Source organism: Myripristis murdjan, chromosome 16 (assembly GCF_902150065.1).
Source record: "Myripristis murdjan chromosome 16, fMyrMur1.1, whole genome shotgun sequence".
NCBI classification, from domain to species: domain Eukaryota; kingdom Metazoa; phylum Chordata; class Actinopteri; order Holocentriformes; family Holocentridae; genus Myripristis; species Myripristis murdjan.
The window spans coordinates 20,602,501-20,659,561 of NC_043995.1; the positions used below are offsets into that span (position 1 = coordinate 20,602,501).

At 45.5% G+C, this 57,061-nt stretch overlaps 1 protein-coding gene across 1 annotated transcript; it reads left to right on the plus strand.

Moving 5' to 3' along the window:
• Positions 1 to 10,446: 10,446 nt before the first annotated feature.
• On the plus strand, positions 10,447 to 43,127 carry grin2db (glutamate receptor, ionotropic, N-methyl D-aspartate 2D, b). Its single transcript, XM_030072125.1, has 19 exons — positions 10,447 to 10,456; positions 11,387 to 11,547; positions 15,542 to 15,835; positions 16,223 to 16,429; positions 17,472 to 17,738; positions 20,947 to 21,275; positions 22,513 to 22,627; positions 26,381 to 26,586; positions 27,331 to 27,499; positions 29,762 to 29,915; positions 30,702 to 30,827; positions 31,805 to 32,034; positions 32,392 to 32,552; positions 34,034 to 34,103; positions 34,198 to 34,315; positions 38,605 to 38,840; positions 39,492 to 40,059; positions 40,174 to 42,701; positions 42,945 to 43,127. The coding sequence occupies exons 1-19, from the start codon at positions 10,447 to 10,449 to the stop codon at positions 43,125 to 43,127; spliced, it is 6,132 nt and encodes a 2,043-aa protein (XP_029927985.1).
• Positions 43,128 to 57,061: the final 13,934 nt, after the last annotated feature.

A 57,061-nucleotide genomic window follows, 5' to 3' on the forward strand; every position in this document is an offset into this window, starting at 1 on the left:
AACAAAAGAACAGGGAAAGAGGGAGAGGGAGAGAGAGAGTGTGAGAGAGAGGAGAGGAGAGAGGGAGGGAGAGAGGTAAAGAGAGAGATCGGAGAAATTGAATACATGTAGAATATATATATATTTAGATATATTTTTTCCAGTGTGGGGGGGGGACACCCGCAAAACGGATACCTCAAAAAGGAAGGATGTGAAAAAGGATGGAGGGACGAAGGAAGAGAGGGGGGAAAGGCTGGTGAAAAACAGTAAGTACATTTATTTTAATGATATTTGCAGTGCAGAGGCATTTCGTTGCTTCCCCCTCCTGTTCTGGTTAGATTAATTGCGGCTCGGGCAGTGAGAGGGTGCTACGCGTCATTGAGACAGGAATAGGGGGCTCGGGTGTCGGCATCTGTACAGCGGCTTGTGATGGAGAGATAGATGGCCGGGGATGGAGAGGTGGAAACGGCCGGCGCACCGGGGCTTTGACCCCTCTGTCATTGCTGCGCCTGAAAACTCACAAGCCTTTAGCCCGTCAACGCATAGATTCCTTACAGACGCACAGGCGGGATGGATGTTCCAGTAACACACACACGCACGCACACATATGCACACACACGCACATTACCGGCAGTTCAGTTAATCATATAGCTCATACCTTTGGGCTATGGTTTTGTCTGCCAGGAATTTTCTATGCATTATTAATAAAGACAGAGTTTGGGTTCCGTTTAAGTCTTTAAACACCGGTGTTGGCCGCAGTTTCTCCTCACTCTGCGGATGTATTAATTGAGGTGATCATATCTGTTGATGCTCATTTTCTGAGGCTGGTCAATGTTTGCGTGAGTGCGTGCGCGAGTGCGTGAGTGAGTGCGTGTGCTTGCTCGTCTTAGCCACAGCTCCCTGCAAGATTGCCGATCAGTTTTCTCTTGATCTATTTATATCCCGATACGCCGAATATTTGGGCGTAGAGCAGCGCACAGTTATCCCTCTGTTGCCACCGAGGAATCTTCCCCAACGGGGTGACCTGCCTGAAACACTCACAGACAGCTCTAACAGTCATTTTCCAGCTGGGTTTAAGGAGTGTGAGGGGGATTTCACTTTGTAGGTAGATGTCTGAATCTGCAGCCTCTTGGTTGCCTAAATAACTTTTGTTTTTGATCTACAGCACTTCATTAGAGGAGAAATGCAGCAGCAACATAACACCTCCACCCCCCCTCACAAAAAAAAAAAAAAAAACAGCCCTGGACCATACAGGACCAGAAGAGAAGATCATGCTGTTGACCTGTAAAATGGAGAGGCACGGTGTTGCATCTCTCACAGATTTGCTGCAGTGTTTGTGGAGTGCAAGATCAAATTTATTGGCCTGCATTGTGGGGGTCACTGGATGCATTCATCCTGATGGAAACGGGAATTAATGTGTTGTTTGTTTTTCCATTTCCGTGGGGTGTTTTGTCTCTGTCTTCTCCCCTCAGCTGAATTCTCTCGCTGATATCCATTTCAATCAGTTCTTTCACCCACAGGTGAATTCTGTGAAATACTCAGGGACGTGCGCCGCTCATTTATTTTCCCTCGCAAGCCTCATGAAATTTTTTTTTTTTGGGATTATCAAACCCACACGTACACACACTCATAGACACACTGCAGCAGTGTAATGCATGCATTGCTGCCCGGAGCGTGTTGCCTTCAGTGTCAGTACAGCTTCTGCTCTGCTGATCTGCCTTACAGTTGCCCAGAGAGATGTGTACTGTACCAGCTGTGAGCAGGGGGGAGACAGGAGGGGAGGGATGAAGAGAGGCGAGGAGAGAAACAGAAGGTGTGGAGGGAGAGATGAGGATGAGGAGGTGGAGGTGGGGTCGTGGCATAAGGGGGGAGCGCTGGGTGAGAGATTGGAAAGGCAGCAGAACGAAGGGAAAGAATGTGTGTGTGTGTGTGTGGGTGTGTGTTGGGGGGTAGATGGAATTGAATATCAGAGGGGGACATGGTTGGAGGGCACAAGAGGAGAGATGAGATGAGAGGACAAGAGTCAACGTTTGTGTGCTTTTTCCCCCTCCTTCCCCCACTCTTCATCAATTTCACCTCATTGATTCTCCGACTTTTTCACAGAAAACCTTCAAGCTTAGCTCAACCACCCCCCCGCCATGCTTGTCTCTCTTTTCTTCTGCCAATCCCCCTGTTTCTTCTCGCCTCAATCCTTTCCGTCTCTTCTCTCACCCCTGCAACCTGTGACTTCCTTCTCACAGTTTCCATCCCCCTTTTCCTTTCTCTGATCCCGCCTCCCCTTTCATCATTTGTTTGATGCAACATTAGTGGATAGTTTCCTCAATCCAGCCGCCCACCCAAACCCCTCTCCCACCCCCTCCCCACATTGCACCCAGTGTTCTTTTTAATACCACTAATTAAGGTAAAGCTCGTTAACATAGAACATCAATTAGTCTTTAACGAGATCAGAGGCTGGTGTTTTGGAGCGATTACAGTGCTCCCCTCTCCCAATGTTCCTCTGTGGATTGGGCTGGGTAGTATTGATAAACGTCATGCTTATTCACATTGGCCCTGTGCTGTGGCATGTCCAGAATGCTATACATGGCACGTGACACTGATGCTTGAGCCAATAACACACAAATTTGACAGATAATTTGATAGATCATTTGCCTGTTATCATTTGGGGCCATGTGGTTGAATTTTAAATGCAGCATTTTGTTTTGGTTATGACTTCCTACGAGAGCTTATTTCCTGCCAAAATCAAAACCCTCAACTGAAAATCTATAGTCTCCCAGTAATAGCTCTGACTACGACTCATTAAATAAATCTACACAATTTCATGAAACAGTGCCCACCAATGACATCAGTCGGGAACACAGTTTATCATTCTGAATTCTTCGCTAAAGACAAATAAATTTGTACAGTATAGTCGTTGGCTGAATGTAAGGCATAGATTCACTTTGTTTCGGGGTGAAGCCCTCTTTTATGCATTAAAAGATATAAAAACTATAAGGAGCAAACACAACAACTCAGTTAGAGTAAACCTTGAGTTGAAAACTGCTGTTATTAGCAGTCAAAGAGGTTACAGCTGGAACTAGAAGTACAATGATAGCGTGTGACTTACTGTAACGTACAAAAGTCCTTCTAGACCAGCCCAAGTTCAAAGTCTATTTATACTGAAAGCACTGCATCGGTGCTGTGAAAAATACAGGTTATACAATTTGAAGTCGAGTATGTCTCTAAAAGGACTGAGCGTCTTCCGTGTGATAATTGTATAAAGGATAAATGAAGTACTTCTACCACAGACTAATACGTAGCAGTATTTACTCACAAGCACAATAGCATAAAGCAACTCATAAAGGATATGCTCTGGTATAAAATAGATAAGTACAGAGTTAGTGTGTGTGTGTGTGTATATGTGTGTGTGGGTGTCTGTGTGTGTGTGTGTTTACACTGCATATAATCATTCTGTTGTCTATTCTGAGTGAAAAATCCACACTTCAGTTCACTAAGAGCAAGAGCAAGATGAGGAGGAGGGTGAAGGCAGCTTGAAAAAGCCATTCAGTTTTTCACTATTGATGTGTATCAGCTGAATCTGAACTTTGCTAGACATCAGGGCTCTATTGGAGGTAATGGAAGCGTACTGCAGAAGAGATAATAACAGTAATCTAAACACCCTCTAACTAGGATTAACTGCATGTATTTAATTTTCAAATTGAAACAGCTTAATATTAAAGAAATCCCATGCTACTTCAGATAGCATCTAGCTATGAATTATTTGATTTGAGCTACGTTCACCAGCCACCGTCGGAAAAAGTCCATATGGAGCTGCCTTGCTACCATTAGCTGATGTTAACATTAAGAAACAAACTCATGATTGTCTGGTGCTGCCACAACAGACACGCTAATGTTAACAGTAATGACTTCGCTCTGATTAATTTGATGCCATTATGAATTCTTTAAACTAGCGACAAGTTGCAGCATAATAAAACGACTTCAGCTCCTCGATGGGAAATTGGGACATCCTCTGCTCATCACAAGACTGCTGAGTTTGGCTTGTTTTACCGAAGGAGGATAGAGGACGTGGAGGGAGCGCGTTGAACTTCTGGACCAATCGACAGCAGAGAGCTGGGCGAAGCAGACGGTGTTGTTTTGGGTGTGATTGCAGTGTGATATCTCAGAGTGGAGGATGGCATAATGAATATCCGAACAAAATGACCGTGTGAAAGTACAGTAGATTACAGTTTAATATCGCCTGACCTCGTCATCTGAGTTGGCAGGTGGGGTGGCAGTTCTTATGGTGGGACGGCAGCTGCAACCCATTTCTGCCCCTAAGGCACCACCCCCGGCCCGATGTCAGCCCCATTCTGGACCGTGACCAGCAAAACACACGTCATCCATGCAAACACACGGATTCATTGATAAAATGGCAGGAAATTTGTGCAAACAGTCAGGTGAAGATGTAGACAGACACGTTGAAAAATGCAATAATACAGAGAGGTGCGTGCACATCCCACACAGTTGCTATCAAACAGGTGCAGACCCACACACATATACACACACACACACGCACGCGCGCGCACACACACACACACACACCCTGAGCCTCAGCCCAAGCCCTGCAGCTTGTTTTGGGAATATAAGTCTGGAGGCAGCTAGCAGGCACACAGCTTCACATGGCTGCATGGAATACACAGTCACACACACTCTCACAAAGTATATTCAGGCAGAGACCCATGGGTATGATACTGCAGTTATATACACACACACACACACACACACACACACACACACACACACACAGACAGACAGACAAGCAGCCCACACAGTCACACAGACAAACACATGCAACTGTGTGTGCGCACACACATAGCACACACCTAACAAGTTTTTTTTTATACATGGCTGCTCTGGGCGCACACTCACACGCAGGTGCGTGCAGGTATACGTTAACATTTACACACGTACAGAGAGAGAGGTGGGCACACAAGGAGAAAGACTGAAAGAGATGAAAAGAGAAGTGCAGGGATGTTTTGCACAGCGCAGCGTTTTGCAGCAGTGTGGTGCGGTCCTTCATGATGATGGATGGGGCAGGAAATGACAGCATAAGTGGTTATTAAAAAGAGGAAATGGGGGCATTTGTAAAAACTGTGTTAGCCCGTGTCTGTGGCCCAAGTTGCGTTTCACCTTGGGCTACTGTGTCATGCCTCCAGATCTGTGACACCCGAGTTGCCATGCAGGGCCAGATTTGTTACGCACTTTGTCACTCTCTTTCAAAGAATCTAGAAGCTGGCATTCGTACTGTCACAAGCGCTGTGCTGAGGTGACTCTACTGGATTTACTAGATTTTGGTACCAGGTGCAAAGTTGGCACCTTATTTATTGCCTTATCGCTTCGTATAAAAATAGCTTTGCTGTACTTTCTTTCAACTTTGAATGTGCGAGTCTGTCGTAAACAGGTGCCGACTTTACACCTGTTACAAATGCAAATATGTGCGTTTGCACCTGAATGGAATTTGCAGTGTGTTATCTACAAGAGAGACGGGGGAGACAAAAGGAAGAAGAGAAATCAGTGCAGAAACGAAGGAAACAGATGATGAAAATGAACATAGATTGATGTTCTTGGGTTTGTTTTAGCCTCCTTAATTTCCATATGAAAATAACAGACAGCCACTGTGCTAAAACTGGCCTTCGAGACAATCGTGCAGCTCTCCTTTGGTGGCCTTGCTTTTTGAAACCGAAGGAATGATATGTTGGCCTACAATGTTCTTTGAATGCAGGAAGCCTAACTTGGTGTCGAGGTTAATTTGCTCTCATATCAGTTTGTGAGATTTTATTATTCAAATAGGATTTTTTTCCCTCATTGAAACCTTATTTTGTGTATCTCATGAAAAGTGATTAGGAGCTCTTTTCAATTATGTAATAGCAATTTCAATCAAATTTATGAAATGGGCCGATAGATGACCCCAGCCTTGGTCTGATGTTGATTGGGCTCATAAGGTTGATTGTTATGTGGTCCGTTCAGTGTTAAACTGCACTGTCCTCAATCAAAGGTTGCAGCTTCAGGAAATCGAGGCATCTCATTCACACATTTTGCAGTATGCAACAACGCTCTGGAAAATTGCAAGGAGATAATCACTGGTATACATGCGAAGATTTGAAAACACTGATTACAGGGCCCATCAGAGAACTGATCATGTGTGTGTCAGCTTATAAGCTTGCAAATGTGTGATGTTCTGTGTGTGTGTGTGTGTGTGTGTGTGTGTGTGTGTGTGTGTGTGTGTGTTTGTCATTGCAGAAATTTGATATTGTTGAGTCACTATCATTCACAGTTGGCGAGTTAGCATGCCACAACAGAGGCAAAGGATTCTCTGACCATGCATCCTCTGCTGGCAGACTGCAGCTTCATGCATTAGCTGGACTTGAAAAGCAGCAAGAGAAGATGGAGACTTTCATATTTGCACTGTGGTGGAAGAAACTTGACAGGTTTTCTAGGCCTCTAGGTTTGTCTGTGTGAAGAAAATACAGCAGAGCTCTGATGTTCCCATCACTAACCTCTCAGCACCTCTTAATCTTGAGAATCATCTGAGAGTCCTCCAAAAACCTAAGAAAATCTGCTCGCACTTCTCAAATTCCTCTTCCTTCTGGGCTCCTGTCTGTGTGTGAGTTTGTTTTCTGAGCCACGGCGTTCCACCAGCGTTTATAGGCTAGGTTGGCTGCAGTGTTTCTAACACCTCAGGTTATGAGCAGGGGCAGAGCCAGATGTGCTGTTAACGCAGCTCAACCTGTGGCCCACGTCGTTATGCAGCGCTAGATTGTTGGAAGATAGAAACAGGCCTGACCTCAGCAACACGTGGTGCCTGCTACTGAAGTAGAATATAGAATAATGTATTTTTATGCGTGTGTGTGTGTGTGAGAGCGGAAGAGAGTGTGTGCACATTCCTCCAATGCATGTATAAATCCGCGAACAGGGATTTTGACATTGATTGTGTGTGTGCATCTGCCTGTGTGTGTCCTTGTGCGGAAGCATGATAGTTATCAGTGAAGGTTTCCCACACCAGTTTAATCTGTTTATCCTCAGAATAAGATTGTGCATCATTGCTATGCAGGGCTAGCTGCTTCTTTCTGCTGAGTGTCTTGTGCGGCTTCCTACTTTCCAGTTGCTATAGAATGTTTCGCCTCACAGGTCCTGAAGGGCTGCAGTGTCGGCTGCTTTTCATCTTGCTCTTTTAATTAGTGACTGATTTAGATCTGGCTAGGTGATCCCAGTGTCTGGCCAATCAATGGGGGAATTAATGGAAGCGCTGGTACAAGCAGAGAAAACCACCAACACTGTGGCTTGCAGCTCTCATCTCGATGGACTGGGGAAAAAATAATCCTTTTAGTGTTATTGTTAAAAACAGAGTACTCTGTGCTGTAAGACGATGCCAGTAAATTCTAAATATTCCCAGACTTAGCACGACTGTCTTGTCACATCTGCTGAGGATATTTCATCCAATTTGTTCCTGATTTCAATCTCAATGCTTTGATAAGAAAACCAACCAAGCATTTCACCAGTCATTCAGAAATGTACAGTACATTATGCAAATGCACGGCGTGAATGCACGTTTATTCTTAGATGATTGTGCTGCATTGATAGCACTGTGATACCGAAGCTATTCTCCCCTAAACACAAAGCCCTGTGAGTTTCCCCGCCCTGATGCCAGGACAAGGTTGAAGAGGGAAAAATGAGTCCTTTTAAAACATACATAATAAGATAATCCCCCAGGTTGTGTGTTATAAGGACATCTTGACAGAGGATTTGGAAAAAACGCAACTAAAAAAAAACAATTTATATGTAAATCCAGGAAATTATGTGGCATTATAGTCAACTTAGGAGGGTAAGGGCTGGCCAGAAAGCAGCGCTGCGGTCCTCTGCTGCCCACTGTATTAGATGTCAGGTGTTGAGCCGGGGAGATGAAATATACTCGCTCCTTGGCTGGCCTTAACGTAAGCACTTTTATTACACAAGCATTTGCAATGGGCATACAAACCGTGTAGTCTCCTTACAAAATCATCTTTATTCATTCAAGTCAAGTTAGCGTAGGCCAGTTAGGCTTATTGAAATAATACCCTGCACTCTGCTCTGATACAAGCTCCCCAGACACCAGCCTTTCCACATGAAAGCGTATGACCTTCGTGATGTTCATGTCTGCCCACTCTTGAGGGTTGTAAACCATTTGTAATTGATGTTTTTTGAATGGGCTGAGCACATATCTGTGTGTGTGTGTGTGTGTGTGTGTGTGTGAGAGAGAGAGAGAGAGAGAGAGAGAGAGAGAGAGAGAGAGAAAGAGAGAGAGAGAAATAATAATTGGAATATTTTTATGCACATGATTGATCATCATTCATGTACATGAGAGCATTCTTTCTGCAGTATGAAAAAGTGTGTGTGTGTGTTTGTGTGTGGGTGGGTTAGTGTGTGTGTGTGTAAGTTGCAGTGTCCTGAAGGCTTAAATCAATGACAGTGGGCTGCATGATAACACAGAGAGTTTCACACAGGTGACTGTGTGTACATGAGGCACAGAGAAATGCTTGTGCGCACACACACACACACACACACACACACACACACACACACACACACACACACACACACACACACACACACACACATACACATACACTCAGCAAAATACAAGATGCCTGGGCTGTATTATACTGTATTATAGTGCAGAGTTAAACCACAGACGGGCTTTTATTCAGATGAATGAAATGTAGATGTGTGTGTGTTGCATGAGTTCCTTTGGGGACATTACTGCAGTAAGCGGACAGGATTCAGGCAAAATTACACATATTCACCAATTTCCCAATTATATAGCCTTCCTTGTACTGGATGTTATGAATTAGGAATAAGAGATGCTGTTATGTCAAATATTTTCAACAATAACGATCTGTGATGAATGTGACTTCCAGCCACTGCTTTTATTTCGGAATAGTGTTAGTGCGACAGAAGCCACAGTGGGCAGGAATAAGACGCTTCCTTTTGTTGAAAAATGAGGTCAGAGAATTGTTAGTGCTACATTGTGGCAGGGTCCAGGGTCAGCTTCATCTCATCTCCATCAAACCATAGAGGAAAAAGAAACGGAGAGCGTCCTCCCATTCACTAATGAAATTTATCCCCTGAATGTGCGGAAGTGAAGTGCAGTTAATTGACACTGTCTCTTGGCAGAAGTGTTTAATCTAAGCCCGTAAAAACGTCTGAATTAAGAGCAAAGAACAAGGAAAAAAGAGAAAAGAAAGAAAGAAAGAGAGAAACGTGGGCCTTAAAAAAAAAAAAATGTGTCACAGTTAGACATGTTTTGTTGGACCACATGGAAATAAAAAGGAACAGAAATGTCAGAATAAAATGCTGTGAAGAAACATCAAAGTGAGATGTCAAGGGCACTGTTTCATGCTGTTCTCGCAAAGGTTACAAAATAGGAAAAGGACAAAATGAGAATACCTGCTAAAACATGTTTGTGGCATGCACAAAGAATTTAATCTGCCTTCTCTTGACACTGTACAGTTTGTATAAATTATTTTCGGCATTTGCCAGAAGATAAGGTAGAGAGTCTTTGGTGTGAGCCAGTGTGAGAGACTACGGGTGCGACACATTATGAAGCTTTATTTTACACTTTCCCCAGCATTTATCTGTGAAACAAGATAATTGAAAGGAAGAGCACCGAATTCATATTCATCTTCTTGCCTGATAAAAAAAAAAAAAAAAAAAAAAAAAAAAAAACACCTTTAGATATTTGTTGGCCTCTCTGTGTGGATTTGCATGTATTTCTATGTGTGTGTGTGTGTTTGTGTGTGTATGTGCGCACACTTATTCTATTTGTCTTGTATTTCTGTAGTACAGTTTGCTTTCCACATTCAGCCAGCCCTTCAAATTTAACTGTCTCACATAAAAAATAGCATCATGTTTATGATAGTGACCAGCCATAATCTGGTTATCAGCCTGTGGCATGCGTATTTTACAAATATTGCGCATTCTGTTTCCCCGTCAGGGCCCGTTGTCAGGAGGGCTTGATAGATGGCTCCATCGTTTGTCACTTGAATAGCTCATGATAGCCACTGCTCTCAGGTCCAAGGGAGGCAGCAGCAACAGCAGGTTTTACTACTGCTGTTTACAGCCGTGCAGTAAAAACACACACAGTGCTGTACACCCTGCTGCTGCATGCTGCGCTACTTGCCGATCACTCTGCAGACTATGTACAATGGGAACAAGAGCTGCTTGCCTGCCTGGTGGCTCTGCTACTCGACAGGGATCAAAGAAGGAGAGAGAGAGAGAGAGAGAGAGGGGGAGAGAGAGCGAGAGAGGAAGTGGATGAGGGGTGGAAGTAGAGTGAAGGAAGTAGAGGACGAAGACATGGATGGAATCGAAGAATGGGGGAGGGCTGGAGAATAACAGACGAGGAGTTGTGTGAAGGGAGCAGACAGGCAGGAAGGGAGAATAAGTGAAAGTGAGATGGCGCAGAGTGAGATGGATAGAGCGAACCAGCGGATGAGAGGATGAATGAGTGAGTGAAACGCACAAAATCAAAGTGATTGAGTGAGACGGACTTGACGGGGTGAGAGACTGTGTCTGCGAATGTGCTTGTGTGTGTTTCTTTGTGTGTGTGTGTGTGTGCGTGAGTGTGTGTCTCAAGAGGGAGTGTGTGTGTGTGTGTGTGTGTGTGTGAGTGCGTGAATGAGCGGGTGAACAAGTGCAGCAGGACAGAGAGAGAGAGAGAGAGAGGGAGAGAGGATCTGTTCCGTCAGAGAGGACACACTCCAGTGGCTGTGATTGAAGTATGGGCCAATTAACACGAGGAGCATTGAGCTCCAGCTGCACTCTCCTCTTCATTCCTCTGCTCCCCCACACAGCCATATTACCCTGCATGACACACACACACGCAGTCACAGTTTCACAGATACATGCACACACACTCACACAAGCACAGTGGGCACCGCACTGTGCCAGCACTTTATCTTATCTTTTACTATAGCACAGCCATGGACCCAAGGAAATTATAGAGGGTACATGCAGCAATTTTCTGTAGCACACTGCAGTCCTTCTTTAAATGTGAACAAACGAAAAAAAAAAAAATGGAGTCTTCATCTTCAGGGAAGGCTTTTTATTTCTAGCCGTTTGCAGCGGCCGATAGAGACAGATGCAATTTCCTCTAATGGTGTACAGTAGATGAACACTATATATTAACGCACATATATTTCAGATGTTTTGTATTGGCTGTGGAAAACTGTCTGCGCTGATTCACTGTGGCCTGTGCCACAGACAGCAGGGAGTGGGACCCATTACTCTGCATGACAGAAAGGAATGAAGCAGCGGAGCCCTATGTGGGCTAAACACAACACTGAACACTGTACTTCACAACTCCACACTCTTCCCATTCACATTTCCCCAGCAGATCTGATGCAGCACAGGCCTGGCAAGCTGCCTCCATTCGAGCTCAGTGGGAACGGGGCTCGGGGAGGTGTGGATGCCAGGACTGACTTCAGCCCCGGCGGCTCCCTGTCTCCTGACTCACTCTGCCGGAGTCACCGCAGGCGCCCGGCACAACTGTACCCTGTACAGTCGAGGTGAAGGGGGGAATTTGATACACCAAACCTTCGTTATTGTTTTCCTTCCACAGCGTTGTACCACCAAGAATCAATATTTTTATTTAGTGTTTAGAAGCTATGAAGTATATCTTTTCACTCTGGTAGCCGAAGAAATAAAAGAGACTTTCCCTGCTCCCTTTTAGATATGGATATACTATACGGTTTGTCTTCAACTAAGTAAAACTACAAAGCTGTTTTGATACGTTTTTTTTTAGTCCGCACAGAGACCCGTGGAAGAGACCTGCTGCAAGAGACGCACACAAAGTCCTATAGATAATGATATTGCAAACACAACAAATACATTATGCAGCGTAATGTGACACTTTTCAGCAGAAATATGATAAGATGTGTTTTTGATTGCAAAGTACAGACCGGCAATTTTGGAAAGGAAAGTGGAGACTGTCTCATCTTGTGTAAATGTTTTCTGTCTCATCTTCTCATTTGGCTGTCTCTGTCAGCCAGAGAATATTCTTTTTAAGTACTCGCTAAATATTCCTGAAGGTGTTTTTTAGTTTGCGTCTAACATGCACTGGCATTTTTACTTTGAGTGTGTTTGAAAGAACTGACACTTTTTTCAGCTTAAAAAAGACAAGCAAGTGAAAAGGTTTACTAAAAAAAAATATTCCTCGATATAGTAAGCCACAAATTACAGTGATAAACAAATTAGAGTGATATTGAAGAATAAACACTGTGCACTAAGAATTGTTTGAATGCTTTAATTGCATCTGATAATTGACTTTTATTTATCTGGCTGTAGGAAAGGTATTATTTCAAGTCATGACTCCAATCAAATTAGAGCGAACAAGGATTGTGATATGTGTTAGTGTATCTTAACACAATTGTTACTCTGTCACAAATCTTGACCAGCTTCAAAATAAACACATATTACAGTATTGTACTAGGATGAAGTTTCTGTCAGTTCTCACCCCTAACATAGCACAAAATCTTTAAGGAAGGACTGTTGAAATCCTTGTTGATTTCTTACCTTGAATCCTGTCCAAGGGAGTACTGCAATCCTCACTTTTGAACTAATTTGTTCCAATTTAACTATTTCCTGGGTTGTAGACAATCTCTTTCAAGAGGGTTTATTGATATAGTCTATTGAATTAGATGAGGTTCTTTAGACCGGAGAGTGTGGTTTTTTAAAGCAGGAGGAGAAAAATATACCAAAATGCAGCATTTGCATTTTAACAAAAGATTCATTTACGGTAGCAAATCAAACTAAACAGTAATCTCTCACTCTCTCTTTCTCGTTCTCCCTCTCCCTTTCTCTCTCCTTCACCCTCCCTCTCACTCCGTTTCCCTCTGTGTGTGAATGCTTGTGTGTGTGTGTGTGTGTGTGTGTGTGTGTGTGTGTGTGTGTGTGTGTGTGTGTTCGCTGTAAGCCCTCCTCTCACGCTTTTTATGGTTTAGTTTGCAGAATTTCACAGATTGGAACACATAATGAGCTATATAGTAAGATAAGGGTATATTTAGATTGGGGTTTGATTATAATTAACTCACAGCCTGCTGCAATATTGTAGCGCGCTCCAGCAAGACATTGCAGTTGCACACTGGGTAGCAGGTGAAGTGCATTCGGCAGGCAGGCGAATATACAGAGTAATACGCTGTGTTCACACTTCCAGCAAGGCTCGCTGTGGTGGGGTGGCACAGACTGGTTGAGCAATGCAACATAAACACCTCAGGAGCGTGAAATACGGTGACAGGCCTACCAGTTAATGGCTCAGAGCTCAGTGCTGTAGAATACATCTGATGTGATGTGATGTACAGTTTTCATGCAGCTTCATCTAATTTTCTCTCCCTCTCTGTCTTTTTCTCGCCGTCTTTCCCAGTCTTTCCTGACACATCTACCCCTTAAAAAAAAAAAAAATCAACAACAAAGCCCTGTTTTTGCCACTCTCCCCTTCATTATTACATTCTCCCTTTCCTCTCTCTGCTGCTAACAGGTCCGTCTCTCCCTATCTCGCCACACCGCCGTCTCTTTTTCTTACCCTTTCATTCCCCGCCATATCTACTCGCCTCTCATTCCATCTCATTCCACCCCTCTCTCCCTCGTGCGGTCCCTCTGCCTCTTTTTCTCTGTCACCCTCAACCAACCTCTCACATCCACACGTACCGAGTAGACACACTGCCCTGTCACTCAAAACAGGAGGTTTGGCAGTGTATTTGTTTAGGCCAAACACGTATACACATCCCGGTAATCAATATTTCTTTTCCCGCTCTCCTCACATATTTTACCCCCACCCGTCTCCAAACCTCCCGCCCTGCCTCATCTCCTCTCTTGCCCCGTTTCCTCTCCTCCACCCGGCCTCCTCCCAGTCAATCAGTCAGTCTTAGTCATACGTCCTATATTTACCGTTCTTCACCATGCAGCATCTCTTGTTCATTTCCTGTCTCTCTCTCTCTCCGTTCTTTGCTCCGTCTCTCTCATTCCTCCGGTCGCCCCCTTTTTTTTGGTGGGGGGGATTTTTTTGTGTCTCTGTCTCCTTTATCCAAAAGACTCATCAGGGTCAGACGGTGAAACAGCAAGGGAGAGGAGGATGAAGGCACAGGGAAAATACAGAGTGGAGGAAAGGAAAACAGAGGCGCAGGAAGGGAGAGTGACTTTAGAGAGAATATTATGTCAGCAAGCCCCTGTTAATCAATGCAATTGTGTTGGTACCTGAAGTCATGAAAATAGGGAGAGGAGATGGGGAATATGAAAAGGGAGAGCAAGAGCAAGAGAGAGTGGCGAGAAAGTGAGGAGGAAATGGAGAAAGGGAGGGAGGGAGGTTGGCACCAAAAGTAAATTGAAAATGATGTGCTGTATTTGTGTGTGTGTGTGTGTGTGTGTGTGTGTGTACGCGTGTGACTCCTGTATTAACCCTGCTATTTCCCAGGTAGTCATTATCTTTCTGTGTGCTTGTTTGTGTAAACGTATGTACTGCATTAACCCTCATATCTCTCTATCATTAAGCAGCTCTGTGGGTGTATAGTGTATCAATGCATTTATCTGCGCGCGTGCGTACACGTGCACACACACACACACACACGCGCTTGCACGTTCACGTGATTGTGTGTGGGCGACTGTGTTTACAGTGATCTTAATTGTTGTTATCATTCATGCAGCACAATAACCACCTCCACTCCCATCTTTGTCTCTGTCTGCTATTAACTCTCTCTCTCTCTTTCTTTCTCCATCTCTCGCACTTTCTCTATCTCTCCCACCCTCCCTCCTTCCTTCTAACTGCCGGTTTCTATTTTCCCTCGTTCTCATATTGTTCCTTCTCAGCCTGCAGCCTAAATAGCACCCATTTCATCTTCCCTCTCCCTTGCTTTCTTCCCCTTCTCTCTATTGTTTTTTCCCTCAGCATACCGTATTGCTCCTCCAGTGTTTTCTCCAGCCAAAGCTAACTTATATTACCCCATGATTGGATTCAGAATTCATTACTCTCTCTTGCCTGTATGCAATCTCTGATCAGTTTCTCTGTCTTTCTCCCTCTCTCACTTTTTTCCTCACTCTCTCCGTCTCTGTCTCCGTTCTCTCTGTTTTCTGTCTCTCCCGCTCGTCTTTTCTCCCTCTCTTCTCCTTGTTGATTTGATTTGATGTCCTCTGTGCTGGGCATTATAGGAAGGACACCTTAGTCTAACTTTATTTCTTCTTCTCCCTCTCCTTCTACTCTTCCTCCTCCTCCTCCTCCTCCTCCTCCTTCTTGTTCTTCTTGTTCTTGTTCTTGTTCTTCTTGTTCTTTTTGGTCTTGTTCTTCTTCTACTTCTACTTCTACTTCTTCTCCTTATCCTCCTCCTTTTTGTTCTTCTTCTTGTTCTTCTTGTTCTTGTTCTGCTTCTTCATCTTCTTCTTCTCCTCCTCCATCTTCTTCTTCTTCTTCTTCTTCTTCTTCTTCTTCTTCTTCTTCTTCACTCTCTCTTTCTTTAGGCACCCTCCCTTAGTGCACTATACATCTGCCCCCCCCCCTCGGCAGGTTGCCATGGTCGCCATACCTACTCTCTCTCTCCTATTGGTCCTGGCAGAGTGGGCAGGTCTGGTGGACTCCTCCCCCCACCTCCTGCTCCGGCCCAGCCCGCGGGAGCGTGACGCGGGGGCCATGATGAACTTCAACATCGCCGTGATCCACGCGGGCGCCACGGTGCAGGCAGAGGCGGCGGTGGCGGGGCCTGGGGGAAGGGTGCTCTACCCTGGCTTTGGCCGGGTGCACAGCTCCCTGGGGGAGAGCGTGGTTACCCAGTGGGGCTCTGCTAACGTCATCTGGCTACAGGTTGGACACTGTCTCCTCTTCATAATGCTCATTCAGCCTTACTTGAAGGAAGGGAATAATAATGGCCATCCATTATTCATACTCACTCTCATTATTTGAGCTGAATGGGCAGCACACTGCTGCTGTTGTGTGGGTCCTGCTGAATGAGTGGGCGTCTGGCTCTGCTCTTTGACCACAGCTTGTATTGTTAGCTAGACATGTCATGCATAGTACATGGCTCCTTCCATACGAATAACACCAAGTCAAGAGACACTGCCCCTTTCTGTCGACTCTATGGGTCTCCCTGTCTCTATCTCTGTCTCCCTCTATCCACCTTCTCTCTCTTTCTCTCTTTTGCTCTCTCTCTCTCTCTCTCCCCCTTCCCTCCCTTCTTCCATCTTCTCCCAGGTGAATGACAGCAGTCCTAAGACGGTGCTGTCCCAGCTGTGTGAGCTGCTGGCGGCGCGGCCCCTGCAGGGTCTGGTCTACGAAGAAGAGAGGCCCCCGCCCACGGCCTGGGGTCCCTTGGCTCCCATGCTGGAGTTTGTCTCTGCCCAAACAGGACTGCCCATAGTAGCTGTAGGAGGGGGAGCGGGGCTGGGGAGGATGCCACAGGTAGGAGGAGGGGGAGCTTGGGATTGAACTTTGAGAGTGAGGCGGAGTGTTTGATGCTGCTGCTGTGTGTGTAAGCGATACAAGATACCCCAGATGTGTAGATCTCACTGTGAGGTTGTATGGAAACACTGACAGGTGCAACAGCCCGTCCTTGGGTAAGTCCATACTGCAGCTGTATGAACTGACAGCAGTATGGATGGAGAGCAATGTAGGGCAGGACATTTGGTACAATACATCATCTTCCGCCAATGTTAGAGGAGTGGTGATGGGTGGGGTTGGTGCGGGTGGGCGGACTGTATGTAGAAGGTCAGGGTCAGTGATCTGCTGAAACTCGGCTGTGTTTGATCTGTAAATGACACCAAATGGGGCTGCTGCTCTGCCTCTGATGTTCCTGGGAGGGAGGTGATGTGCAGACATGGTTGTGTATGTATGTAATACATTTGTGTGTGTGTGTGTGTGTGTGTGTGTGTGTGTGTGTGTGTGTGTGTGTGTGTGTGTGTGTGCATGTGTGGTTTCATGTGCGTACAACAACTTTGTGTCCATGTGCATCAGAGGACTTAGGATGTTTTACATTCTCTTTCCACCAAGCAGAAAAAAAGAGACAAAAAGCATAACATTTGTGCTTACAAATAACTGTTTTAACCATTTACACTTGAGGAATAAAATTGAGCACTTTGATGATCTTCCTTTGAAGATGTACCCCCGTCTAGTGCTCATCCCCTCCCAGCTGAATAGACTTGTTAGAAACCCTCCCTTCTGGACGTCATTGGAGACTTCATGCAACACTCTTAGTTGTTTTAGCCCTGCGGGTTGCAGTAGTGCTGCTGCCCCATAAAAACTTCAAGCCCCATGATGCCTTTGTGCAACGCTGTGCATAAAGACAGAGCAGTCCAGGGAGCTGTAGTTATTTGCAGTGAGAAGGCAGCCTGTTAGTCGCTCACTCTGTCGCTTGCTGTCCTTTAAACAAAGTAGATCTCCTGAGGATGAGTGTTTACAATGAGGCTCTCACCATGAGAAATGTGCTGCTCTCTCCCCCAATCAGGAAACAGGTTCCATCTTTCTCCAGTTCAGCTCCTCCACCGCCCTTCAGTTAGAGGTCATCTTCGAGGTGCTGGAGGAGTACGATTGGACGGCCTTCTCCGTGGTGTCCACGCGCCACCACGGCTACCAGGACTTCCTGTCGGTGGTGGAGGGCCTGACAGACGGCTCGTTCATCGGTTGGGAGAAGAAGAGCGTGGTGATCCTGAACGTGACTGACGACCCTGGGGGGGCACGCACGCGCAGGCTGCTGAAGGAGAACGAGGCGCAGGTGAGACAGGGGGGAGGGAGGGGGGAAAAGGGGGAGGAAAGGGGAGGAAGTGCTGTGAGTATCATTGGGAGCCCCCCCTTCTGGCGGATGGCTGCCCAGCTTTTTCCTTCCTTCTTCGTCTCTCCCTCTGTCCCTCCATATCTCTCTCTCCCCTCTCTCCTCTATCCCTCTGTTCTTCTCTTCCCTTTCCATCCGCAGAGGCATTAAAGAGTCCCACGGTGCAACGAAAACCACGAGTCATTTTGATTTGCTGGCTGGCTGTTGTGCAAGACTCCACAAAGAGTTATGGCGTGCCGTGGAGGTGATAGGTTGAGGTGAACGGGGGCTGTAAACCCTCACCTTCAGTTCTGACTTCTAATCTTGGGACAAAACGATTTCCCAATGCCCGAGCCTTCTTACCCAAACTTTGCTTGTTTGACTCCCATCAGCTACCCCTAAACGTAACCACTTCCCTATTCTTACTGAACTTGATCTTAACCGACTAACCGCTCATTTTACTCCTCTAACATCCGACATTAACCCCCGAGAAGTTGTAAATCTCTCACTCAAGCTCACCTTTAATGTACTGACCTTGACCAAAATGACTCATGGTTTTGGCTTGCACCTCTCATGTGTTACATTTCTTCATATGCCTGCTCCTTCTCCCTCTCTTAACACATTTCCCCGTCTTTCCTGTCCTCCTTCTTCCCTCTTTCCACTCCTCACATCCATCACTCACGTCGCTCTCTCTCACAAATTGCTCTCTCCTCATTTTCCCACCTCTACCTCTCCTCCCCTCCTCCTTATCCTCCCTTAAATCTCCTCTTCGGCCCCCTGATCCCCCTCACACCCCCCAACCCTGTTCAATTTTTTACTCCTCTCCCTGTTTTTAGGCTTGCTCCGCACCCTCCTTCCTTCGCCCTCTGCCTCCTTTTCCTGCAATGCTTTGCCCAGAGACAAGGTCCTCTTGCCGCTTTCCTCTTCACCTACACGGCTGTATGGCTATCTATCTTTCATTCCCTCAGTCCATTTGTCCATCTCTGCTGCTGCATGTCTCCCTGGCCACAGACTCTCTGCTCTCTGTTGGCTCGGTTTAGTCTGGGTCTCAATGTCATCGCTAATGTCCCAGCATGGCCACTGCAGCTCTGCGTGTGTGTGTGTTTGCGTGTTTGCGTGTGTGAGAGAGAGAGAGAAAGAGTGTGTGTGTGTGTGTGTGTGTGTGTTTCTGCAAGTGTGTGCATGTGTATTGGATTCCTTGGGCTCCACTCTGCTAGTGTCACTGTTAATATAACATACTGCCTGCAGCGGGTTGCCTATACGCAGTGCTTGCCTTAACCCTCTTTGTTTTTTCAACACCCCTCCTCCTCCCTTTAGCTTTTCTATATTGCAGGGCTAATAAATGCTTGTGATTGCTTAGTGATGCTGTGTATGTTTGCATTACAGGCTATTTCTCTGCCTCTCTCTCTCTCTCTCTCTCTCTCTCTGTGTCCTATGTATGGTAATGTGCTCTACATTGTAGATGGCCTGACGCAGGTGCACTGGGTCAAGTTCTGCTCCAATCTCTCTCTGTCTGGCTTTCTTTCCAGTTCTCTTTCAGCTTTTGCCCTTCTTTTCTTTTTTTTTGTCAATTTATCTTCTGCTTCTCTCTCTCTCTCTCTCTCTCTCTCTCTCTCTCTCTCTCGCTGTAGTTTGTTCCTCTCTCTCCATTTCCCCTCTTCAGATATTATGTGTCTGTTTATAACGCTGGTTCTCTCCTTCCCTCTTAAACTCAGCCTCTCTCTCTCTGTCTGTTACCCTTCCTTTCTTCCCTGTCTCTCTCTCTCTCTCTCTCTCTGTTGCTGTCATTCCCTCCCTCATTCACTGGAGGTTTATTGGCATACAGGCAGGATTGTTTTGCCAAGCCATTACAGTTCAAAATTCAATGAAGGCGCAACTCGCAAAATGCGCTCTCGCTCTGTCTCCACGACTCCCTCCCTCCATGAAAGAGCTTCCTCTTTCTTGTCCTTCTATTCCCCTTTGTCCCTCCTCGTCACTCTGCAATTTTTCCTTTCTTTTTTTTCCTTTTCAAACACTCTTACTCTTTCTTTGTCCTTGGGTATTTGTCAGCATTTAACCTCATTTCCCTGTTTTTTCCTTCTTTCCCGCAGCTCAAGTCCCTCTATCTTCCTCTTGTCTATCCCTTCCATCTTTCTCCATTTCCCCTCTAACCCCTTAAACCCTCTCTGGTCACTTTCTCCCCCTTCGGCTCCCCCACCCTTTCCTTACCTCAGCACATGCAGCAGGGAGCTCATCCACTGTCATTGTCCTTTCTCCTTCTCTCTCCCTCTCACTTTCTTTCTCAGCCTCTGTTACACTTTTCCTCCCTGCCCTCACCCCCCCCCCCCCCCCCCCACCTCGCACTGTCAGTAATATCTCTTATCTCTCCAGGCCGTGATTTCACCAAAATATGTCATCCTCTGCTTTTCTTTGCAACCCCCTTTGTCCATTCTCCGTTCTCTCTCTCTCTTTCTCTCTCTCTCTCTCTCTCCGTTCTCTCCAGGTCTCCATCCTCTCCCTAACGTATGCTGCTTTTAATAACATATGTCAGGGTTTAACCTCTTCCCCCTGTTTTCCCTCAGGTGTGTTTGCACTTTGGCTGCCCGTACCCCCCTCCCTTCCCCTTCCCTTCTCTCTCCCTTGCCTCTCTCTCCCTCTTTCTGTACTCCTCCTCTCCACCACTTACTGTTGTCTCATTTTTCCTTTCTTGTTTTACTCCTGTTTCCATTATTCATAATTGTAACTTGTTTCATCAGGCCTTTGCTCATTAAGCACTGACCCCCACTCTCCCCTGCACCCTCCACCCCCTCTCCTCCACATCTCATACATCTGTGCAGCCTTCCCTCCCTATTTTCTGATGTGTCTGCTCCTCAGCAGCCAATTCTCTGCCTCCTGCCTTCCCACACTCCCCCCCGCCTGCCCACCACCACCACTGCCACCACCTCTCTCCCATGGACCTTATCACATCAGCTTATGGCTATCTCTCCTCTTACCTCCCCCGGTTATCCTTTTTTCTTGATATGGCCTCTCTATCCAACCCCCACCCCACCCGTTTAGGTGCATCTACACTCCTTTGCCCCCCTATTTCTCCAATCCTCTGTCTCCCCTGTCCCCTCCTTATCTCACTGGCGTGTATGTGTGTGTGTGTCTCCCCTCGTCCCTCTTCCCTCCCTACCTTCCTGCTATCCTCCAGGTGCGTCTGCTGTACTGCTCTCAGGAGGAAGCCGAGGTGGTTTTTCGAGCTGCCTGGGCAGCAGGGCAGGCGGGCGCCTCGCACATGTGGTTCGCCGTGGGGCCGGCTCTCTCAGGTTTGGGCATGGAGAGCTTGCCCCGGGCTCTGTTTGCTGTGCGGCCCCAGGGCTGGAGGGACGAGCCTCGCCGCAGGATCGCTCGGGGTGTGTCTGTGCTGACTCACGGGGCAGTAGCACTGCGCAAGGATTATGGCGGCACGGGAGGGCCGAACTTTGTCACCAACTGCATGACAGACGCCAATCAAACCCAAAGACTGCGGGGCAGGATGAGGTGAGGGCAAGATAAGGAGGGGAGAGGCAAACTGGACAGGGGGAAAGATGAGAAATACAAGGTTACGAGAGGAGGCAGATAGCAGGATGTGGACAGAATGTGTCGAAGGGGATGAGAGGGGAATAAGAGGAATGAGATGGAGAAGGCGCATGAGACGGGATAACGTGCATACTGTGAAACGAGCTGGCTCCAAGCCAGAATGAGCTGGAAGGTATGGGTGGAGTTGGTAGATTCAGTGTCAGGGAGCAGGCACAGTGGGGATATCTGAATTTGGAGCTGGCTATCATCCATGCAAAATAGATGTTGTTGGTGCGTGTAGTTGAGAGTTGGCGAAATTACCCCAGCATCTGTAGCCAGCGGACCATGTCTCATGTATATTAATGAGCCCGCTTTAATATATTCCTCTTAGGCTGTGCAAACAGACAGTAGCACACTCTAACAGGTAGCCCAAGTGGTACTGGATATTGTCTTGGTTAATTTTATCTGCCAGTCATTCCTGTAGAGCATGCACACTGCACTCAAGGTGTTTGGGACATGAATAGATTTGAGCTTGGTCTCTCTGACAATGGATAGAAAATAAAAATAAAATAAAAAAAGAATTCATTAGTTTATGGACTGTAATGTTGGTAAATGGACCACAGCACAAACAGCATGGCAGTGAAAGGGAAGCAATAAGGATTCCTCTCTCTCTGGTGTATGAAATATGTTCAGGAACAGGGAGCAAATGTGTTTTCATTTTCATATTTTTTTTGCAGTGCTACCTGCTGTTCACTGTCTGTAACTGCAAGCTGCTCTTCCATCTGTAGCTTTCTATCTTGTTAAATAAAAGCTATCAGGTTTTAGGTTTTGAAGCCAGCAGGATGACACAAGGAGACAATTATAAGGTCTGTCCTGTGTGATTATCCAACAAACTGTAGAGATCGCAGCTGATGTGAAGAGCAGCACTTGCTCGACTTCAAAGATGAGCCCTGACAATTCTATGTGTCTGATCATTTGTCTGTAGATTTGATTAACAGACAAGCCTTAACTGTCACCATCCAGGTTGCTGTGATTCAGTTTCTGCATGATAGAGGATAGGGCACGCTTTACGTTGCATCAAAACCAGCGTCAGGAGTTACATTTTCCTCGTCATGTCCTTCAAGGAAATAGTTAGCGCATCTCATTCAAATTCTGTTTCTTCTGTCGTCTTTGCCCCGCCTGTTTCTATCATCTTTCATCTCTATCCATCTCCTCTCAGGTATTTCAGCAACATCACACTCGGTGGCCGGGACTACTCCTTCAATAGCGACGGTTACCTGGCCAACCCCTTCCTGGATGTAATTTCCTGGACGCCTGGACGTGGATGGGAAGATGTAAGGATCTAATTTCACCTGCTATTGTTTATCTAAACTGTTTGTATCTTGAGGTGCTTTGACCTAGTGACATTTTCTGACTAAAACACATACTTAGAGTGTCAGTGGTAGAGGACTGGATGCACAATGCCATGTATGGAGAGTGAGCCTAGGACAAATCTCTGCCTTCTGCTGGTTTGAGCAAGGCACTTGAAACTCAATCTCTCCATGTGAGCCAGAGGAGGAGGGGGGGGGGATTCAAGCTGCATTGGCATCTGGAATAAGAATGTAAACCTGACAGTGAGGAAGGGCAGGTCACATAGGTTCGTGTTCATATAAAGTTCACTATGGTTATTTGTGCCTGAGGCGGAGGAGAGAGGCACGCTGCTGACCATTTGACCGCATTTGCTGTGCTCCTGCTGTGCCTGCTCAGTTGCTGCTGTCTCGCTGCATCTCAATGTTTCCTGGTTAAGGCGCACCGGCATGCATACACACTCTTTCATAAACACATGCGCAAACATCCACACACACACACACACACACACACACACACACACAAACACACACACATGTCTATGCACTTGCACCCGTATGCCTGACTGTAAAGCTCATTTTGCGGAGAGAGTCATGAGCTGTTGACTTGTTTTAGTCGCCGCCTGTGTTCTCCACTTCTTACTGTAGCATGAAATGCAGATTTGATAGTTTTGAGGGCAGATAAATGCAGGCTGTGAGGGATTTCGGTTTTGGTGGTGGTGGTGGTGGCGATGGTGGGGGTATGGGCGGATTGGGGGGGGGGGTTACTTAAGGATATTTTGGAGCATAAAAAAAGAACTCGCCTGGGATGACTTCTGGGTATCATTAGCATCTAGCAGTAGAGCTACCATTGCCGTGTGTTGTTTTGTTGATGTGTGTATACGGTGTGCATGTGTATGATCTTTTCTACATCACTGTATACCTGTCTACCAAGCACCGGTACTCCTGACACGTCATGCATATTCTATAAAGCCATGGTTTGTTCGGAAATCCTTAATACGGGCCCCTGTCACCTGTTGGAGATGTGCAGTGTGCATTTTTTCCCTTTAATACGGCAGGATTTTACCCTTGTCAGTGTCAGTAGAGGGAGAGCGATGCTCATTTTCTCAGCCACACACCAGCACCACACTGTACGCGCGTAAAAACACACACACACAGCGCACTCTGAACGCGTAGTCTCAAACCACACACAATCACAGCCATGCATACTGATGCACCCACGCAAGGTTGCACACACACACACACACACACACACACACACACACACACACACACACACACACACACATTGGTGGTTCTCAGCCTCCTGCTGGTTTTAACAGCCCACCAGAGTCCAGTCTCAGTGTGTCGTAACATGCTGACTCCTGCCATATCCCTCAAATCCCTTTCAATTAGGAGCTCCTGCACTGGCCCTTAGTCTCTTTGCAAACCCAGGGTACAAAACCCGCCCACATATACACACACACACACACACACACACACACACACACTCACACTCACACTCTGAGAGCCTCCACACACACATTCACAAATGAGGGCACATATACTTACACACATATGCTTACACACCACTTACACAAACCCTACTGCACATGCACACACACGTGCACACACACAACACACACGTGCACACACACACACACACACACACACACACAGGATGAGGATAAGACGCCTGTATCTGCCTATTATGCACATCCACGCTGTTGGCTCTCCCTGAATATTTAATGTTCTCTTTACAATGACTGCACCATTACCTAGAGCCCGAGAGCGCCCAGCTTAGCTTACTGAAATACTGCAGACGAGTACTGAAGGTTGTCCAACGTTAACATCACTTGTTTCTGCTATGGAGGCGGCAGCACAGAGGGCTGTATGTTCCAGGATGCTATCAGACGTTAACGAATGTTAGCACTTGTTAACATCACTCACAGCTGCGAAAGGAGTAAAGCTTTTCCAAAGTGATTCTTCAAACCTCGCCGTCGAACCAGCGTATTTTCTCTTCCCCAATTGGTGACCAATATATTCCAGCAATTTAAGAAGCGGGTAGTGATTTTTTTTGTTTTGGCAGTTTTGTTCTTCCATTTGTGTGTGCAAATCTGTGTGTGTTTGTGTGTGTGTGTGTGTCTGATACAGAATAGTGTGTTCTCCTTTCTGGTCTATCTGTTTCCTGTCTGTGTTTCCTAAGAGTGTTTTGATTGAATGTCTGTTGAGGAGCTGCGGTCGAAGTGCAGTCGAAATACTGTCATTGTCGCCGCCTCCTTCTCCTCTCTCCGCCAGCCCCTGCATTACACAGACAGGCAGGCTGCAGAAAGCTGCCAAACTTTACTTTACTCTACTGCTCTGCTTAAGCACTCACCCTCGTGCTGTTTGTTTGTATGTGTATATGTGTGTATGTGTGTATGTTGTGTGCATTTGTGTATAAAGTGTGTGAACATTTCCTTTTGCGAATGTTACCTTAGTTACACTTGACACTTAGATGCGACTTTTATCAGCTGATCATGACAGGACGTGTCAGGCAATGTTACAAGAAGAAGAGGAAGGTTCACAAAAAATATGTGCTGAATCTTCTTGGGTGGGTTTTTGCCTTTTTCCGCTCTGTCAGAGATATATATCCTAGACACCATCCAGTGCCACAATCAGTGTTCCTATAAACAATGACAAAAGCTGGGGAGAGACATTGATACGGCCACAGGAGATGCATCGTGGAGATTTGCAGGTCAGTGGTGGACATGGAGCAATGAGGCCTCACGGCGTTAGATCAGTCAAGAGCAGATCTCACAAATCATAATGGAATGACATCAGTGGCTATGGCATACCTTGTACCCATGTGCCCCAGTAACTCTGAAAACACATTTTGACTGAAGCTAGTGGCGACTGAATTCTCCATGCCGACCTGCACAAATTGAATTTAAAGTTGAACGGGAGCTTATTCAATCACAGGGGTAACACTGATGTAGAAGTGGCAGTAGCCTTGAGGTAAGAGAAGCAGGTTGTGATAGTCGGATAGTCACTTGAGCAAATTCCTGAACTGGCCAGGAAAATGTGGGTGGGGAAAATGAATGAGTAATGCTCTCCCCGGATAACTACTGAGGATGAGCTCATGAGCAAGGCACTTAAGCCCCAGCTGCTCAGTGGAGCTACTGATGGGCCTGAATGGTCAGCTCCCAGGTGCAGAACTGAATGAATCTCGAGAAAAACGAGCAAATCACAAAGCATCTACCTTGACAAGTCATTTACTCCCATATTCAGAGCTACAATCTTGTTTTCCTTCAAATGAGCAAAAAAAAAAAATCTCCCAGTGGGATGAGATAATGTCTTTGTTTCAAATGCAGTTTCACTTGTTTTTCTCTGGGAAAAGTATAAATATGTTGAAACAAGGCAAAATAAGGCAGATCGGCTCACTGGTATCAAGAAACTGAAACTTGACTCAAGAACATTCTGGAAACAAGCATTGGACCAAGATTAGCATTGGAAACAAGGGGGATTATCTCATCCCACTGGCAGACATCCTGCTTTTTTCTTCTTTTAAGATAAAACAAGATTTTAAAAAAAGAAATATGAGACGACAGGACTTGTTAAAATGGAGATTTTCACTGTGCTCAGTCACCTCTCACTGGATAAATAAGGGATAAAGTCAGTAATTTAAAGACTTTTGTAATGGAAGGATGAGTTTACATGCATGTGTGGTTTGATTGGACACCCTCTCCCCCGCTCTGATGGGTCTCTGACCTGTTCCCTCAGGTAGGCTGGTGGGAGAACGGGGTGCTGAGGCTGCGATACCCAGCCTGGTCCCGCTATGGCCCCTTTCTCAAACCGCCTGACGACGCCCAACACCTCCGCGTCGTCACTCTGGAGGAACGGCCCTTTGTCATCGTGGAGCTGGCAGACCCCGCCTCCGGGACCTGCATCCGCGACTCGGTGCCCTGCAGACGACCTCTGAATGCCAGGTTTGAGTCCGGAGGGGTAAAAGTCAAATCGCAAACACAGAGTTGAATATAAATTGGTTTTAGGTTGATGCACTTGATCAGTGATGTGACATTATCGACTTCTCTTTCTTACATAATTTTGATTAAAAGGACTTTTTCATTGATTGGATATATGTTTCAGCCAGTATAGAGAGAGAAGGAAAATTTACCAGAAGTGCCACTGCAGGAACAAAACAGGTTAAATTGGAAAGACAACACAATAAACTTAACTTAACTTTATTAAGCAATGTTATTAATGGAGTAAATCTTTTTGCACACAATTCTGCGGGTTCGTTGCTAAGGCTTTGTGCTGCCACCCAATTGAACTGACATCAATCACATATCAAAACTGTGGTCTCTACATTCCCTGACCCTAATCGATAGCAGACTGGTCTCCAGAGGATTAAGGGAATGACTCATGGGTCTGGAATCAGACATGACCACAGTGGAGCTTTATGGTTCATCAGCTTCTGAAGGGATGACAGCACTTATCCTGCACTGGTCAGTTTTGACTGTCACTAAGGGCAAGGCAAGAATACTCCCTCTCTGATCCCTTCCTTTCCTTTCCTTTCCTTTCCTTTCCTTTCCTTTCCTTTCCTTTCCTTTCCTTTCCTTTCCTTTCCTTTCCTTTCCTTTCCTTACCGTTCCTCCCTCCTCCTTCCTCCCTCTTTCTCTTTCTCTCTTTGTCTTTGTCTTTGTCTCTCTCTCTGTCTGTCTCCCTCACAGCGCCATCCAGGAGGGTGTGGCTCCCATGAAGCAGTGCTGTAAGGGCTTTTGCATCGACATCCTCAAGAGACTGGCCAAGATTGTTGGCTTCACCTATGACCTTTATTTAGTGACCAATGGAAAACATGGGAAGAAAATTGATGGGGTGTGGAATGGCATGATTGGAGAGGCAAGTCTTAGAATTTATTCTTTTGTGTATGTGAGTGTGTGTGTGTGTGTGTGTGTGTGTGTGTGTGTGTGTGTGTGTGTGTGTGCCTGCGTCTAGTTCTGCCTGTCTGAATTTCTGAGAAATCTGTTCCCTGTGTCGGTGTTGTGTCATTGCCCTGTGGGGGGCTGTTGTGTGTGTGTGTGTGTATGTGTGTGTGCTGGTGTGTGTGTGTGCTGGTGTGTGCGTCTGAGGCTGTGTGTGGCTCTGTGAGTTTTAATTTGTGTCCCTGCATATTTTCTTTTTCCTTTTCGGTCGGTGTGTCCTGTAGTAGGATTCTTGAGCCTGTGCTCCTGCTTCCTGGGCGACCAGTTAAACGCTTTGTGTCACATCAATCGCTTCGAGTTATGGGCCCTTAACCACAGCCAGCATTCCGACAGCTGTCATTTATTACACACACACACACACACACACACACACACTCACACGCAAACGTGCACAAACAAATGCACACAGGAATAGTGGCACAAACACACAGTTGCACAAATTAAATTAGATAGAAAGATAGACTGATTGATGGACAACAAACACATATGCATAGTCATGCACACACATTTCCACAGTATACATAAATAAATATATATATACATTTAGTAGCCACTTTATCAGGCACTCCTGCACAAACGAATATGATCCAATACAACTGCTCTGCCATAAAGTTTACATTTATGATGCCCATAATGCTCAGGTTTTCTTTTGTTACAGTAACAGAGGTGTTCATTCAGTTTTATGTGGCACTGAGCTCATAGTTAGCGCTGCTGTTATACTGGACTGCATTTTACTGAGAGGTGTTTCTTATGTCCTGTCACCCTCATGTATATAAATAGGGAGGACAAAAAATTGGAAACACCTCTCAATATAATGTAGTCCAGTACAAGACATCTGCAAACTACAACCTCGATAATAAACATAGAATTAAAATTTATACATTCTCCACAATGTCAGCAAAAACTGAATATTATAAACTTTCCTCACAGGTAGACTTTATGGCAGAGGGGTTGCACTGAACTGCGTTAGATTGCACAGGTGGACCTAATAAAGTGGCCAGTGTGTGTGTTTTGAGTGTAACAGTTGACGCTGGTTGTTGTAAAATTAACTTTTTGTGTTTGAGTGTGTGTGTGTGTGTGTGTGTGTGTGTGTGTGCGCAGACACAAAAGACACACACTCGCATATGGTGCACGCACGCACACACACACACACACACACACACACACACACACACACACACACACACACACACACACACACACACACACACACACGCACTCACACACAAACACTCTCAGACACCCCCTGCCAAGCTGCGATTTGTTCTTGTTCTTTTCTTGGCAATGGCTCCTTCGGGTGCCCGGCAAAGACACATGAATGCTCACACAGGTTCATGATCATCCATCTGGACAGGGCAGACACAGAGAAGCTGGCAGAAGGACTGAAACACAGAAATATATACAAGGAACAGGTGCCTCGTTTAGCGCACACACATGTTTGAGCAGACACACGCACTGAGATCGATACAGGGCTGCTGTTGTTCCACTGAAGCACCCTTCTGTTCCTGTCTTTGTCCCAGAGGGAACTTGCTAAAGGCCAGTTGCTATGGGATCCAAAACTGTTTCACTGCGCTCCACCGCTCTATCATTTTTATGACCCGATCCTGCGCTGGAGCTGTCTATCGACCTATATTCGCATGCAAAAGGCCAAGTGAACTTTATTTTCTCAAACTAATGTCTGCCTTTTGATCAGATGCTCCAAAGCCTGCTGTTCTTTGATCAGGTAATCCAGAGCCTTGGCAAAGTTGAGGGGAGGGTGCGTTGCTTTCCGCTTCGCCTCGTTTTTCTGCTGATTTGCTCTGAAGTGTGGATATGCCATGTCTAATGTAGATTAACATTTCACTTGTACAATCAGCAGACACAGTGATTTTCAGGTTTTTCAGCTGGTGGCAGAGAGGCGAAGGGCACTAGCTCATTTTATATGCTAAAGAGATGCACAAGAGACACATGGTTAGTATTTGTACCAGATTGAGTCCCGGGCCTTCCCAGAGCAAGGGAATGCATTACTGCACAGAGGGTTGGGGTGCTGAAATATTCTGTATCTAGTCCGGAGAGAACCTGGTGCCGCTGTGTGTGGATTCGCGAAACACTGTAAAAGACTAGCTTTGCCTGTCTCTAACATCTACAGCAGGTACCGGTAATCAGGTATCACTCTGACTGCTGATTCACATCCCTTTAGGTGGTGTACAAGAGAGCTGACATGGCCATTGGCTCTCTGACTATCAACGAGGAGAGGTCAGAGGTCGTGGACTTCTCTGTCCCCTTTGTGGAGACTGGGATCAGTGTCATGGTCTCCCGCAGCAACGGAACTGTATCGCCATCTGCTTTCTTAGGTAAAAGGCTCCGTTTGCATCGGAGTTGTAGCTCTTACACTGAATTTAATCTAATTTTAAAGTGTTGAATTTGCATGAAATGGCTCAGTCTTTGGCTGCCGGTTCTTACATCTAGATTAGCTGTTACTTTTTCTTAGCTGTTCATGTCTTCCTAACTTATAGTTTCACTCTGTCAGCAGACCTAAGGCTCCAGTGGGAGAGCAGTGTTATTGGCCCATACGCTGCACTGAGATGATTGTAAAAAGCAGAAACAGTGTTTATGGACTTCTGGAGATTATATTTGCTCCAGTGGTTTCTATTCTCATTGGATACAATGTTCCTTTCTCCCAAAACATAATACGCTTGGATTATATGTTTACTTGCACCCTACTACAATGATAATGATTACAGTAGTAATAAAGATGATGATGTCGATGATACTACTATGACTACTGCTACTGCTACTACATCTCATAATGTTACTACTAGTACTACTACTACTATGATGAATGATAATGATAATAATTAAGCTAATTAAGCTAATAATAAGCTGATTTTTCTCAGTGTTTACAGCATAAAAAAGACATTACATAATAAAATCAGTTGACATAAAAATCAGTCAGTAATTAATAAGCAAGTCAAACTGAGTCAAAGTGGGAAGGGCTGTGCTAGCCTGTGATTGTCCCTTGTGGGTTAATGTGCCAGCAGTGGTTATGAATATTGTAGGATGGTTACAGCCTGATGCACTGAACCAGTGGGCCCATATATCCTGTCTTTATTAGCGTCTTCATTTGTTTCCCTTCAAAGAGCCCTACAGTCCGGCCGTGTGGGTGATGATGTTCGTCATGTGCCTGACCGTGGTGGCTGTGACCGTCTTCATTTTCGAGTTCTTCAGCCCCGTGGGCTACAACCGCAGTCTGCAGAGTGGCAAGAGTGAGTGATGGGTCTAAGCTGTCTCTGTTTCCCCAGCCTGATGGATGGGTCTGTGTGCAGTCCAACACTGTTCCTGTGTGGATCGAGCGAACAAACATTCAGCATACTTCTGTAGCAAAATTTCAAAGACAGAATGATTTTCCATAATAATGATGCTGAACTTTTTTTTTTTTTTTTTTTTTTTTTTTTCAAAAGATTGCGATTTCCAGAGGCTTCTTGTTGTCTTGCTAGTCACTGTTATAATTAATTGATGGACTGTTGGAACGAGTTGCCTTAAAAAGCTGTGTGAATGTGGTGAAGAGGAAAAGATACCTATGCTGCACTGAGTCCCAGTATTCACAATACTGATGCAGCCATATATTATTCAGCAGCATAGTTTGTACCCTTGTGATATTCCGTACGCCTGACGCCTCAGTCCAATACCTAGCTCGACTCGCCTTTTTTACTGCATGATTGCTGTGCTCTACATAATTTTACCTCTCTGTCATCCTCCCATATATCCCTCGCATTCTCTCTCATCTCTCTCCTCCCTTCATCCCTCACTCCTGCCATTTAAATGCAGAGTGTTTGAGCGCCTTGAATGGTGATTTGCGCTGTGTAGTTTAATCATTTCTAAGATCACGTAGCAGTGGAACTGAAAGCTTCCATGTTCAAAACTTATTGTTAGTGCCTTGCGAGCTTTGGTGTCAAGAGGCGTGCTAGCTATTTACTGATATAAGTCCTCCGACAAATCATTCAGCGGAGTTTGATTCGACTTAGCGGCTTCATCTGCAGTCAAATACGACTGAATTGTTGCCATTTCTGTACATAAAGTAGTGTTGAGTCAGTATGTTTTGTTATTGTGCTGTGAGTGTGCTGCTTGGATTGCTGCCTGGAAAAAAAGTTAATTTTACAACAACTAGCATCAACTGTTACACTCAAAACTCCCTCTCCACTTTTTCTTCCTCCCTCTCTTGTTCGCCTGTCTCACTGCGCAGAGGCCGGAGGGTCTACTTTCACTATAGGGAAGTCAGTGTGGCTGTTATGGGCCATCGTCTTCAACAACTCCGTGCCGGTGGAGAACCCCAGAGGAACCACCAGTAAGATCATGGTGCTTATCTGGGCCTTCTTCGCTGTCATCTTTCTGGCCTCCTACACTGCTAACCTGGCTGCCTTCATGATCCAGGAGGAGTACATTGACACGGTGTCAGGCCTCTCGGACAAGAAGGTACTCTACTGCTTGAATACTGATGAAGAGGGGAGAGCTGAAGGAGAATTAAAGTCTTAAAGTGAGCCAAATCTAATAATGTGAATGCTGAATCGAATAAAGCACGGGAATTTGCAAATGAATAAAGTGTAATTGAACATAACTCAATTAGCACCGTTCTTGAATACTTGAAAGACAGTTCTAAATACTACGGTTAAGTCTGCAGACTGCTATCTTTGCAAACATCTCATTTGACTGTGCATGGGGTGTTGTAAGTTAGTCTGGGATGTGGACAGAAATAGGTCAGACAGATTGGTGCACAGTCTGCTGTGTCTCAGGCCCCTTCCGTCTCTCCCTCGCCTCCCTTTGCTCCACTAGTTTCAGCATCCTGAGGAGCAGTACCCACCTCTGAAGTTTGGCACAGTGCCCAACGGGAGCACAGAAAAGAACATCCGCTCCAACTACCCAGACATGCACCAGTACATGGTCAAATACAACCAGAAAGGAGTGGAGGACGCCATAGTCAACCTCAAGACGGGGTCTGTCTGCCGCAGCATGGACTCCTCCGTTCCTCCATTCTCCTTTTATTTTGTTAGATCTTTACACACCTCATCTATCTTTATTTAAGGAACTCTTTCCTTCTCCGCTTTTTGCCCCTCCTTTTTCAGTCTCTGGGTATCTATCCAAGTGTTTTTTTTTTTTTTTGATAAAAGCATGAAATATAGCCAACATTAGCTGACACTAAAAAAAACAAAAAAAAAAACAGGAACAACTTGCCCAGTAGTAATCAATTCTTGAAATACTCTTTCCATTTTTCTTATGGATGTTTTTGACAACATGGAGGAAGCCCATTTAAGCCAGCTGGTGGAAGCACACCTATTTTGTATTTTGCTTTTTTTTTTTTTTTTTTTTTTTTTGCGACTGCTCAAAAGTTTGCCTAAAATTGGCTTGACAGTTGGATGGAAACAGACCTACCATTTTGCTTTCATTCTTTTCTCGCTTCTGCTCTCACTGACTGTTGTACACAGTGTATTTCTTTTCAACTCCAACACACATTTCACATCTTTTGCCACACTTCCTGCCTTCTTGTACAGATTCTCTAACCTTCACTCCCTCTCTCTCTCCCTTTTGCTCTACCTCCACCTTCACCCCCTCCTCCGCCTCCCACACGGTGCAAGCAGCCATTCCCAGTGCAAGCAGCCATTCCCACTTCAGCTTCTAGTAAAATCTCTATCACCCCGTCTTTGGTGTTGGATAATCCCAGTTTACTTTATCCTAAGCCTCTGTCATCATGTTTCCCTCCCCCTTGCCTTGACACAATTATAATTCAGTGTTAATATGCTCAGAAATTAGAAACTCTTGCTTTTCTTTTTCTCTTCTTTCTCATCCTTTTCTGTTCCTCAATCCTTAACTTTCTCTTCACCTCGCTCCCCTTCTGCCCGCTCTCTTCTTTCGCCATTTCTTTGCTCCTTTTTTTATATCGCCTTTTCTTTCTCCATTCTTTCCCCTCCCAGTGTGCTTTCTCAGTGTGCCTGTATTTAAACTTTATAATCCTCATCACTCTCTGGCTCTATCCCATGTCTTTTTCCCCCTGAAGTGTGTAAATCTTTTCCCCCCTCTCTCTCTCCCCCTGTCACTCCGCTCTTCGCACCATATAAATCCCTATCCTCCACCTCCCCTCCGCCTCCTCCACCACCTTCCCGCTCCCTCTTACTCACACATCTTTCTCTGATCTCTGCTTTATTTTATTCTCCTTGTGCTTTCACTTTTTTTCCGCCAAGCCTACTTTACTATTCCACACTTTCTCCCTTTTCTTGTTATTATTTAACTTTTCATGGTCTTTCCATCATGCGCCTTCCCCCCTCTCGCCACATATATTTTTTGCTCCTCAACTCTCTTTCCAGGTATATCGAACAGATCTACCTTTATAGCCTCTCCCCTGCCACAGCCCATCGCTCCATCCCTCTGCTCCCGCTCCACCATTAAATGATGAATGAATTCTCCCTTGATCCCTTTACAGGAAGCTGGATGCTTTTATTTATGATGCTGCAGTACTGAACTATATGGCCAGGAAGGACGAGGGTTGTAAGGTGAGGACTGACTCACACAAGCTCACAATCAGATTAGATATATATGTTGCCTCTCAGACAGTTTCTTAATATCTGCACTGTGTCCTTTTCCAAGGTGATGACCATAGGCTCGGGGAAGGTTTTTGCCACCACAGGCTACGGTATCGCCCTGCACAAAAACTCACGCTGGAAACGTCCTCTTGACCTGGCCCTGCTGCAGCTGGTGGGAGATGGTGAGGACCAGGGAGAAGGGAGGGGGAGACTAGAGGAGGAAAATAATTAGGACAATGGAGGGGCAAGGGAAAGGTTATGGGTAAAATGACAGGATGAAAAAAAACAGCAAGGTACAGCGGGGGTAGAGAGGATAAAGACACAGGGGGTAGATGAATGAGAGGATGTTGTGCAATGGATGGGGGTAAATACACGGCGAGGAAGCGGCGACGACTGCAAGGTGTTTTGATTGTGACAGAGCGAATAGCGGTGGGGAGGTGAGGGCTGATGGTGCTGCTAAAGAGGTTTTTAGGCTTGTTTATTGGTTGGTAACGGGGAGGGGAAATGGAAAGGGAGGTGGGAAAAAAGGGGATATTATTTGTTCATTCCTTAGCGTTGGAGCATTACAGGAATGACTTGATTCTGTTGTTGAAAGTATACATGCCCCCCTCCCCCTTTTCACCTCTGTCTGTCTGTCTGTCTTTCCTTTTCTGCTGCCTGGGCTGGAGAAAGAGAGAGATTTAGTTTGTGTGAGTCAATGTTGTTGAGAGGGATCATCACAACTTGTGCAGTGACAGATTTATACTCATTACAGATTAGCTGAGACAGACAGAGAGACCAAGGGAGTGTGAGAAAAAATGCTAAATAGAGGGAAAAAAATAATACACCATCTGAAAATACCCCAAACAGAAAATGGAGAAACAGCATGAAGCGGCAAAAGAGATAAAGTAAAGAGATCTAATAATTGAATTATTGATACCTATGGGAGAATTATTAGTATGCTGTGTTTGTCCACTGCACATGCTATAGGATTAGTCCATGAGAACGAGGCTCCTTGTCTGTGTGTGTGAGTGAGAGAGAGGATCTGTTTTTAGCCGTGGTTGTCAGTACACTAATGCTTAATTGTCATTTTACACAGTCCGCCACACGCACATCCTCTGTATTGTCTCAATCGGATGCTCCTTGTTTGGCTTTTCCTCGTTTTTTAAATCGGCTTTGCTGGTGGCGTGGCGGACAAAGCCCTTTAGCTGTTTCTGGCACGCAGACACTTTAGCTGCTTACACACTGATAATGCCAATTTGGTGCCAAGATCTATTAAATAAGGCTGGTGTCTAGAGCTGAATAGCTGGACCTGGAGAAGAAAGTGTTTGTACATGGACAGACAGAGTGCCCAGACAACCTTGACATGTTGCATTTGTTGTTTTTTTAATGTATATATATATTTTTTTAATTATTAATTGTATGCAAAATACATGCCCTTGACCTCACCTGTGCGGCAAAGGCTTCAGGATCGGCTGTGCACACAAGATGGATGTGGTTATGGTGTAGTGCTGAATGCAGGAGGAACTAGTAGTAGAAAGGTATTATTGGAGTGGATTACTAAGGGAGAGGATTAGTTTGTATTGGATGGAGGGGGGGCATTCGGCTTGGCTCAAAGGCCACATCTCAACAATCGTCATGCGGCTCAAGGACTCTGCATCGCACCTTCAGCCGGGCTAAATCATGTCACAGTGTCACATCATTATTGTTTCATGCTGTGTTGAGTCATATAATTTTTACAACTGCAGTAGAAGACAGTAGTAGCAGCAGAGAAGTCCGCCAATGCTTTGTCAGTCCTGTCAGCGTGTTGCTCTTGTTGCTGCTGCCTCTGGTGATTCATACCGTAGCTTTAAGAGATGCTCCATTGATCTGACTACAACTTGTTCTCTGATAAAGGCAATACTGCTGAGTACCAAAATTTCTTATTTCCCTCTTATCAGATCCACTTCTATTTTTTTGCATAGTATCAGTATTTTGATACCAAGAATATATTATTCAGTTAGTAGATATTGCAGGGGGGAAAAAAAATTGAGAAGCTGGCAGTGCAGCTCTTGGCTGGCAGGGTATTTTTCAGAAATCTTGCAAGTGCATGCCGAGAGGTTTGTCATGTTGTGATAAAAGCACAGGATTGTACAGGTCATGGTTTACTGCGCAACAACTGTGGAGCTCAGCGTCTCTGGACATGTCTGGCATCATGCCACACCTGGCACAGCGCGAAATGCAAACATACGCATGCAGGCCCTAACACATTTGCATACACACAGACACACACACACACACACACAAAAAGACACACAAGCAGACTTTTCTTTATTAAACGATGTCTAAGTGGTACATGCCAGCCCTGTGTGAGCTGTGTGCCAGCTCCACCTGACCTGACCTGCCAAGAATGGCAGAGGTGGAGTGTGGATTTGACACACCTGTCAGATTTGGCAGGCCTGAGCTGGCTGCGGCTGAGAGGTAGAGACAACTGCCATCAAAATAGTCTGAAGGAGGGGAGAGACAGGAGGAGTGAAAGGAGAGTCAGAGAGTGTAAAAGAAGAACGGGAAGAAGCAGGAGATGAATCACTGGGAGTCAAGTGGAAGGAAAGCCAGGAGATGAGACAGAGCTTAGAGAGGAAGGGGCTCAGCTGAGACTTGTGAAGTGGCGAGAGACATGAAGCTCGCTGTTTATCTGTACCCCTCAATAAGACGCTTGCCATTTCCACACGCTGTTCCTTCTGGTCAGTGACAGAGATAAATCCACTCCTATAGGCCCTGAAAACAGACGTTTGTGTCTTGGAACATATATGTGTGTAGGAGTGAGTCTCAGGCAGCGAGTTGCTACCTGAATCTGCAAGTGGGCTGCGCTAGCACCGAGTCCATCTGTTGCTGTAGCTGTAGGCCACGGCTGATTGGCTAATGATGTTCTACAGGAGATACATTAGCCAGATCACACAGATGACTGAGTCGGCTTCATCTGAGCCACGCAAGCACAGCTAATGATGGCACAAATGAAAAACTGGAGATTTAGTTTTTGCAGAGCGGTGTAGTGTGTAGGGGGATGTGCAGCTGCCTCACCCGTTTGACCTGACAAACCTCAGACATGGAAACTATAAGATGCAGCAGAATGCCTCCTGCAGGCCTGGTTATTACAGTGCAGTTTATGCTGGTATTGCTATTAGGAGAACAGAAAGTTCTCATTACAAATCTTTAATCCCACCATGAATCATACGCTACATCTTCTGGCTGTCCATCACTATGGTTACGCCATTCACAGGGTTAGTGGCGCACCTCTGATACGTTAGGTTGGCCAGTTCATAAATGTGCAGGTGTTGTTGTGAGGAGAGCGGCGTTGCCAGATTCCTGATAGGTTAACAGATGAGAATCCCGAATCCCCCAGAGCTTACCACCTTGATGGAGATTCTGACCATCCCTGCAGCACAATTAAATGATTATGATCTTCTTCTGCCTCTGTCTCTGCCCCTCCCTATCTGTGGCATGTCTCTTTTTCCTCTCTCTCTCTCTTTCTCTCTGTCTCTCACCACATTTTTCCCTCTTTTTCTCTCCTCTCATCCTCTTCAAACTGAGGAGTGTTCCTGCTGTTTGTCATAATGACACAATCTCAGCCTTTCGTCCTCCATCTCTGCCTCTCTTGTTCTCTCTCACTCTCTCTGTCTCTCTCATTTTTCCTGATGCAATCGTGGCCGGAGAAAGAATGCCGTTCTCTCTCTTTCTCTCCTCTCTCTCTCACTCCTTCCCTCTCTCTGTCTCTCCCTCCCCGTCTCTTTCTCAAAAGCATCTGCTCTTCTCTCCCTAACACTCTCATTACCTTTCTCCCTCTCTTCCACCGTCTTCCATCCTCTTTCCAACCGTCTCTCTCTGGCTCCCTATGTCCCTTTTCCTCCTTTCCTCATTTACTCCGAGTTACAATGTTGAGATTAGGTTGTCGGGGGCATTTAATTTCTCAGTGCTACTTCATTGTTTTAGACTCTCTATCTCTCTCTCTCGCTCTCCCTCTCTCACGCTCTCTCTCGCTCCCTCTCAGTCTCCTTCTCCTTGTTCCTTTGGACACGTGGCTTCTCTTACGACTGACCTCTGACCTTGAGAAATCACCTTGGTCAGTGGGCAAACAGAAAGCTTGTATGCTTGTACTGTAGCCTTGTACTTCAGAGCCCGCTAGACTTTCCTCTATGTTTTCCTATGTCTATCTATCTATCTATCTATCTATCTATCTATCTATCTATCTATCTATCTATCTATCTACCTACCTAATCCCTGTATAGCAACAATTGCAGAACCTTTTCTAGTTCTGCACAATCCCTTCCTTTATGCCTTAACTCCTTCCTTATGTCTTATTTCCCTTTGTGTTACTATTGCCTTCCACCTCTTCTCCTCTGACTGCTTTCTCCCCTCTCTCCTTTTTCTCACTTTTAACCTCATCCATCTCCCCCTTTCCCATTTCATCCCTGCATCCTCTCCCCTCCCCCCCTGCTCTTCCCCTTTTTTCTAGATGAGATTGAAATGCTGGAGCGCCTCTGGCTATCAGGTATCTGCCATAATGACAAAATTGAGGTGATGAGCAGTAAACTGGACATTGACAACATGGCGGGGGTCTTCTACATGCTGCTGGTGGCCATGGGCCTCAGTCTGCTAGTGTTTGCCTGGGAACATCTAGTCTACTGGAGGCTACGACACTGCATGGCCACCAGTTCGGGCAAACTGGACTTTCTCCTCGCTGTCAGCAGAGTAAGTGTGTGTGTGTGTGTGTGTTTCTGCCTGTGTGTGCCCTTATCTGTTACTGAGTGTGAACGTTAGAAAGTGTCAGGGCTGGGGTCAATTCAATTCCACTCAGTCAATTCGGGAGATTAATTGAAATTCAATTCTGCTCACACCCTGGATATCCTGTTCCTTTGACAGTGACCTTGACAGAACGAGCACACACCATATGCATATTTTGATTGTGGCTTTGCTGATAATTATTTGTCCTTTATTCACAATTGCGGTTGTAATGTATGCATGTATGCGGTTTCATTAACCAAACATTGTACCACTGCACTATAATAAGGACTGGGTATTTATCTAGAAAACAGCAGTCTTGCATTTCCTTTAAACGCTGGAACTCTTTGGATTGTTATTTTATGTTTTCCATTCTCACATACTCTCCCTCCCTCATCATGTCTCTCTCCAGCTATATGCATGCTGCCTTAATGCAAATAGATACAATGACACAACATATAATGCAATATGTGTAGTATGATATGTGTCTGCTCTATTGATGTGTTTAAAGTATTTTTTTAGGTGTCCGTATGGCCATGCACTAATATCACTAAGACAAAATTCCTGTGTGTTTATTGGACTTAGTGAATAAAATGTTGTCCCTTTCTCTCTTCCTCTCAGGGTATGTATAGCTGCTGTAGCTTTGAGGATGAAACGGCACCGGGGGGATCTAAATCTTTGGCCACCCATCATCACGGTGCAATGGTTTCAGTCCCGGCCCAACCGCATGTTGTCACAACGTCCCTGACCAATCCAGCCATCGCCATGACGCAACAACAGCAGCCGCCGCAACAGCAGCAACCACAGCCCGTCTACAAAACACCTCTACCGGGCTCTCCTCCCACTGTGGTGCATTCTGGGACAGCAATGGGTCCCTCGAACACCCCCATCGTTGGTGCACCCCTCCCCTGCTCCACTTTCCTGCCGCGGCCAGACCGCAGACTGGCCGTAGTGGATCGCTGGAGGTTGCCCAAATCTGCTACAGCCACCAACCCTTTGGCTGTAAGGGGGGCCATCACGGACATGGGACCCTTTGCTCAGAAAGTTCCCCCAAACTGGGCTTCAACTGCTGGAGGAGGTGGGGGTCTTGATGGCTATAAGAGATACTATGGTCCCATTGACCCTGAGGGACTGGGGCCCTGCATGGAGCAGCAGGCAGGATCCCAGACCCCCAAGACTATGCCCAGGGGCCACCCTCAGCCCCCTCCAGCCACTGTAGCCTTCTACTCCGAGAAGGGAATGGACCACGGGGTGGGGAAGAGGGTGGTGGGAAGTGGCAGCGGAGGAGGTCAGGGGAAAGGAGGGGTTAAACCTCTGGGTACTCCCAGAATGCCTCCTAAGAGCCAGGCCCCTCTGCCTCCTAACCCCCCGCTGCCACACCCCTCTCCCCCTCTCCCCTCATCCTTCTGGAAGAAGCGCAGACCCAAGAAGCCTAAAGAGCCTGGAGGGCCTCTGTATGAGAACATTCTGCCTCTGGGGCGGAGGGGAGGAGGGAGGGATGGAGTGAGGGAGGGAGGAGGAAGGAGGGCACGCCCCCTTTCTCCCCCTGTCTCGCTCCCTGTGCCCATACCCCTCAGCCCCACCTACACCCCTCCTACTCCTTCTGCTTCACTACCCTACACGTCCTCGTCGTCCTCTTCAACCACTTCATCCACATCCACTTCTTCATCTGCCTCCTCTTCGCGCTCCACCTCTCCCACCTACTCCTATAGCTCCTCCAGGAGCACACGAGACAGGACTGGAGGAATGGATGGAGAGGAGGATGATGAGGATGAGGAGCTGACCGAAGAGTCAAGCCTACTCCTCGGGAGAGGGAGAGAGAGGGAGCGCTCAATAATTCGGCCTCGCTCCCTCAGCCACGGGCGCCTGCCACCGCCCATACCACCCAGGAAACCACGTATGTCCTGGGGTGACAGAGAGAGGGAAAGAGAGAGGGAGAGAGGAGGAAGCCAGCTGTCCCAGCTCCAAGAGTGGTGGGCGGGTTGGAGTGAGAGAGAGAGGAGCGGAGGAGATGCTGAGAGGCAAAAACGAGAGAAGAAGAGGAGGAAAGAAAAGGAGAGAGAGAAAAAGAAAAAGAAAAAGAGCAAAAAGAGGAAAAAGAGGGAAGAAAGAGAAAGGGAGAGAGAGAGGGAAAGGAAGCGACGGAAGGTGAAAAAGAAGAAGAAGAAGGCACTGAAGACAAAGAAAAGGAAGAAATCAACCGGGGGGAAACGCTCTGAGCCAGAGGAGGGAGACATAGAGCCAGAGAGAGAGGGAGAGGCTGAAGGAGAGAGGGAAGGAGGTGCCATTCAAGACTACTCTTCCTTCTCAACCCAGTATCGGAGCACATTTGGGGAGAAAGGGCGGGATTCTGCATGGGAGGCAGAGAGGGAGAGAGGCAGGAGGGAGGGAGGAGAGGATGAGGGGAATGACAGGGAAGAGCAGGACAGCAGCAGAAGCAGAGAGAGGCGGCCCAAATCCTCACGTTCTCATTCCAGACATCGAACGCCAAGTAAGCGCTACCCCAACCTCAACAAACTCCCTGCTTCAGTCAAGTTCTGGGTGACTGGCAACGGAGGAGGAGATGACTCAAACACTCCCCCAACCTCCCTCCACCCGCTCCTCCCATCCTCAAAGCGGCGGAGGAGCGGGGGGATGGATAGAGAAGAAGGTGGGAGAGGAGGAGAGCGGCGTCCCCTGTTAATGCATTATGAAAGAGAGAGAGCACAGACTAGAGAAGGGCTGTCCTTCCATGAATGGGATTCAGAGGACGATGAAGATGATGAGGAGGAGGAAGAGAAGGAGAGAGTGAGGGAGCGGGTGGAGGAGAGGGTAAGGAGGGCGGGTAGGGGCGCACTGTCTGAGTCAGAGAGGGACAGGGCCAGAGCAGAGGAGAGCTACTCAGATGAGGGCTCGTCAGGGGAGTTTGGCCGCTTTGAAAGGTACTGGGAGGGCGGGCCAGGAGGAAGCACCACTGGAATAGGGGGCATAGGAGGAGGAGGCTGGTTCTTTGGCACGTACCCCTCCAGAGAGAAAGGGGGAAGTATCAACAGTCGGGATGATTCCCTGCTTGGGACTCGGGCAGAGGGCTGGATTGGTGCTGATTTCTGGGGCTCAGGGCCAGGTGTAGGGTGGGGTTCAGGCGGAGGTAGCGGAGGGTTGGGCTCTCAGTGGCCGCCGCCTCCCACAGCCCTCCCTCCACCTCGAAGATACTGGTCTATGGACAAGATCCCAGTAAAGGGAGAGAAAAAGTGGAAAAGTGGAGGAGGGAAGGGCAAAGGGAGATCTAGGGACAGGGGGGAGCAGGAAGCAGGAGGGGCCACAATGTGTTCCTGTAGCCTCTACCCCCACCCTCACCCCTACCCACATCCCCACAGCCGCTCGCATACCTCCCACTCCAAGAGAGGAGCCACAGCCCTTTCCCACAGCCAAGAGGAGCTTCTGCCCCACTGCCACAGCTTCAGCGGGGGCTCTCGCCCCAAGCCTCTGCCCCCCAAACCGGACCCAGGCCAGGCCAAATCAGGCAGCCAGTCTAACCTCAGCCTCAGCGCACAGCCCACCGATCATCCTCCTCAGCCCTCGCCATCGCCGCCTCAGCAGCAAAGTGTGTCTCCAACCTCAATGCCAATGCCCATCCCACCTCCTCCCTCCTCGTCCTCTGTCTCACCCCCTCCAGGGGTAGGGATGGTGGGCCAGAGCCAAGCTCAGGCTTCGGCCAGTGCCAAACTCCAGTATCAGAGACTGCGCTCAGTGCCACAGCCACGGAGGTTCTACTCCCCTCACCTGCCACTCAAAGCCAAGAGCCTGTGCTCCCGCCGAGGGTCGGCCCACTTCTCCAGCCTGGAGAGCGAGGTATGACAGGGGGAGTCGAGAGAGGGAGACGTGGGAGCGAGCACCACTGCTAATGACCACCATGGTGCCGTGGCAACTGAAGCCAGGGACGACACCAGGGATACGGCTGCCTTGGTGACCATAGATGATCGCCTAGCAACCATCGCTACAGGAACTAATATGGACAGTCACTCTATTGCCAGCACTGCTCAGTGTGAAGGCAACACTATCGCCACCCGCTCTCTTGTGCGTGTTCTGGTGAAGGCGACAGTAAGACGCCACACCAGAGTGACCTATGTCCGTCTGGATGGTTCCCATGATGATGAGAGTGAAGGCGAGGCTGCATCACTGGGGGCAGCAGCTCCTGAACTCCTCCTCCGCTCAGAATTGAGCTTTGTGATGTCATCTTCGGTTCTCCTCCCCTCCCCAAGTCACAACTATGGATAAGAGTAGTCTCCAACCTGTGAGTAATGATGTCATGTTTACACACACACACACACGCACACACACACACACACACACACACGGACACATGCTCAAAACGTCTCCCTCCCTCTGGCTTTGAGAACACACCCCACTGGATTGTGGAAAAACCCTCTCCTCTAAGATCGCAATGATTGGTTCACAGACTCTGGCTCCCTGTCCTCATTGGCTGAGAGCCATGTCTGGTATCTGTCTTTTGAACTGGACTGGTGGACTGCTTCATGGTGTTGGAGAGACCGCCCCCTCTTCTTCCCTTTTGTAAATCAGTTGATATAAAAAGCAATGCAGTCACCTCTCTCATGCACTCTGTCTGGCTGATCACCTTTCACTGGGCAGTGAGGACAGTGCTGTTCACTTGCTCTTTGACCTCATGACACCATCAGACCCATCTAGCTCTACCCCAGGACCATCAACGTGATGTCATGTTTTACTAGAAACCCTTTTAACCAATCAGATTTAACAGGAACCACTTCTCCTCCCTGTTGAAGCCTGTCTTGTGACCTCTGGTCCAACCAGAACTCGAGCACAGTCTGTTGACTGTCAAGATGACATCAAAGTATTTGAACAACAAACTGACGTTCAGAAGAAAAACAACAATAAGAACAAAAAAGACATGAAGCAGATTTTCTTTTATGTCTGTCTTTTCTTTTTTTCTTACTCAGACCTTTCTCCTTATTCCTTCTTTTTTATTCTATCTATCTATATATTTCTCTCACTGTGTTAGTGTTTTAACATAAGAGGAGGCTGGATGTGGCTGGTTTTGCAAGTGGGAATGGTTCAAAAGCAGTGCCAAATTTCTACTCAAAAGCTTTTAAGAAAAATTGGTTTTCAAGTAATTTGTTTCCATAGATGTAGCCTCATTTTTTCCCCACATATGAACAACACATAATTCTCTACCATGTAAGTGGATCAAGGAGATGATTGGTGCAATATCTATAATTGGCACTAGATGGCTGCATAATATTCAAATAAGTTTGGGAGTCTGTTGTAAAAGATATTACTTTGTATTTCTTTCAAGAAGGAGGCCAGTCAGGATTTATTGAGAGGAAGTATGGAGATTTGAAATCAAGTGCAGAGCATTGTAAAAGCATGATATTGTGATATTTCACTTGTACACCTTGGCTGACACCATGAATTTGAAGAGGATGGATTTTATGAAGCACAACTGGTTATTGCATTACTCAGATATATGTGCCATTTTTGTAACCACACGATTCATACGCTAATACATTCTTTGATGGTACATGAACCACTATTAACTTGATGTTGTTGACTCATGTTGCTATTAGGGACACTGAAATTCACTGTAACCAAGGTTCAAATTACAAAATATCACAGACACTTATTTTGAAAAGTGCTATGGAATTTGAACTTTGACTATTTCCTTCTGGCAAATAAGACTGAATGATATACTGTGAATGCTTTCAGTTCCAATTTGGGGCGCCTACAATAGGTGGGGCTTCACTGAATGCAGTCAGTAATAACTCCTGTTATCAAGATCACTAGATGACTGTTTGACTTTTAGCAATATTCCCACCTTCAATGTGACAGGGATGCAACGGCACATCTGCTAGCATCTGAGACACTGTAATTGTTTTTTCTGCTCTTTTAAAGTGAAAAGTCAGATGTTGCACATCTTCAATGATTCTCATATAGCTAGGGTAGATTTAATCCAACTTGTTCAGATGTGACTGTAATTATACATCAGATTAGTCTACAGTGCCTGACTCTGGTTGACCAGGATGAACACAACATGCTGTGTGTCCGTGGCCAAGAGAGAAGTGAACTGTAGCATAGTACCTTCTGTGAGCTGTGCCAAAAGCCATCTACTGCATAAACTGTGCCAATGTTGCCAAGCATTGCAACACATAAACTCTCCATTTCATAAGTTCAACATATCCACCTCATCTCTCTCACGAAGACCAGCCACAGCCCAGCTCTCCTATTGTAGTTGAATGTAGCTTTGACATGATGTAGCAAAAGTAGACCTACTTTTAGACTCTGTAGCTTTTTGGATGCTGTTGATTATGGCTAGAAGGAGGGGGGTTTGACCTGCTATGTGAGGGACTGTGCGTTGTGTTTGTGCATGTCGTCACAGATCGAAGGGTTAGACGACCTTCTCAGTTCCCCTTTTAACTCCTTTGCCTTTTAGTGAGGGCAGACTGTATCTTTTTTCTGCACATGGACTGCTTTTTTTCCTATGTGGGGCAATTTTAAATCAATTTGTCTTTGTTTTAGAGAAATGCTTTTGCCGTTTCCATTCCCTCAGAAAGCCCCTGAATCATTGCATGTTTAGCTGAATGAAATCTCCAAGATTTGTGGTGGGAGGGTTGTGTAGTTCAGATTTAGCAAATGCTTAGGACCCAGGGCAGCCATCTTTCTTTGAGGTAGCAAGTTCGCTCTGCTCTGCACCCCAACATGGGAACCATGGAAACAGTTTGGCTGCTTCCTGTATAGCGGAACAAGGTCATTTTCAACCAATCAGCAGGGCTTAAACCTGGTCTGTCATTGAGCATCATTGATTTCTATTGAGGCGCTAATACTTAAGTCTGTGACTGCATGAACAGAAGTGACTCTTAAAAATCCTGTAGCTTTTTTTTTTTCCTTTTTGCTGAGAAAAAAGAATATATTAAAATATACTATGTTTTTGAGAATGTACCATGTTATACTGTGATTTAACTGAGATATTTTATTGACCATTGTATTCAATTATCATTTGAATTCTATCATTTATCTATAAAGAAATATATATGTACAAATAAATATATACATATATATACATACAGGTATATATATATGAGTTAAGTTTGGTATACTTGGAGGAAGTGTTAGATGAAATAGTTTTAAATGTTTTAGCTTTGTAGCGATTCTAGACACTGAAATCATTTTTGAATTTCGATTCCTCCTATATGACTGTGAAGACATTAGTGCCTGTGACAAAAAAAGACAAGTAAAAGTCTAAACTCTATCCATCTATATGTATCTACTATAGCTATCAGTCTGTCACTCCTCTCGTACTACCTAAGATTACGTTTTGGCATTTGCTTCTTTTACGCATCAGTATGTTTCTCTCACAAGTCTTTCTCACAGTCAGTATTGCTTTACACCGCTCTCCTCTGCCATTATATCTGTCTCCCCTCACTCTCATTATCAAATTATGAGCATTATCTCACAATTCTCCTTCTGAAGTTTTATCATATCTTGATCACATCTCTCTCTTAGTTAACCCATCCATTGACCTTTCCTTTTTTTTTCCTCTGATCATTTTTCTTTTCAAATATGTTAATTCCTCTGTCTGTCTCTCACTTAGCAAAAAACAGAGACCAGTAGATACTGTGTTCTTGCTCCTTTTGACTGATTGTTGATGATGATGATCAATTAATTGATTGATGAAGTAATTAATGAACAATGTTACTATTAATGATGTGATTGAAGTGTGTATCTGACGACCATGCCACTGTAGCAAGTCTGGGCTGTACCACACCACCAGCCAGCAAATGAGGCCACAGTTGCTATGGTGTTGCCATGGTGTTTTCATGGTGTTGCCATGGTGTCCTCTGCACCACCACCACCTGGTGCCTGCTGGGTAATATAGCATAATGTCCTTCACTTTCCCCCAAGCACTGGTCCAAGATCCCTCTCCTCCCCTCCGCCCAGCCCTAACCTTAATCAATGGGAGCTGAAATATTAAAAAGCTCACCTTGGAAGAGTGCTGAGGGGCAACATGGTGATGACGTGTCTGCTGTCCATACTGATCTAGACTGGACCGGTTTGCTTTAAGTGGCCACACTCATAAATTGATGAAATCATGTTGATCAACCTGGATCTTTAAATTATGAGTTTGTGCAGCCCTGCATGTTTGCCTGAAAGCTTCCTGTTTGTGAAATAGTGAATGAGTCAGGAGAGCGGCGTGTCTCTGTGTGTATCTTGTGTATTTCTACTTGTGAACGTCATGTCGAGAATGTACATGCCGTGTATGTGCATTTGCATTTGCATGTGCACTAACAGGGCGTACAGCCCACTGCGGCATGATACTCCAGTGCTCGCTCTCTCTCTCTCTCTCTCTCTCTCTCTCTCTCTCTCTCTCTCCCTCTCCATCGCTCTCTGAAAAACACATACACACACTTTGCTGTGCATGCATATTTAACACACATGCGTACATCACTCAGCCAATGATCCTCATCTTCCTCGAGCCCTCGCTAAGCTGCAGTCTAAAACATTGCCTCAAGTAGTCTGATCACCCTGCACACATATGCATACACACTGTCATACACACATGCTGTAACTCCTCTAATTTCTAACTGAAAATCCCAAGTCCCTGTTTAAAATAAGGCTCAGAAATTTGGTTACCCAAGGAAGTTAAGTACATTCACTATTCACTGTTGAGCTTGTTCTCAGCCATCTGTCTAATTAGTTTGGTGTACAGTTCTGTGCTTTGCTCGGCACTGTCCTGCCTGCTCTGATCCATCCGTTGCTGTTTACTGTAGTCTGCCTCAATTTACTTCACTTTCTTGACTTGCTCCTCATTTAATTTACATCGGTGTCCTCATTTGCTTTGACTTGTCAGATTTGCCGTATGGCCAAAACTGTATGCATCGATCAGTCCTGTCCAGTCTAGCACAGTCTGGTCCTGGCTAGTATAGTGCCTGAGTTTGTATGAGATCATCGGTGCAGCCTCAACCTCATCCTCTCTCTCTCTTTTGGCCCATGACCTGGGAAGCAATACACATGGGGCTCCGGAATTCAAACAGGGTCCTCATTGGCTGAATATTGCCATGAATTATATCAAGGAAATACAGGAGTGCCATGCGTTGTACTCACCAGGCCTGCGGTCTGCATGTTGCACCACTAAAAGCTTATCCTACCATGTACCATGGTTGTGACAGTGACAGGGCACATATTCCCACAGAAACCAGTGTGTGTGTCTTTAGAGTTGTACAAGGCCCAGTTATGCTCTAGTAACCTCGCCAACACTATAAGCCTACTTACGGGTTGCTAAGGCGGGTTGCTAGGAGGGTGATGTTGCTCCCAGCCCAGACTGGTCTGGTCTATGCCCTGATCTAAAGTGTTAGTTTATTTGACATTGTCTGTCTGGGGTGGGGCTGGAGGGTCAGTGCTGCACTTACTTCCTGAGAATTGCTTCATAAAATATGATTCTCTTTAATTAACGTCAGTGGTGCTGTGTTTCCTTTAAATTCCTTTTTTTGCAAAATGTGATAATGAACCAGTGCTTTTAAGATCTTTGCTGTTGTGCAGTATGTATGCATGTGTGTGTGTGTGTGTGTGTGTGTGTGTGTGTGCGTGTGTGTGTGTGTGTGTGTGCATGTGTGCATGTGTGTGTATGTGTGGGTGAATTTGTATTCCCTCTCACGACAGAATTTTCCATACAAGCTATGCCTTACTCAGAATCCCTTCAAAGTAAATTTATGGAGAGCTCAAAGAGCAGTTCCTTTGGCTTCCTGACAGGCTGTCCTCCACCAAAGCACGCATGTGTGTGTGTGTGTGTGTGTGTGTGTGTATGAGTGTCTGTCTGTCTGTCAGTCTGTCTGTCTATGTCTGTATGTCTTGGTGTGTATGTGGGCATACTTGCACTATTTCCCAGAGGTTTCTCAGTTCTTGTCAGGGTTTTTTTTTTTTTTGCTTTGATCTGGCCAGAGCTGACCTAACCTAATCCACTTCCTGCACCCTCACAAAGAGAAACACAGCTAAACACACCGCCTCAACTCTCAACTCCAGCCAACAGCTGCCAACTCAATGCCACCTGACCAATTCTATTTCCGCTACAACAAACAGAGGTGTTTTTTTTTTTTGCTGATGAGAATGGAATTTTGAACATAAATAACCTTGATGCAGTATTTTTGGCATGTCACCCGCAGACTTGTGTAGAATAATAAACTATTTGTAATCTTCTTGAAGCGCTGCCTTGGTGGAGTTTGCTACATCAGGACAATTCAAGCGCAGTCAGATTGGCTGGCATCGCAGAAACACAGAAAATTGATTTTGAAATAGGCTAAACTTTGTGCCTCTCATTGCCCTAAGGGGTAAACCGCATTATGTCTGGTACTCAAAGCAAGTTTTAATTAAATGTATTTGCAAATACCGCTTGTTCTATGTAAAACAGTGCTCGGCCATGCATAAAGAAGCATCCATACAGCACCTGACCCATGATATTCTGCCAGAGTGTTGATGGGAGTATTAAATATGTTTTGTTCTGCTCCCTCTGCGCCTGCAATCTACTAATTAGCCGTGCTTTGTCAGTGTGATGGGCTAATGGCTAATTGCGTTTTGAGGGCTCTGTGTGTACATGCAGTAATGACTTAACGCTCTAATAAGATTGAGTTACAGGGAGTTGGATCATGGTGTCCCTAGACACTGATCTGAGGTCAGCGTTATGCTTTTCTCTCTAATGGCTATGATGGGAGAATGGAGGGGATAAACTGATCTCAGATCTCCCAAGTGGAATTTCTACCACTCTCATTGTGTGCCATCATTTATCTCAGATTTAGATGCAGTGAGATGCCAGCAGGGTTGGATTTTGCATTTGACAGCTTTTATGGACATCACATACAGACCGCTTATTGTGACTATATAAAATATATATGTGTAAATACTGTAGACCAACGCTGCTCACCTGTGCTGCCTTCCCAAAATCATAGAATATATTTAGTAATGGATTAGTCTGTTGATGTTTTCTTCATTTAGCCTCATATTGAGTGTTAAAATCCTGTATTTATGAAAGCAACTGGAAAAAAAAAAATCTGCAGGTGTGATGAGATAATCCCTCTTGTTTCCAATGCTAATCGCTTTATTTCTAGAATTTCCACTCAATCTAGTGTCGTTTTCTTGACACTAGTGGGGTTGCCTGTCTTATTTTGCCGTGTTTCAACATGTTCATAGTTGTTTATACTTGAAAAATTCATGAGACCAGTAAAACTACATCAGAAACAGGTGGCATTATCTCATGACAGTGGTAGATTTTTTTCACTTGTTGTAAGAAAAACAAGATTTTTAACACTCCATATGAGACCAGATGACTTGTGATTTTTTTTGCAGTGATGAGATTTTAGGCCCAAAACCTGGACCCAAAAATGTATCTCTATGTCACTACTGCTTTCTTTCTCCTACCACAGCCTTTTTTCTCCCTCCCTCCCTCCACTCCTCTCCTCCTCACCACAGCACCTCCCAATCTTCAGTCCTTCAGTCGCCCCTGTTCCAACTCCATGGTCACACACACACACACATACACACACACACACACACACACTGACAGGATCCCACATCCACTGCTACAGTACTACTACTGTACATGCCCACGCACATTCACACACTCATACACTTTCACTTACACACGCAAGAATAGTGTGTGGGAATGGATGGAGTGTGCTGCGTCCCTGCTGAGGTGAAGCAGATTGATGCTGTACTGATCTGCCACCAGCTCCCCGGGGATTTGTAACGCATGTCTGTGGTGCAGGGCTTAACACTCCCCTCTCTCTCTCTCTCTCCTTCTCTCTCTCTCCCTCTCCTTCTCTCTCTCTCTCTCTGTTTCTCTCTCTCTCTGTCTCTCTCTGTCTCTGTCAGACGCCCCAACCGTGTCTCTTGCTATGCTGCGCAACGGCTTGACACCCCTATACCTCTCACCTTCCATCTCTCTCATTCCTCTGCCCAAAGCAGGTTTTCCCTCTCCCTTCTCCCTCTTTTTACTTTTCTCTCACCTCTCCCTCCTCTTCTGACTCATCCTCTCTTTTCACTTATGCTGTCTGGTCTGTCTTTCTATTCCAGCCTATCTCTTGTTATCCCTTTCTTAAAATCACGCCAGCCTCCCAGTGGATCTCCCCCCTCGCTCTGTGTTTTATTGCGGGTTTTTCCATCTTTTCACTGCACTGCTCCTTTGCTGGCTCTGCTATCTTTCACACACACACACATGCACACACACACACACACACACACACACACACACACACACACACACATATATATAGTGTATATACTGTGCACATACATGTGAAAGGAGAACGCTGTTCCTCTTTCATCATGTGTGAGGCGCCACGGGGTTGTACAACTCATCGGCTTGATCTCTGAAGTAGAGAAAAAAAATACACCCAAGCATCTTTTCATCCTTTCATCTTATGCTTTTTTTTTGCAGCTACATGGCCAATCTCTGGCTCCATCCATTTTCACACGAGACACGTTGGGCCACGACCAGCGATAAATGAGCTAACAGACCCACAGCTGATACCACCCTGTTCATGTGTGTGTGTGTGAGAGAGAGAGGGAGAGAGCGAGCGAGAAAGTGAAGAACAGAAAATCTGCACACAGGTGTCTCTTGGTTTCTATGTGAATATGTGGATCTGTGTGTTTGTTACTATGCTCGTTTATTTGCATACACAAGCAGCAGCATTTATAACAATGCTACAGCTATTTGATTTGTTTTCATGGAAATGAACAGGGGGGTGTTAATTCAATCATGCAAATACCTTTTAAATGCAAAGTTGCACCTTTGTTTTGATTCTGGAGGATCTGTCTGAATGTTTAAAACCAAGCTACTATACATAGCAGCTATTGTGCTGTCTGCTGTTGTTCCTCATTATGCCAGTTCTGATCCCGGTCTGCCACACACCTTGATCTGCATGGAGAAATCAGGAAAATCAACAGGGAGTGAAACCTACAGTGCTTTCCAAATGAAATAGAGATAAGCGGTAATCCATACACACACCCACTTCGTATTTGTGTGTGTATGCAGTGATGTTTGCCGTGACGATACTTGTATATTTGGCTGACTCTACTTTTTACAGACTGTAAAACTGAACGTATGAATAGTTTTGTAATGCTAACAGCTGCAAACTGCTGCATGTGTGTGTAACCATGCAAGCCACTTTCCTGCCACATGTAGCACAGGATAATTATTCATGTACTGTAGGTTCTCGTTTGCTTCTCTATCTGTTTGTGTGTACGCGCATGCGCATCTTTGTGTGTGTGTGTGTGTGTGTGTGTGTGTGTGTGTGTGTGTGAGTGCATTCTGTCACCTGCCCAAAGGGAATTCATCCTAGAAAACTGGAAAGACGATTAAGATATCTTCAGACTTTACCTTGTTCTCCCCTCGCCTCATTATCGACTCACCCCTCTTACCCTGCGTCTCCTACCCTCCTCCTTTCATCCTTCCCCCCAGAGCACATTTGTTCACAACCTCCTCTTCCTCCCTACAGCAGTGAGAAAGATTTTACAGCCCACAGCTGAGACTTTGAGTTATTCTTAGTATTTTGCACATACTGTGAATAGTAATGCGTTTCAGACCACATGCTTGTTTCGTTCATGTTTATAGATGATCCGTTCCATCGGCTTGGCCACTGGTTCCCAACCTGCTTTATGCAAGGCACCAAATTGTGCCTCTACCCAGTAGAGTCAGGACCACATGAAATGAGCATCTTCCACACATAAATATTTAATTTAGCCAAATAAAAAAAAAAAAAATGTGAAAGTAAGAATGTTGCCGTTTTCTCGTTCTGTTCTAGGTCTCTCATATTAAAAACAGAATCTCTTCATTTCTTCAGTGCAATTAATATTTAGTATTTAGTTTTGGTGGTACCAGTGCAGGAACTCATATAATGACACAATTACATACAAGGTCAAAACAAGGGAAAAACTTATAAAATGTCTGTTAAAATGCATAGAAAATGTAATATTTCATTGTTAAAATTGTGTTTATTTATATATACAGTATATTTTAAGGGGTTTAGAAAGCCCTTGAAAATATTCATGAAGCAAAAACTTTATATATTGACACACAGGATATACAACAGTAGACTTTATGTATCACTCCACATAGGTGACAGTATATATAAAAAAATCATCCTTGAAAGAGGAAAAAAAAATCCATGCTTGTGTGTTTTCATGTGGTGTTTTTTTAGCCATAGGTAAGGGTCAAGCAGTACAATACAGCAACAAACCATGACACAGCAATAAAGAAAGGGATGGTTATGTATAGAATAAGTTATGGCCAAGTGGAGCATAGAAGTATTTCCTGAGGCTCAAGTGTTGAGGTGTAAAAGTTGTGTAGGCATCATAAGCAGAGAAATATTATTCATTACTATCTAATAATAGGCAGAGTGACACATGATTCTCAGGATCCGTGAGGCCTCTAACGCCTCCCTGAAACATTTGGGATTCCCTCCAGAGGCTTCCACGAACCAACATCCACGATTTTATCCAGTACATTTGATTTTATTTATATTGTTAGCTCTCCAACCACAGTACGGTTTTCCACTTGAATGGTGTTTGCTGTTGAGATGAGAGGAAAACACTATGTCAGGTCAGCAGTTAAGCAAACATGGAGAGAGGGGCTTTGGTTTATTTGCCTCAGCATTGACAGTGTGTAGGCCATGTTGATGGTGCCTTATCGAATGCCAAATGTCTCATCTGACTGGCATGGAGGTTTGCTGCTCTTTTCCAAAACACAGCGGAGCCCTCTTCATTAAAAAAACAAATAGAAGCACAACCCCAACAGAAAACCAATACAAGCAAACAGAGCAAATTGGTTCTGAAGAGACAGATTTAACAGGCAGATATGATTACCTCAGACACCACTTCTCCGCTGATTCCACAAACAACAGTTAGGCAAGTCAATTTACCTTAATTTCATTGGAAGAGAGAGCCGGCCAGCCAGCCAGGTTGAAGCTGGTGCTCGATGCGAGTGAGCACTCGTTAGACAATAATGGATGTGTGTAATTGGTGAGGTGCTGATTGCTCCCCCAAAAAAGATTCCATCGGAGGAGAATTTTCTGTTTCATTAAGCCATGGTCAGAAATAATAAGATAGCCATCTTCAGACAGAGAGAGTGAAAGAGAGGGGCATTGGACGTGGAAAGTGCCTATTTTTAGAAATGGAAGCAATAACCTTCAATACTCCTATATAGCAATGATTATGGTAAAGATAATTACAAGCAGGGCCAGAAACAGTACTAAAATGTCCTGCTCAAGTAATTACATTGACAAGATTTTGTTTAAGTTACTCAGCACCTTTTAGAAAAGAGAACAATGTTATGTGTTAGAGTTTTGAGATTATTTTGAATGGAAAATTTTGAAATAACATAATAAAGAGCGTATAAAGCACCAGATTAGTCTCCTCTTTTTTGCTGACAGTGCTTCCAACATTGCAAAATAAAGGATACATAAACTGTGAGTGATTTCACAACTTAATCCATTTTCTAATGCTTATGGTGGCCAAAAAACAAAACAAACAAAAAAAAAAACATTCTCTGTAATGGATGTGACATAAAATATAGCTAAGTCCAATATGTTACCAAAAACAAATTTAGGCAAAAGTAAAATCACAGACTTTAAAAGTAAACAAAAAGCTACTGATTTACCTTAAAGGTAGTAAATGTTATTACTGTAGTTCCACCCTTGGATATGAAAAGAGGGACACAGAGAGGTAGTGATGATGATGATTGTGATGATGATGACGATGCCAAAATTGAGAACCTTTTGTAAGTCTCTTGTCATTCCTCATTAATCAGTCCTCTTCCCTCTTATTCCCAGATGGCATTGGATGTCATTCATATATTTCCTTTCCTGTTCTCTGATCTGAGCCAATGTTTGTGTTCATATAGATTTTCCCGCTGCTTTTAATCAGGGATATCTACCTGTGTGTTTGTCATACTGCTGTGTGTGCATGTCCTTTTGGTTTACAGCCTTAATGTATCACTAGCTGGCTACACACCAGCGTGCTTTTATGGCCCCGGACCAAACACTGTGAAATGTGCTCACATCGGCATGCAAATGCAACACACACACACACGCAGACACTGTACAGCGGATCCACAAGTGCTTACTCATCACGCTAAAAGTATTTTGGCCTTTAGTGTAGTTGTTTTTTCAGTGAACTGATTACTGGAGAGTGCATGGTCTACAGGTTCATATATTACCAGCACACGTTTTTGCACCTCTCTCCTTATGCACAGGTGACTTCCTCATTTATTTGTGACAACAGGATATGATTCATCCAGGATAAGACTGATGACGAGTGTAAATCTTATGGGCCAATACACGAAGACAATCATGGCAGCTCTATAGAGAAAGGTCGAGTGTCTTTTTGTGTGAAGGAAAGCCCCTATCACTCCCTATCAGCTGCTGGTTCTGCTTGACTAATGCTGAAATGACATATATCATTGTCAGATAGGGCATGTTCACGCAGCTGGTTTTTTCCTTTACAAAGACACACATAATGATGACAGCCTCACATACTCACACTCATGTTCGCTAGCTCACTCTTATCTAGCTGGCTGACACCATTTTGCTCTCTAACAATCTTGCTAATTATAATTGTTAATTAATTCTCTGCCAGTGTCCTCATCAGGAGACTAATAACCTACATTTCCATTAATTAGACCTTCAACCCTTCGCTCCCTCTCTCAATCTCTCTGTCCCACTCCAATCCACCCCATTCGTCCCCTGCCTGTGTTCAGCTCTGGTCCTGCCTCATGCTCTCATTTTCCAGGTTGTCCAGCCTACTCTGCTCTCCTCCCACTCTTCCTCCATCTCTTCGCAGCGGCCACCCTCAGTATGGACACTTAACACGTGCACACATGGTCTTTGTTAATTGTGTGTGTGTGTGTGTGTGTGTGTACATAACACACCGAGTGCATGTGGGCAGATGTCCTTAATCAGTCTCTCCGTTAACAACCCCCTCAGTATTTCAGCGTAAGGGACAGTATCGCCGCTCTCTGTGAGGAACTACACTCCCCATCAGGCGCAGCTGACCTGGTTTCAGTGCACAGTGGAGCAGTATTGTCATACCACCACTTGCTCTGATCTCAGAGCAAATTTCACATGCAGAGAGCACGCTGTAGCACTCTGAAGCAGAATAGATTATCAGGGTCATTTACTTCAGAGGCCTGTTGATCCCACAGAGTCATCTGAGTCTGCTCCACACTCTGACTGCCAAACCCTTCATTGGCCAGTTGCATAGTCCCAGTTTTAGCTTGCCCATGTTGATGACTGACCCATACTGAACTGGTGGCCATTTGTCGTTTTAGTTGGAGTAGTAGCCATTAGTTTCCATCATGCAGGCGCTCTGCTCTTTTTCTCCCGGGCTGGATACTCTCTCATCTTGCTTCATCTCTCAGTTTGGCACCAAAGGAAGCGAGAGACAGTTGGTGCTTGTTGGTCCATACTGTATTGGTGGTGGCAAAATGGCAATTTCTGTCTCAACCGTCCTCCTTCCTCTCCCTCTTTCACTCTCCAGAGAGAAGTAACCCAGATTTCAAAATGAATCGCCGCCTATTCCCCTCCATCTTTCTCCTGTCTCTCTCTCTCTCTGTCTCTCTCTCGCTCTCTCTCTCTCTCTCTTCCTCCCTCTCTCTCTCTCTCCCTCTCTCGTCCTCTTCTTGGTAAAAACAGAATCAATCTTGGAAAGAGGATACCACCTCTCCATCTCATCCTCCTCTTCACCCTGCCTCTGGGTTAACGGATATATACCACTCCACTCCTCTATCTTCTTTGGTTCCTAGAAAGCTTGAATCTCTTGCAACCCTTCTTGCTTTATCTTTTTGTTCTAAAAGGTTTTCGTTTTTTATTTTGGCTGACTCTTTTTCCTCCAGCCACACCACTCCTTCCCTTGGTTTTTCGTCCTTTCTTTCCTTCAGTGTTTCTCTTTTTTTAGGTGATTAGCTACAGGTGTAACCCAGTAGCCTTCCTTTTAAAGTGAGCAAGACAGAGGAGGAGAGGAAGAGAAGAAGTCTGTTCTTCAGTCAAGCCTTCCAGCCAAAAAAGACACATATTCAGGTATTGTCTCTTTGTTGTCTTGACCCTATGGGTATGCAAACTTTTTAGAGCACATTTTGGTTCATTATTGTTACTTAGTAATTTATGAGCTCTGTGCTGATTTTCCTCCACCATTCTTCT

What these genes read in the sequence shown, in the direction of transcription:
- grin2db (XM_030072125.1), top strand. An exon ending in AGACTGCGGGGCAGGATGAG is followed by an intron (nt 21,276 to 22,512) that starts GTGAGGGCAAGA and finishes ATCTCCTCTCAG; the next exon opens with GTATTTCAGCAACATCACAC. An exon ending in CCCCAAGACTATGCCCAGGG is followed by an intron (nt 40,060 to 40,173) that starts GCCACCCTCAGC and finishes AGGGGAAAGGAG; the next exon opens with GGGTTAAACCTCTGGGTACT.